General features: G+C 53.2%; 1 pseudogene; it reads left to right on the top strand.

Moving 5' to 3' along the window:
- Positions 1-63,406: 63,406 nt before the first annotated feature.
- LOC133274718 (alpha-1-antitrypsin-like) lies at positions 63,407-69,730 on the top strand (annotated as a pseudogene).
- The last annotated feature ends 881 nt before the right edge of the window (positions 69,731-70,611 follow it).

Genomic DNA, 70,611 nt, shown 5'->3' with positions numbered 1-70,611 from the left:
GGGAGCTCTGGGAGGCTTGTGGGGGGTGCTGGAAATGCTGCGTCTGGAGCTTGTTGTGCTCAGAGCCTGGCCCGTAGAGTGAGACCCCTTCACTGACAGTGTGTCCCCTTGTACCACGTTCTTCTAGGCCAGGAGAGCGTTGCCAACACGCTGGGTGACCTCCAGGCCCCGGTGACATCCCTGCAGGGCCTGGCCAGTGACCTGCAGGGCTTGTCCAGGGACCTGCAGGGCGTGGCCAGGGACCTGCAGGGCGAGAAGGGAAAGGTAAGGAGTCCCCGAGGGAGATGCAGGGATGCTGCGAGAGTTGGGCACGGAGGAGGCAGCTGGAGAGCCCCTGTGCTGGGATGACACAGGGGCCATGCCCTGACTCTGCCCCCACTGCCGTTCCCAGATCAGGAAGCTGGAGAGTGCCCTTGGCAAACTGGAGGCAGCCAGAGCCAGCTGGCAAATGGACCTCAGCAACCAACGCAGCCTGCCATTGGGGTAAAAGGACAGGAGAGGGTTTCGTACCCTGTGGGGCTGCAAGGGAGCCCAGGAGGGCTGGGAGCATCCCATGATGGGGGGTGACGGATGCCCCCTGAGCAATTAAGCTTCTGAAGACTAAGCCTACCTCTGTCCCCGTCTCGCTGGCCAGGTCCACACCGCAGGAGGTAAAGCGGGACAGGAAGGATCTGGCAGAGAAGCAGCAAATAAGCAAGGCTGCACTGGATCAGTTGGTGGCCCAGACGGGCGAGGAGGAGCAGGAGCAGGTGAGGTGTGGGGGGAGCTCTCACCACCCGCTGGTTCGGTGAGGTGGTCCTGGTGGGGTTCCCAGGCACATCCCCTGGCTTGCTGGGGCCATGGAGCCCCCACGGCTCCTGGGATTGTTGGTTGCATGTGTCCCATCTCAGAGGTGATTCCTCTTCCCCTTCTGCAGCTGGAAGAGCTGAGCGTGATGGAGAGCACGGGGCAGGAGGAGACAGCATGCCCCACCTGCAGCAGCAACGTCAGCACGCGATTGGGGAAGCTTCTGCAGCGCTATGAGAAGCTGCAGGGGTTGGTGGACTCCCTTATGTCAAGCAAGAAGAGGGGCAAGGTGGTGAGGGAGCTGCCAGGGAAGAGCCAGGTAGGGAGATGGCAGCATGGGGGACTTTGGGAGGGGTGTGCCAGAACCATGCCCGGCTGTTTGTGCTTCGGTGTTATGTGGTGGAGTTCCTTGCTCCCCCCCACATTATCTTATAAAGTCTGCAGCATAGAGGGGGATTCAAGCCATGCTGCAAATGTCCTGCTGGCACTGAGAGCCTATGGCCACTGGCCCAGTAAGCCAGGTCTGTCCCCGTGGGGCAGCCACCCCACCTTGCGTGGCACTACCTTGTTATTTTCCTCCCCGGAGCAGGACCAGGAGGCGCTGAAGCGTGTGCAGGCTGCCATCCTGCAGATGCAAGGGGAGTATGAAAAGCTCAACTCTGTCACGGGGAGGCTCCTGGATGACAGTCGCCAGCAGCAGAAAGATATCGAGGTAGATGGCTGAAAGCCCCATGGGCTTAGGGCCTCCTCCAGGCAGAGCCCAGGTTGGGGACCGTAAGCGAATTTCCCCGTGGAGGTTAAAAGTACCTTAACCCAGAGGATTCTTGGGGGGGGGGGGGCAGGGGGGAGAAGCAGGAGTGCTCCTGCCACAATGTCATATGATGCTTTCTGTGTTGGAAGGGTCTGTTCCAGTCCATGGAGAGGCTGGAGAAGGAGAAGGCAGACAAGGAGGACCTGGAGCTGGGAATGGATGAGGTACAATCTCAAGGGGCCTAAGCACCAGCCAAGGGGGTCCTGGGCAGGGTGACAAACGCCCCTTGTCCCCTGGGAGCTTGGTGGCAGAGCTGGTCTGCGGGAGGGAGGATTTCTAGCCCAGCTGCAGGTCCCTCCGTCTCCCCCCGTGTCCCTTGGGCTGGTGGGACCGACCCCGTGGTGGTGATGGGGCGAGTGGGAGCACACAGCCGTGGGAGGGGCACAGTGGTCCTGCAGAAGTGCTATTGCCTCTGCCCCTGCGATGAGCTGACCCTGGCTCTTGCACCTCCGTCCTTTTGCCACCGTTCTCCTGCCTTTCCCTGTCGCTAGAAAGCAGAAAAGGGCGCCTTGGAAAGCAAAGTCAGTCGCAGCCAATTTGAGGCGAGCCTGGAGCTGCTGAACAGGAGAAACCAGGAGGTGCTGAGCCGGGTGACAGGCCAGGAGCATGGGCTGCACGAGGTCCAGCAGCAGCTGCGGGAGGAGATGGCCACCAAGGTGAGGGGCGGCTCATCACCGCTGCACAAAACTGGCACCTTCGGGGCTTGGTGGCCCAAAACAGCATCCTCCTGAGGATACCTGCTCCTGGCTTTTCTCTGGGGATGCAGTCTCCCATCCCGGAGCCGCTGGCTGAGGGAGTGTGTCTGTCTGTAGCTGGATCGCCTGGAGCTGGGGCCATTCCAGCAACGGCTGGAGGAACAGTGGAAGAGCAGCCTTGAGCAGCTCAAGAAAATGGCACCACTGACGGAAGCTGACGATGCAGCTGGGATTAGGAAGTGAGTGCAACAGGGACAGCACTCGCCTTGTTCCTGCTTTCTCCTTGCCTGCATCCCCTGTTCCCATGGTGCTCTGGGTGCCTGTGGCAGTGGTTCCCACGGCATTGGAGGTTTTTGGGCGCTCCCCTCTGTGGACTCCTCTGTGCCTAAGCTGAGGTGGAGCTTTTTCCAGGAGGCAGCCCGCAACCAAGCACTCTCCCTCATCCTATCGCCTTTCTTCTGTAACCAGCCAGCAGCTTGGGACCTTGGGGGGGAGGGGGGGGGGGCGGGGTTAAAGCAGGCTCAAAACCAGGTTTCCCAACTCACCCAGCCCTTTCTCCCCTCCCCAGGCAGCTGCTGGCGCATTTCCAGTGCCTGTCTTGTGACAGGCAACTCAGCATGCGGGTGCCTGGCTCGTAAGTAGCGCCTAACACAGGCGCATCAGGAGTCTGCATGGGTGGGACGGGGGGAGATGGGTGCTGGTGGTGCTCCAGACCAGGCATGGGGTTTGGGGCGTCTGCCTGTGAGGGTCCGATCGTGCCCAGCGCCTTCCACAGGCCTGCCCATCAGCGGGAGGATTAGGACCTCTCCCTGAGGGCAGCAGGCAGGGGATGCCATGAGGTACAAGCCTATGGGGTTTGGGGTGCTGCCACGAGCCAGGGTGGGTCATTTGTCGCCTGTCACCCACTGATGGCTCTTGCCCTCCCCAGGCCTATCCCGCCCATCCCACCACTTCCACCTCTGGTCCCTCGCATCGCTGGACAATCCCACCCTGTTTTAAAGACAGAGCAAACCCACAGGTAGGGGACATGGGACCCATCCCCATCCCTGGGCTGCAGGATGGCTCTGTCCCAGCAAGGGAGAGTCCTTCCCTGAGTCGGGGTAAAGGGCTCTGCTCCCTGGGCAGGGCAGGGAAGCAGAGATGTGCCACAGAGGCTGAGCTGTGCTTGCCCCAGGCCTGGGGGTTTCACAGCCTCCCCACTGTGCTGCCCCACCTCTCTCTCAGTGGCGCTGAAGCCACATGTGCCGAGTTGCGTGCTGGGTGCTGAGTGTTCCCATACCCTATCCTGCAGGGAGCGGATGGCTGCATGCAGGTACCCCACCTTGCCACGGCAGTGTGGGGGCCAGCATCCCCTCACACACCCGCTGCAGCGCAGCCTGCACCTCCAGCTTCTCCAGCCCAGCGCCCCACAGGCACTCCAGCCCTCCACCCTGCTTCCCAGCAAGGTAGGGATGAAGAAAGAAGGGATCTGGCGGGGGTGACTGAGGTTGGGAGGGCGATGCTGAGCATCTGGGGCGGGGGAGCCATGCCTCAGTTTCCCCAGGAGAGATGGGTATAGAGGGTTGCTTGGGGATGCTGAATTCAGCCCCGTGCTTTAGCCAACGCGTTCTCTCCTCCCCAGCTCGACACGATAGAGCAGTTGGGCCAGGAAAGCCGCAGGCCTGACCCCTGCCCCTCAGCCCCTGGCATCACTGGCCCCCTGGAAGACAGGTCAGCCTCACCCCACAGCCACCTTCGCCAAGTACACCGGCCCCACCCACCCCTCCAGCCCCGCAGGATGGATGCAGTAACCCGGCAGCCAGGCAGGACTGGGGGTCACCGGCTGAATCCCAGCGCTCCGGCACCCCAGCTGGCGAGGAAGTAGCTCCCGGCAGCAGCGACAAAAGGTGATGCTCAGCAAAACGCCTGTGTGGCCTGAGTGAGGGGACCCTGGCTTGGGATCTGCCCTTGGCCCGCGGCCACGTGTCACTGAAGGAGCTGAAAACAGCCCCTGGCCACCCCGCTGCTCCTCGTCCCCAGGGTCTGAGCGCCGTGAGCTGTTGCGCTCCCCCTGGCACCTCCACGAGCCCTGTGTGGCCCCGATGGCCCCTGCTAGGGGAGCCTGTGGCCCCAGAGTGGGGCTGGGGCAGCTGGGCAGTGCAGCAGGAGGAGGAGGATGCTCAGTTGCTGCTGAAGGTGGTAGCAAATTGGCACCTGGGTGGGAAGGGTGGTGGCAGCAGCACAAGGTGAGGGACAGCTCTCAGCTCCCTGTACGGGGCTCTGCCCTCCTCCCTGCTAAAAGCAGGGAACGCGCCCATATCGTTGCCCTCCTTTTCTGATTGTCAGTATTGCAGTGCCATTGGTAAAGAGCACAGGGCAGGAAGGGGCTTCAGGGCTTCATGCTAGAGTTGGCTTCCTTGGTGTTTACGGTAAGGAAGGCAACGTGTGTGCCTGTACTGCTTCTGGCATCCAACTGAGATCATACCTAGCCCTTAATTCACCAATAAACCATGACATCAGTTAGCTGGGGCCAGCCAAGACTGTGGAGATTTGGTGCCTCAAAGAGCATAGGAGAGCTAACTCCCACCAGAAGTAGGGTGTGTGGACTTCTGAGGCTAGGGTTCAACTCCCCTGGCTTCAGAAGTCTACCGAATAAAAGCTTAACACTGTGTCACATTGAAGCCAAAGGACTATAGTCATCCACCCGTATGCGGCTGTTAAGAGACTGCGCTGTTGACTTCACTGCCTGTGTGGACCACGCAACCTACAGGCTTCAGTCCATGACTGTAGACCCTTGAGCTCTCCTGGAAGCCCTGCTATCAAGCTTAGATGTAGAAACATACGCAGCAGTTACCTATAGTTAGGTGAGAGGAATGCCAGTCCAGGTGTCTGTGGGTCTGTAGATGCCCGTGATGAAGTGAGCTACTGCAGAGGATCAAGAGATGAAACAGAGGTTTGTCTTAAGTGCACCAGGCCATATTAACCAAATGCCACGGTACTGGGCCAGTGCCTGTGACAGGCACAGCCTTCATGATAGCATGTAAGTGGCAGTGTAAGGTCACAACTGCTCTGTTTGTGTAAGTCCCTTATACCCACGTGGACCTCAACAGGGCTCGGAAAGAGGATGTGCACCACCTCGGCGTGGTCTGTTGAGGCACCGCTTGGGCAGGAGCAGTAGTGGCACTTGATAAACGTTTTGTTAGATCATTATATTCCTAAGCTTTATTTCCTGCTACCTATGCCTGATGGCATAAATTCTTGAACAGCAAGGCCCATCCAAGGCCCCCAGCTTCTCGCTGCTTGAACATGGAGAAGATCAATCAGAATATAGAGAGGTGACTCGGGGATTTTCTGTGTGCGTGCAATACCTTTTTTCTCTGTTTGCAGATCCAGCTGATCCGGAGAGCAGTGCGGCTTCTGACAAGCGAATGATTCTTAGTGCAGCACAGGACTAAAAACCCATGTGTTGTTTCTTACTCTTGAGAGCCCTTTAAAAATTATGCTTTTGAACATAGTGAAATATTTTGTGAAGATGACAAGGCTTCAAATAAAAATGCAGATGCAAGCACATGCGCAGGAGAAGAGCACCGTCAGAAGATTCCCCTTATTTATTCATTTCTGCCATGGGTTTGCACCTACAAAGCTAAAATACTTCTTGTAGCAGATCATTTCTGGTTATCTCTATTTTTGCTTCTGATACCGGTAGTGAACTCCTGTAGAACACAGAAAGTGTGCAGGATAAGGAATGCACCAGTATGTCAGCATCTGGCAGAGGAAGCAGCAGGGCAGGACCTGGAGGAGATTCACAGTTGGGGATGAGATTCAAATGACATTTCCGAGCTTGAAGCATGATGGTTGCAGACATTAGTCCAGCACTGTGCGGCCAAGCACCCCAGCTCTGCTTAGGCTGCCCTCTAATGATGAACGCAAATACACTCTGGAGGTACTTTGTTTCCATTGCCCAGGAGCTTGGGTCTGCTCCTGCATGTGCCCACATGAGTCCTGTGGGAGAACCTAAGTCCACCTGGACTCCCAAGCCTGCTGAGCCTCTGGACCTCCAGAGATGTTTTGTTAGGTTGTTGGAGCATATTTCATCCACACTTGCATGTCTGGGTTTCTCCACCCGCAGTGGTTTAGGGTGCTACCCACTTTTATCGTAGTACTCCAGTTGATGGAGCAGTCTCCTGGCATATTGATGGTCTTGGGCTCACTTCTCGGTCTGTTTTGCAAGGGTGAGGGTTTGGATCCACCTCTTCCTGATTTCAGAAGAGCCAGAGACATAGTCATGTCAAGGAGCAGCACTGGGTCTGGAAAGCAGTGTTTCTTGAGGCTGTTAGGAAGGCTCTGTGCCTCTTGGTTGCTGAATACACTCCATGAGACAAGTCTTCCCAAATGCAGATAAAGGAAAAGTGACAGCCGTTTTGTGAAGGAAACAACAAGAATTCACTTCATGAAGGAAATTCAAGAATTGACAAGAATTGCCTTTGGACCAGATGTCACAGTGGCAGTCTCTCCTGAACTCTGGCACTGTCTGTGGTGCTTGCTGATGGAAGGGATCAAGACTTGGAAACGGCATAGCACACAGAGAGCTGACATTAGTAGACTCTAGTATGCTCTGCTTGCACATGCCAGCTACGTGGAAGCAGGCTGGCTTGCAGCTCCGTAACTACGTAGAGACCTGCCTGCCAACCTCTGCACAGCCAAAGCTCAGCCTGTCCTCCCTCACCTCTTCCCTGCCTTGCTGCTGCTCTCTGCAAGCCTTTTCAACCTTTGAATAGAGCTGATCCTACAGTTCTCTGAGCATGCCCTTTCCCTGTAAAGTCCAAATGTCTCCTCCTCTGAAGATAACCTCTCCCCAGTTGTTCCTTATCTTTAGCCAGGTGGAGATGCCCAGGGGGCTGGCAGCTGGGTCTGACAGCCTCAGGGGGAGCGTGCCATGGAAACATGGAGAGATGACAGAAGAATAGGGAAAAGCAGTTGCAATGTGCTACTGCTCCCTCGGGGGCTGCAAACAAGAGTAAGATTAAAAAGACAGTACCAGACATTTCTCATGACATTTCACACCCCAGAAGCATTGTGGTGGGGGAAGAGCAGTCCCTGGTGCAAGTGCCCCAGTGGGCTGTGGTTTGGGAAAGACGCCTCTCTAGGGGGGTTTCTCCATCTGCTCTGCAGCCCTTCACTGCTTGTCACTTCTTTAGTCCCCTAAGGAGGCTGAGTTGGCCATGGGAGGTCAGAGCTGCAAGGCTGGACCAGGCCACCAACTGAGCCATGTCCCAGAGGCCAAAGTCATTGCCCATCATAAGGAGGTTGGTGGTGTGGTATTTCTGGACCCTTTGTTTCCTACTGAGTCTACAAAGACCCAAAAGTGAGATACTGAGGGGGAGTATGTTTGTGTGGCTAACAAAGGGAATAACTGCTTCAGTTTTCTGAGAGGGACATGTACAGTGTAAGTTAATATTCAGGGATCTTTCTACAGCGCCTGGAAAGGGAAATGAACATTGGAGGAGAGATTCCTCCCCCATCTCTGGTGCCAGGTCTTGAAGGCACATACACCTCTGCCTTGCTGCACAGGAACCCTGAAGGATGGGTTCAGTCCAGTTTCCCCATTTCTTTGCGCGTACACAGGTACACAGTGCCGTCCAGGCACCTTAGGGCCCCTAGACATCTGCATGGCCTGGCAGATCCAACACAGGACCGGGGGTAAATCTGTCCCCTTCCAGAGAGGCCAAGTGAGGCAAGGCAGGACGCCCTGGTCTTCTCAGAGAGCACCACTTGCTTAGGTTTAGACAACTGAACCCAGCCAAAGGCGTTTCACTTTTACATCGTTAAAGCTGGGTCGGCACGTCTGGTCTGGATCTTGACAATTTGAATAATGAATTCCATGACTGGAATTGTTCTGAGCTGCGTATTTATTTTTCTACGTTCGTTCTTACTTCTTTTGTAAGTAATTCGAAAAGCATTTTGTAATGCTTTTCAACTTTTCCAAACACTGAGACAAGGAGGCACAAAAGCGCAGAATGAAATCAGTTCTAAGTAACGTTAAGATTGACGGCTGTGTAATGGAAAATACCTGAGATGCTTGAAGAGAAACCCTTGTAGTTGACATAGTTTTAGGTCCTTAGGACCTTAGTACAAAAAAGTGTAAGAAAACCAGGATGGAAAAACCGGACCTGGGGATGGGAAGTATCTGGGACTAGCAGATGTCCAGGATGGGCGCAGTTAAACTAACTGGTAAGCAGAAGGACAGGATGATTGCTATGTTTGTGGTGTTAATGAACCCATTAAGCTGGTGTAAACATCTACTGGGGAGTATCTGGGCCTAGCAGATGTCCAGGATGGGAGCAGTTAAACTAACTGGTAAGTCGAAGGACAGGATGATTGCTATGTCTGTAATGTTCATTAGGCTGGTGCTTCAAAGGCTGCCAGAAGTTATGAAGATTGTTGGAAGAAGTAAACGACCCTCAAAGACCACCATCATGTTTTTGTATGCACGCGGGAAACTTTCTGGAAAATGACGTAATTCACGCGTAGCCTCCTGAATATGCATGTATGCCCAGTGACTATATAAGGACGGCTTGCATAGCAATAGGGGGATACACGTTAGGAGGAGCTATCCCCCGTGACTCCCGGCGCGGCAATGGAGAACACCTGCTTGTCAACTTGAAGGCTTTGTTGGCGAGTTTGTTGAAGGAGTTTTCTCCGAATCTCTCGGGAGGTTACACAGAAGCCCAGGACAGGTGGGTCGTTTCCAGGAGCTCCAGAAGGGATCAAACCTTGGAGCCAAACCCCACGAGGGATGCGCAGGGCTGGGTGAGGTCTGAAGGCTGTGGATGGGGTTCCTGTGTTTTCCAAGTACTAGGAACAAATCCTGGCTGTACTCTCTGAGCGTAGCGTGGCTGTTCAGCCTGTTGCAGGAAGAGAGTCCTGTGCTGAGAGGATTATGGAATGCATCCACTGGAGTGCATGAAGTTCCCACAGAGGTGTTCAAGCCCCCTTGTTCTGAGCTAATGCTGGACCATGCTTTTCATCCTGGAAGCCGGTGTTCAAGGTGTGAGCAGCACTGCTCTTTTCTCCCAACTGCTTGGCAGACCTGGCAGAAGTAAGGTCAGGGCTTGTTGCCTGCTATTGCGCCGCTTGGGCTTGCTTTTCCTAGGCTGTGTTTGGGTAGTAACTGTGGAATGGCAGCCCCAGTGACCAGAGGGTTGAGCTGGTGTCCCCCGGGTCGTAGTCAGCACCACAGCCTGAGTTCTCCTCAGCCTTTGCTTCACACCTTACCCTGACGAGAAGCCAGACGCAGCTGGCTAACCTGAAGCCAGGAGATGACTCAAAATCCCTACCTGCTTTAGGAAAACTGGCACTCTGCATTCACCGGCTCCCAAAGGCTACGGGGAGACGGTGGGTTGGGGCTGGTGGACTCAAGGACACAGCATCTGCCTGTCCTGACACAGCGTGGGCCTTGGTTGCCACCCTGTCAGCAGTGAACCTCAGTGCTTTCCGTTCTGCCCCAAGGTCCTTCCCTTGCTGTTGCTGCCTCACTGTGCTGGGGTGGCCCCGTGCTGGTTTAGGGGTCTTGCAGCTTCTGCCAGCCCTGAGGGCTGTCTAGAAAGCACGACTAGTCCCTGGGGGTGGCTGCGGAGCTCCTGAGCCTAAAGCTCTGCCAGTTCCTGAAGTGAAGGCGTAGGATCCCTCATAAGAGGGTGAGCTTCCTGCCCCGCTGCATCTTGTCCCCACCTCTTCATGCCTACTCCCTCTCGGAATTCAATCCTCCCGGCTCAGGAAAGAAGACGACACAGAGCAAATCTCTCTTTAATGACTGAAAATGAATCTCTCATCTCTTTGAAAAGAGCAAGGCATCTGTTCTGCCTCTGGCTTGCCCACCCTCATTCTCCGAGAGCCTCACCACAGGTGGGAGGCGTCCGTTCTCCGGCATGGTGGGACCTGGCGGTTTCTGCGGGAAAAGATGTTCTTGGGGATTCTTTCTGTCACTACTTGTCCGATGTGTGAGTGCTTCCAAGATGTTTTGGAGTCCTCTCCTTCCTCGGGTTGTGTGGAAGCTTGTGTCTGTCTGCGCTGCTTTTTCCTGGTTGTGCAGCTCTTTGCTCTGGAGGGAGATGCTCAAAATGTGTGCGGTGATGCTGTCAGCAGCAGCCTTCCCCCCAGCATGGCCACGCCTAAGGGAGAGAGTAAAACCTGTCCTGCTTTTGCCACATAGCTCTGCCGTCCTCGGCAGGACAGCTTGCCTTTCTGGGGCGCTAAGGTTCCCTGGGCACGGGCTGGCGGAAGCGGGGTCGGGCCCGGAACCGTCAGCCATGCGCTAGAACTGCGGGAGGGGAGAAGGCCGCGGGGCGTTGCCTAGCAACGGGTGTTTTCCGCAGCGCCGCCCTCTGTGAGCTCAGGACAATGGGCGTCGGGGAGCGTCGAGGTCAGTAAAGAGGGCAGGTGGTGGGGCAGGGTCAGCTGCTGCAGGTACGGGGCCGGGGGGCGCAGGGAACGGGGGTCAGGGGGGCCGGCGGTAGGGCTGGAGGGCGCAGAGGCGGCGGGGCCGGGGCCGCGGCATCCCTGAGGGAGCGTGAGCAGGAGGAAGGCTGCCGGCTGCCCGCTGTCTCTCCTACCGCCAGCAGGTCAGACTCGTGTTGTCGGCCATAGCGGCAGCGATGGCTCTGCTCAGCTTGACCCAGCTGCTGGACGCCGCCTTTGGGACGACCGATGTCGAGGCCGTGAACTTCCGAGCGCTGCGCAACCTGCTGCAGGCCATGCTGGGGCACGTGGGCCTTCAGGATCGCTCCACCCGAGGCTTGGAGCAGCCTGTGGAGCGGGACAGGGCAATGACCCTGGCTGCGGGGAACCAGGCCCTGCAGCCGGGTGAGCAGCTGCCTGCAAAGGACCCACTGCAGGACACCCCCAGCGGCTCCGATGTGGCTGCCGGCGTGGGGCAGCTGGTGGAAAAGGTAGAAACTGACGAGAGCAGCAGCTCCGAGGCAGAGGCCCTCCCCAGTCCCCTGGGTGCTCCCCCACTGAAGCGCCTCCTCCTGCAGGGGTGTCTCTTTGCCCTTGGCATCAGTTTCAGCGCTCCTGCTCAGAGTTCAGCACGGGCGGGCAGGCAGGGCTGGATGCAGCCCTGCTGACAGGGGTTTGTGTGATGGCTTCCACTGGGGCAGGGTGGGGACCAAGTTCCTGGTCTGCAGGGACCCTCCCGTGGGGCTCATGCCTGCCACCCTCCTCTCCTAGGACACGTCTGTCTACCAGGATCTCCTTGAGGAGATTAGCCAGATGAAGGAGGCGCAGTCCCGCAGGCAGGAAGAAATCCGCATGATGCAGGAAGAAATCCGCATGATGCAGGAAGAAATCCGCATGATGCAGGAGGCGCTTGGCTTGGTGAGCTGCTGCTGGTGTCCCCAGGAGGGAGCTGGCCTCTTGTTGCCCTGCCTGCATCACCCCGCACCTCCCTGCGGACCCTGTCCTCCGGCCTTGGGTGTCACCCAGTGTGAGGGGCACTGGGAGGGGAGAGTAGCAAGGGCGTCCCCAGAGGGAAGCATGGGAGCTCACCCACCCTACGTGGAGCCCCGGGGAGGGCAGAAATGGGCAGCGCTGCCTGCAGCTCAAGCTGCTGGTAGAGGTAACTATGTGTGTTCGCCCAAGTGGCGCTAAGGCCCTTCTTAACTAAACACCCGTTAAAGTAGCATGGGTGCTGGGAAGGAGGGTCAAGATCTACTGGTGCAATACAGCAGCAGCCCCCAAGCACAAGCCTGCCCAGCGTCCATCTGTCTAGTGCCCAGGTTAAGTTGCAGGTGCTTCTGTTCAGTCTTGTTCTTGTGTGCTGACTGCCGTCCTTCTCCTCGCCCCGCTCTAGGGGAACCTCCGGGACACCGCTGGCCGGCTGCCAGGCCTCTGCAACCTAAGGACTCTGGCCAGTGATGTGGTATGGTTACAAGCACGCCGGATCCTGCTACGGTGCAGGAGGCGGCTGCATCCCTAGGGGACCAGTGCAGGCGGTATCTCTGCATTAGGGCATGGTCCCCAGCGGTGCTGGCTGTGAGGGGGAGTGCTCCTGTGGGTCCCGCCGTGCCCCTGGCTACATGGCGGGGGTAAACCCTTGATCCCTTCCTTCCCCAGCAAATGCTGAAGGAAAGGCTGGGCCTGTACCCAGACCCAGATGAGGTGACCAACATGGTGCACTGGGATGTGCTGGAGGATTGCCTGGTGGGCAGCAAAGGAGACCAAGGAAGAGATGGAGGAAGACCCAGAGGAGAACAAGAAGGAGACCAGTCTGCCACCACCAAGCCTCCCACTTCAGATATGGACAGCCCACATGGGGCAAGCTCAGTGCTGGGATCTAGAGACAGCTCGGTGGAGCTGAAGGTTCCAGGGACAGCTCTAACGGCCCCTAAGCAGCAGGCAAGCGTTCCCTCAGATCAGAGGAGGAATGCTAGCACCACAGCGATGATGCAGACAGTGTGTCAGGACACACAGACCAGCAGCTTGGGGGCACAGCCAACCCAGCCAGAGTCCACGGGCACCCAGACCACCACCCTGGGGATGCAGCCAGAGCCCACCGTCACTCAGACCAACACCTCAGGGGAGCGGCTCGGCACACAGCTTCACCAGGAAGGCCCCCTGGCAGCAGGGACTCTCTTGCCGACGGCCCAGGGATTCGTGATCCCGCTCGACACTGATCCCAGGGCCACGTCCCACTTGCAAGAGCTGGCCTTGCCCTCGCGCTCCAGCAGTGCCTACCACAGCGCCTACAATTGCTACGTGGAGACGGTGGAGGCTCTCAAGCAGATTGGGGAGCTCAGACACCTCTGTGCTCCCCTGAAGGAGCAGGTGGCCCAGCTAGAAGCCACCAAATTGGACGCGACTGAACTGGAGAAGCTGCGCCTGCTCCTCCAGGAGAGAGGTGGGAGCTCTGGGAGGCTTGTGGGGGGTGCTGGAAATGCTGCGTCTGGAGCTTGTTGTGCTCAGAGCCTGGCCCGTAGAGTGAGACCCCTTCACTGACAGTGTGTCCCCTTGTACCACGTTCTTCTAGGCCAGGAGAGCGTTGCCAACACGCTGGGTGACCTCCAGGCCCCGGTGACATCCCTGCAGGGCCTGGCCAGTGACCTGCAGGGCTTGTCCAGGGACCTGCAGGGCGTGGCCAGGGACCTGCAGGGCGAGAAGGGAAAGGTAAGGAGTCCCCGAGGGAGATGCAGGGATGCTGCGAGAGTTGGGCACGGAGGAGGCAGCTGGAGAGCCCCTGTGCTGGGATGACACAGGGGCCATGCCCTGACTCTGCCCCCACTGCCGTTCCCAGATCAGGAAGCTGGAGAGTGCCCTTGGCAAACTGGAGGCAGCCAGAGCCAGCTGGCAAATGGACCTCAGCAACCAACGCAGCCTGCCATTGGGGTAAAAGGACAGGAGAGGGTTTCGTACCCTGTGGGGCTGCAAGGGAGCCCAGGAGGGCTGGGAGCATCCCATGATGGGGGGTGACGGATGCCCCCTGAGCAATTAAGCTTCTGAAGACTAAGCCTACCTCTGTCCCCGTCTCGCTGGCCAGGTCCACACCGCAGGAGGTAAAGCGGGACAGGAAGGATCTGGCAGAGAAGCAGCAAATAAGCAAGGCTGCACTGGATCAGTTGGTGGCCCAGACGGGCGAGGAGGAGCAGGAGCAGGTGAGGTGTGGGGGGAGCTCTCACCACCCGCTGGTTCGGTGAGGTGGTCCTGGTGGGGTTCCCAGGCACATCCCCTGGCTTGCTGGGGCCATGGAGCCCCCACGGCTCCTGGGATTGTTGGTTGCATGTGTCCCATCTCAGAGGTGATTCCTCTTCCCCTTCTGCAGCTGGAAGAGCTGAGCGTGATGGAGAGCACGGGGCAGGAGGAGACAGCATGCCCCACCTGCAGCAGCAACGTCAGCACGCGATTGGGGAAGCTTCTGCAGCGCTATGAGAAGCTGCAGGGGTTGGTGGACTCCCTTATGTCAAGCAAGAAGAGGGGCAAGGTGGTGAGGGAGCTGCCAGGGAAGAGCCAGGTAGGGAGATGGCAGCATGGGGGACTTTGGGAGGGGTGTGCCAGAACCATGCCCGGCTGTTTGTGCTTCGGTGTTATGTGGTGGAGTTCCTTGCTCCCCCCCACATTATCTTGTAAAGTCTGCAGCATAGAGGGGGATTCAAGCCATGCTGCAAATGTCCTGCTGGCACTGAGAGCCTATGGCCACTGGCCCAGTAAGCCAGGTCTGTCCCCGTGGGGCAGCCAGCCCACCTTGCGTGGCACTACCTTGTTATTTTCCTCCCCGGAGCAGGACCAGGAGGCGCTGAAGCGTGTGCAGGCTGCCATCCTGCAGATGCAAGGGGAGTATGAAAAGCTCAACTCTGTCACGGGGAGGCTCCTGGATGACAGTTGCCAGCAGCAGAAAGATATCGAGGTAGATGGCTGAAAGCCCCATGGGCTTAGGGCCTCCTCCAGGCAGAGCCCAGGTTGGGGACCGTAAGCGAATTTCCCCGTGGAGGTTAAAAGTACCTTAACCCAGAGGATTCTTGGGGGGGGGGGGGCCGGGGGGAGAAGCAGGAGTGCTCCTGCCACAATGTCATATGATGCTTTCTGTGTTGGAAGGGTCTGTTCCAGTCCATGGAGAGGCTGGAGAAGGAGAAGGCAGACAAGGAGGACCTGGAGCTGGGAATGGATGAGGTACAATCTCAAGGGGCCTAAGCACCAGCCAAGGGGGTCCTGGGCAGGGTGACAAACGCCCCTTGTCCCCTGGGAGCTTGGTGGCAGAGCTGGTCTGCGGGAGGGAGGATTTCTTGCCCAGCTGCAGGTCCCTCCGTCTCGCCCCGTGTCCCTTGGGCTGGTGGGACCGACCCCGTGGTGGTGATGGGGCGAGTGGGAGCACACAGCCGTGGGAGGGGCACAGTGGTCCTGCAGAAGTGCTATTGCCTCTGCCCCTGCAATGAGCTGACCCTGGCTCTTGCACCTCCGTCCTTTTGCCACCGTTCTCCTGCCTTTCCCTGTCGCTAGAAAGCAGAAAAGGGCGCCTTGGAAAGCAAAGTCAGTCGCAGCCAATTTGAGGCGAGCCTGGAGCTGCTGAACAGGAGAAACCAGGAGGTGCTGAGCCGGGTGACAGGCCAGGAGCATGGGCTGCACGAGGTCCAGCAGCAGCTGCGGGAGGAGATGGCCACCAAGGTGAGGGGCGGCTCATCACCGCTGCACAAAACTGGCACCTTCGGGGCTTGGTGGCCCAAAACAGCATCCTCCTGAGGATACCTGCTCCTGGCTTTTCTCTGGGGATGCAGTCTCCCATCCCGGAGCCGCTGGCTGAGGGAGTGTGTCTGTCTGTAGCTGGATCGCCTGGAGCTGGGGCCATTCCAGCAACAGCTGGAGGAACAGTGGAAGAGCAGCCTTGAGCAGCTCAAGAAAATGGCACCACTGACGGAAGCTGACGATGCAGCTGGGATTAGGAAGTGAGTGCAACAGGGACAGCACTCGCCTTGTTCCTGCTTTCTCCTTGCCTGCATCCCCTGTTCCCATGGTGCTCTGGGTGCCTGTGGCAGTGGTTCCCACGGCATTGGAGGTTTTTGGGCGCTCCCCTCTGTGGACTCCTCTGTGCCTAAGCTGAGGTGGAGCTTTTTCCAGGAGGCAGCCCGCAACCAAGCACTCTCCCTCATCCTATCGCCTTTCTTCTGTAACCAGCCAGCAGCTTGGGACCTTGGGGGGGAGGGGGGGGGGGGCGGGGTTAAAGCAGGCTCAAAACCAGGTTTCCCAACTCACCCAGCCCTTTCTCCCCTCCCCAGGCAGCTGCTGGCGCATTTCCAGTGCCTGTCTTGTGACAGGCAACTCAGCATGCGGGTGCCTGGCTCGTAAGTAGCGCCTAACACAGGCGCATCAGGAGTCTGCATGGGTGGGACGGGGGGAGATGGGTGCTGGTGGTGCTCCAGACCAGGCATGGGGTTTGGGGCGTCTGCCTGTGAGGGTCCGATCGTGCCCAGCGCCTTCCACAGGCCTGCCCATCAGCGGGAGGATTAGGACCTCTCCCTGAGGGCAGCAGGCAGGGGATGCCATGAGGTACAAGCCTATGGGGTTTGGGGTGCTGCCACGAGCCAGGGTGGGTCATTTGTCGCCTGTCACCCACTGATGGCTCTTGCCCTCCCCAGGCCTATCCCGCCCATCCCACCACTTCCACCTCTGGTCCCTCGCATCGCTGGACAATCCCACCCTGTTTTAAAGACAGAGCAAACCCACAGGTAGGGGACATGGGACCCATCCCCATCCCTGGGCTGCAGGATGGCTCTGTCCCAGCAAGGGAGAGTCCTTCCCTGAGTCGGGGTAAAGGGCTCTGCTCCCTGGGCAGGGCAGGGAAGCAGAGATGTGCCACAGAGGCTGAGCTGTGCTTGCCCCAGGCCTGGGGGTTTCACAGCCTCCCCACTGTGCTGCCCCACCTCTCTCTCAGTGGCGCTGAAGCCACATGTGCCGAGTTGCGTGCTGGGTGCTGAGTGTTCCCATACCCTATCCTGCAGGGAGCGGATGGCTGCATGCAGGTACCCCACCTTGCCACGGCAGTGTGGGGGCCAGCATCCCCTCACACACCCGCTGCAGCGCAGCCTGCACCTCCAGCTTCTCCAGCCCAGCGCCCCACAGGCACTCCAGCCCTCCACCCTGCTTCCCAGCAAGGTAGGGATGAAGAAAGAAGGGATCTGGCGGGGGTGACTGAGGTTGGGAGGGCGATGCTGAGCATCTGGGGCGGGGGAGCCATGCCTCAGTTTCCCCAGGAGAGATGGGTATAGAGGGTTGCTTGGGGATGCTGAATTCAGCCCCGTGCTTTAGCCAACGCGTTCTCTCCTCCCCAGCTCGACACGATAGAGCAGTTGGGCCAGGAAAGCCGCAGGCCTGACCCCTGCCCCTCAGCCCCTGGCATCACTGGCCCCCTGGAAGACAGGTCAGCCTCACCCCACAGCCACCTTCGCCAAGTACACCGGCCCCACCCACCCCTCCAGCCCCGCAGGATGGATGCAGTAACCCGGCAGCCAGGCAGGACTGGGGGTCACCGGCTGAATCCCAGCGCTCCGGCACCCCAGCTGGCGAGGAAGTAGCTCCCGGCAGCAGCGACAAAAGGTGATGCTCAGCAAAACGCCTGTGTGGCCTGAGTGAGGGGACCCTGGCTTGGGATCTGCCCTTGGCCCGCGGCCACGTGTCACTGAAGGAGCTGAAAACAGCCCCTGGCCACCCCGCTGCTCCTCGTCCCCAGGGTCTGAGCGCCGTGAGCTGTTGCGCTCCCCCTGGCACCTCCACGAGCCCTGTGTGGCCCCGATGGCCCCTGCTAGGGGAGCCTGTGGCCCCAGAGTGGGGCTGGGGCAGCTGGGCAGTGCAGCAGGAGGAGGAGGATGCTCAGTTGCTGCTGAAGGTGGTAGCAAATTGGCACCTGGGTGGGAAGGGTGGTGGCAGCAGCACAAGGTGAGGGACAGCTCTCAGCTCCCTGTACGGGGCTCTGCCCTCCTCCCTGCTAAAAGCAGGGAACTCGCCCATGTCGTTGCCCTTCTTTTCTGATTGTCAGTATTGCAGTGCCATTTGTAAAGAGCACAGGGCAGGAAGGGGCTTCAGGGCTTCATGCTAGAGTTGGCTTCCTTGGTGTTTACGGTAAGGAAGGCAACGTGTGTGCCTGTACTGCTTCTGGCATCCGACTGAGATAATACCTCGCCCTTAATTCACCAATAAACTATGACATCAGTTAGCTGGGGCCAGCCAAGACTGTGGAGATTTGGTGCCTCAAAGAGCATAGGAGAGCTAACTCCCACCAGAAGTAGGGTGTGTGGACTTCTGAGGCTAGGGTTCAACTCCCCTGGCTTCAGAAGTCTACCGAATAAAAGCTTAACACTGTGTCACATTGAAGCCAAAGGACTATAGTCATCCACCCGTATGCGGCTGTTAAGAGACTGCGCTGTTGACTTCACTGCCTGTGTGGACCACGCAACCTACAGGCTTCAGTCCATGACTGTAGACCCTTGAGCTCTCCTGGAAGCCCTGCTATCAAGCTTAGATGTAGAAACATACGCAGCAGTTACCTATAGTTAGGTGAGAGGAATGCCAGTCCAGGTGTCTGTGGGACTGTAGATGCCCGTGATGAAGTGAGCTACTGCAGAGGATCAAGAGATGAAACAGAGGTTTGTCTTAAGTGCACCAGGCCATATTAACCAAATGCCACGGTACTGGGCCAGTGCCTGTGACAGGCACAGCCTTCATGATAGCATGTAAGTGGCAGTGTAAGGTCACAACTGCTCTGTTTGTGTAAGTCCCTTATACCCACGTGGACCTCAACAGGGCTCGGAAAGAGGATGTGCACCACCTCGGCGTGGTCTGTTGAGGCACCGCTTGGGCAGGAGCAGTAGTGGCACTTGATAAACGTTTTGTTAGATCATTATATTCCTAAGCTTTATTTCCTGCTACCTATGCCTGATGGCATAAATTCTTGAACAGCAAGGCCCATCCAAGGCCCCCAGCTTCTCGCTGCTTGAACATGGAGAAGATCAATCAGAATATAGAGAGGTGACTCGGGGATTTTCTGTGTGCGTGCAATACCTTTTTTCTCTGTTTGCAGATCCAGCTGATCCGGAGAGCAGTGCGGCTTCTGACAAGCGAATGATTCTTAGTGCAGCACAGGACTAAAAACCCATGTGTTGTTTCTTACTCTTGAGAGCCCTTTAAAAATTATGCTTTTGAACATAGTGAAATATTTTGTGAAGATGACAAGGCTTCAAATAAAAATGCAGATGCAAGCACATGCGCAGGAGAAGAGCACCGTCAGAAGATTCCCCTTATTTATTCATTTCTGCCATGGGTTTGCACCTACAAAGCTAAAATACTTCTTGTAGCAGATCATTTCTGGTTATCTCTATTTTTGCTTCTGATACCGGTAGTGAACTCCTGTAGAACACAGAAAGTGTGCAGGATAAGGAATGCACCAGTATGTCAGCATCTGGCAGAGGAAGCAGCAGGGCAGGACCTGGAGGAGATTCACAGTTGGGGATGAGATTCAAATGACATTTCCGAGCTTGAAGCATGATGGTTGCAGACATTAGTCCAGCACTGTGCGGCCAAGCACCCCAGCTCTGCTTAGGCTGCCCTCTAATGATGAACGCAAATACACTCTGGAGGTACTTTGTTTCCATTGCCCAGGAGCTTGGGTCTGCTCCTGCATGTGCCCACATGAGTCCTGTGGGAGAACCTAAGTCCACCTGGACTCCCAAGCCTGCTGAGCCTCTGGACCTCCAGAGATGTTTTGTTAGGTTGTTGGAGCATATTTCATCCACACTTGCATGTCTGGGTTTCTCCACCCGCAGTGGTTTAGGGTGCTACCCACTTTTATCGTAGTACTCCAGTTGATGGAGCAGTCGCCTGGCATATTGATGGTCTTGGGTTCACTTCTCGGTCTGTTTTGCAAGGGTGAGGGTTTGGATCCACCTCTTCCTGATTTCAGAAGAGCCAGAGACATAGTCATGTCAAGGAGCAGCACTGGGTCTGGAAAGCAGTGTTTCTTGAGGCTGTTAGGAAGGCTCTGTGCCTCTTGGTTGCTGAATACACTCCATGAGACAAGTCTTCCCAAATGCAGATAAAGGAAAAGTGACAGCCGTTTTGTGAAGGAAACAACAAGAATTCACTTCATGAAGGAAATTCAAGAATTGACAAGAATTGCCTTTGGACCAGATGTCACAGTGGCAGTCTCTCCTGAACTCTGGCACTGTCTGTGGTGCTTGCTGATGGAAGGGATCAAGACTTGGAAAAGGCATAGCACACAGAGAGCTGACATTAGTAGACTCTAGTATGCTCTGCTTGCACATGCCAGCTACGTGGAAGCAGGCTGGCTTGCAGCTCCGTAACTACGTAGAGACCTGCCTGCCAACCTCTGCACAGCCAAAGCTCAGCCTGTCCTCCCTCACCTCTTCCCTGCCTTGCTGCTGCTCTCTGCAAGCCTTTTCAACCTTTGAATAGAGCTGATCCTACAGTTCTCTGAGCATGCCCTTTCCCTGTAAAGTCCAAATGTCTCCTCCTCTGAAGATAACCTCTCCCCAGTTGTTCCTTATCTTTAACCAGGTGGAGATGCCCAGGGGGCTGGCAGCTGGGTCTGACAGCCTCAGGGGGAGCGTGCCATGGAAACATGGAGAGATGACAGAAGAATAGGGAAAAGCAGTTGCAATGTGCTAATGCTCCCTCGGGGGCTGCAAACAAGAGTAAGATTAAAAAGACAGTACCAGACATTTCTCATGACATTTCACACCCCAGAAGCATTGTGGTGGGGGAAGAGCAGTCCCTGGTGCAAGTGCCCCAGTGGGCTGTGGTTTGGGAAAGACGCCTCTCTAGGGGCGTTTCTCCATCTGCTCTGCAGCCCTTCACTGCTTGTCACTTCTTTAGTCCCCTAAGGAGGCTGAGTTGGCCATGGGAGGTCAGAGCTGCAAGGCTGGACCAGGCCACCAACTGAGCCATGTCCCAGAGGCCAAAGTCATTGCCCATCATAAGGAGGTTGGTGGTGTGGTATTTCTGGACCCTTTGTTTCCTACTGAGTCTACAAAGACCCAAAAGTGAGATACTGAGGGGGAGTATGTTTGTGTGGCTAACAAAGGGAATAACTGCTTCAGTTTTCTGAGAGGGACATGTACAGTGTAAGTTAATATTCAGGGATCTTTCTACAGCGCCTGGAAAGGGAAATGAACATTGGAGGAGAGATTCCTCCCCCATCTCTGGTGCCAGGTCTTGAAGGCACATACACCTCTGCCTTGCTGCACAGGAACCCTGAAGGATGGGTTCAGTCCAGTTTCCCCATTTCTTTGCGCGTACACAGGTACACAGTGCCGTCCAGGCACCTTAGGGCCCCTAGACATCTGCATGGCCTGGCAGATCCAACACAGGACCGGGGGTAAATCTGTCCCCTTCCAGAGAGGCCAAGTGAGGCAAGGCAGGACGCCCTGGTCTTCTCAGAGAGCACCACTTGCTTAGGTTTAGACAACTGAACCCAGCCAAAGGCGTTTCACTTTTACATCGTTAAAGCTGGGTCGGCACGTCTGGTCTGGATCTTGACAATTTGAATAATGAATTCCATGACTGGAATTGTTCTGAGCTGCGTATTTATTTTTCTACGTTCGTTCTTACTTCTTTTGTAAGTAATTCGAAAAGCATTTTGTAATGCTTTTCAACTTTTCCAAACACTGAGACAAGGAGGCACAAAAGCGCAGAATGAAATCAGTTCTAAGTAACGTTAAGATTGACGGCTGTGTAATGGAAAATACCTGAGATGCTTGAAGAGAAACCCTTGTAGTTGACATAGTTTTAGGTCCTTAGGACCTTAGTACAAAAAAGTGTAAGAAAACCAGGATGGAAAAACCGGACCTGGGGATGGGAAGTATCTGGGACTAGCAGATGTCCAGGATGGGCGCAGTTAAACTAACTGGTAAGCAGAAGGACAGGATGATTGCTATGTTTGTGGTGTTAATGAACCCATTAAGCTGGTGTAAACATCTACTGGGGAGTATCTGGGCCTAGCAGATGTCCAGGATGGGAGCAGTTAAACTAACTGGTAAGTCGAAGGACAGGATGATTGCTATGTCTGTAATGTTCATTAGGCTGGTGCTTCAAAGGCTGCCAGAAGTTATGAAGATTGTTGGAAGAAGTAAACGACCCTCAAAGACCACCATCATGTTTTTGTATGCACGCGGGAAACTTTCTGGAAAATGACGTAATTCACGCGTAGCCTCCTGAATATGCATGTATGCCCAGTGACTATATAAGGACGGCTTGCATAGCAATAGGGGGATACACGTTAGGAGGAGCTATCCCCCGTGACTCCCGGCGCGGCAATGGAGAACACCTGCTTGTCAACTTGAAGGCTTTGTTGGCGAGTTTGTTGAAGGAGTTTTCTCCGAATCTCTCGGGAGGTTACACAGAAGCCCAGGACAGGTGGGTCGTTTCCAGGAGCTCCAGAAGGGATCAAACCTTGGAGCCAAACCCCACGAGGGATGCGCAGGGCTGGGTGAGGTCTGAAGGCTGTGGATGGGGTTCCTGTGTTTTCCAAGTACTAGGAACAAATCCTGGCTGTACTCTCTGAGCGTAGCGTGGCTGTTCAGCCTGTTGCAGGAAGAGAGTCCTGTGCTGAGAGGATTATGGAATGCATCCACTGGAGTGCATGAAGTTCCCGCAGAGGTGTTCAAGCCCCCTTGTTCTGAGCTAATGCTGGACCATGCTTTTCATCCTGGAAGCCGGTGTTCAAGGTGTGAGCAGCACTGCTCTTTTCTCCCAACTGCTTGGCAGACCTGGCAGAAGTAAGGTCAGGGCTTGTTGCCTGCTATTGCGCCGCTTGGGCTTGCTTTTCCTAGGCTGTGTTTGGGTAGTAACTGTGGAATGGCAGCCCCAGTGACCAGAGGGTTGAGCTGGTGTCCCCCGGGTCGTAGTCAGCACCACAGCCTGAGTTCTCCTCAGCCTTTGCTTCACACCTTACCCTGACGAGAAGCCAGACGCAGCTGGCTAACCTGAAGCCAGGAGATGACTTAAAATCCCTACCTGCTTTAGGAAAACTGGCACTCTGCATTCACCGGCTCCCAAAGGCTACGGGGAGACGGTGGGTTGGGGCTGGTGGACTCAAGGACACAGCATCTGCCTGTCCTGACACAGCGTGGGCCTTGGTTGCCACCCTGTCAGCAGTGAACCTCAGTGCTTTCCGTTCTGCCCCAAGGTCCTTCCCTTGCTGTTGCTGCCTCACTGTGCTGGGGTGGCCCCGTGCTGGTTTAGGGGTCTTGCAGCTTCTGCCAGCCCTGAGGGCTGTCTAGAAAGCACGACTAGTCCCTGGGGGTGGCTGCGGAGCTCCTGAGCCTAAAGCTCTGCCAGTTCCTGAAGTGAAGGCGTAGGATCCCTCATAAGAGGGTGAGCTTCCTGCCCCGCTGCATCTTGTCCCCACCTCTTCATGCCTACTCCCTCTCGGAATTCAATCCTCCCGGCTCAGGAAAGAAGACGACACAGAGCAAATCTCTCTTTAATGACTGAAAATGAATCTCTCATCTCTTTGAAAAGAGCAAGGCATCTGTTCTGCCTCTGGCTTGCCCACCCTCATTCTCCGAGAGCCTCACCACAGGTGGGAGGCGTCCGTTCTCCGGCATGGTGGGACCTGGCGGTTTCTGCGGGAAAAGATGTTCTTGGGGATTCTTTCTGTCACTACTTGTCCGATGTGTGAGTGCTTCCAAGATGTTTTGGAGTCCTCTCCTTCCTCGGGTTGTGTGGAAGCTTGTGTCTGTCTGCGCTGCTTTTTCCTGGTTGTGCAGCTCTTTGCTCTGGAGGGAGATGCTCAAAATGTGTGCGGTGATGCTGTCAGCAGCAGCCTTCCCCCCAGCATGGCCACGCCTAAGGGAGAGAGTAAAACCTGTCCTGCTTTTGCCACATAGCTCTGCCGTCCTCGGCAGGACAGCTTGCCTTTCTGGGGCGCTAAGGTTCCCTGGGCACGGGCTGGCGGAAGCGGGGTCGGGCCCGGAACCGTCAGCCGTGCGCTAGAACTGCGGGAGGGGAGAAGGCCGCGGGGCGTTGCCTAGCAACGGGTGTTTTCCGCAGCGCCGCCCTCTGTGAGCTCAGGACAATGGGCGTCGGGGAGCGTCGAGGTCAGTAAAGAGGGCAGGTGGTGGGGCAGGGTCAGCTGCTGCAGGTACGGGGCCGGGGGGCGCAGGGAACGGGGGTCAGGGGGGCCGGCGGTAGGGCTGGAGGGCGCAGAGGCGGCGGGGCCGGGGCCGCGGCATCCCTGAGGGAGCGTGAGCAGGAGGAAGGCTGCCGGCTGCCCGCTGTCTCTCCTACCGCCAGCAGGTCAGACTCGTGTTGTCGGCCATAGCGGCAGCGATGGCTCTGCTCAGCTTGACCCAGCTGCTGGACGCCGCCTTTGGGACGACCGATGTCGAGGCCGTGAACTTCCGAGCGCTGCGCAACCTGCTGCAGGCCATGCTGGGGCACGTGGGCCTTCAGGATCGCTCCACCCGAGGCTTGGAGCAGCCTGTGGAGCGGGACAGGGCAATGACCCTGGCTGCGGGGAACCAGGCCCTGCAGCCGGGTGAGCAGCTGCCTGCAAAGGACCCACTGCAGGACACCCCCAGCGGCTCCGAAGCTGATGTGGCTGCCGGCGTGGGGCAGCTGGTGGAAAAGGTAGAAACTGACGAGAGCAGCAGCTCTGAGGCAGAGGCCCTCCCCAGTCCCCTGGGTGCTCCCCCACTGAAGCGCCTCCTCCTGCAGGGGTGTCTCTTTGCCCTTGGCATCAGTTTCAGCGCTCCTGCTCAGAGTTCAGCACGGGCGGGCAGGCAGGGCTGGATGCAGCCCTGCTGACAGGGGTTTGTGTGATGGCTTCCACTGGGGCAGGGTGGGGACCAAGTTCCTGGTCTGCAGGGACCCTCCCGTGGGGCTCATGCCTGCCACCCTCCTCTCCTAGGACACGTCTGTCTACCAGGATCTCCTTGAGGAGATTAGCCAGATGAAGGAGGCGCAGTCCCGCAGGCAGGAAGAAATCCGCATGATGCAGGAAGAAATCCGCATGATGCAGGAAGAAATCCGCATGATGCAGGAGGCGCTTGGCTTGGTGAGCTGCTGCTGGTGTCCCCAGGAGGGAGCTGGCCTCTTGTTGCCCTGCCTGCATCACCCCGCACCTCCCTGCGGACCCTGTCCTCCGGCCTTGGGTGTCACCCAGTGTGAGGGGCACTGGGAGGGGAGAGTAGCAAGGGCGTCCCCAGAGGGAAGCATGGGAGCTCACCCACCCTACGTGGAGCCCCGGGGAGGGCAGAAATGGGCAGCGCTGCCTGCAGCTCAAGCTGCTGGTAGAGGTAACTATGTGTGTTCGCCCAAGTGGCGCTAAGGCCCTTCTTAACTAAACACCCGTTAAAGTAGCATGGGTGCTGGGAAGGAGGGTCAAGATCTACTGGTGCAATACAGCAGCAGCCCCCAAGCACAAGCCTGCCCAGCGTCCATCTGTCTAGTGCCCAGGTTAAGTTGCAGGTGCTTCTGTTCAGTCTTGTTCTTGTGTGCTGACTGCCGTCCTTCTCCTCGCCCCGCTCTAGGGGAACCTCCGGGACACCGCTGGCCGGCTGCCAGGCCTCTGCAACCTAAGGACTCTGGCCAGTGATGTGGTATGGTTACAAGCACGCCGGATCCTGCTACGGTGCAGGAGGCGGCTGCATCCCTAGGGGACCAGTGCAGGCGGTATCTCTGCATTAGGGCATGGTCCCCAGCGGTGCTGGCTGTGAGGGGGAGTGCTCCTGTGGGTCCCGCCGTGCCCCTGGCTACATGGCGGGGGTAAACCCTTGATCCCTTCCTTCCCCAGCAAATGCTGAAGGAAAGGCTGGGCCTGTACCCAGACCCGGATGAGGTGACCAACATGGTGCACTGGGATGTGCTGGAGGATTGCCTGGTGGGCAGCAAAGGAGACCAAGGAAGAGATGGAGGAAGACCCAGAGGAGAACAAGAAGGAGACCAGTCTGCCACCACCAAGCCTCCCACTTCAGATATGGACAGCCCACATGGGGCAAGCTCAGTGCTGGGATCTAGAGACAGCTCGGTGGAGCTGAAGGTTCCAGGGACAGCTCTAACGGCCCCTAAGCAGCAGGCAAGCGTTCCCTCAGATCAGAGGAGGAATGCTAGCACCACAGCGATGATGCAGACAGTGTGTCAGGACACACAGACCAGCAGCTTGGGGGCACAGCCAACCCAGCCAGAGTCCACGGGCACCCAGACCACCACCCTGGGGATGCAGCCAGAGCCCACCGTCACTCAGACCAACACCTCAGGGGAGCGGCTCGGCACACAGCTTCACCAGGAAGGCCCCCTGGCAGCAGGGACTCTCTTGCCGACGGCCCAGGGATTCGTGATCCCGCTCGACACTGATCCCAGGGCCACGTCCCACTTGCAAGAGCTGGCCTTGCCCTCGCGCTCCAGCAGTGCCTACCACAACGCCTACAATTGCTACGTGGAGACGGTGGAGGCTCTCAAGCAGATTGGGGAGCTCAGACACCTCTGTGCTCCCCTGAAGGAGCAGGTGGCCCAGCTAGAAGCCACCAAATTGGATGCGACTGAACTGGAGAAGCTGCGCCTGCTCCTCCAGGAGAGAGGTGGGAGCTCTGGGAGGCTTGTGGGGGGTGCTGGAAATGCTGCGTCTGGAGCTTGTTGTGCTCAGAGCCTGGCCCGTAGAGTGAGACCCCTTCACTGACAGTGTGTCCCCTTGTACCACGTTCTTCTAGGCCAGGAGAGCGTTGCCAACACGCTGGGTGACCTCCAGGCCCCGGTGACATCCCTGCAGGGCCTGGCCAGTGACCTGCAGGGCTTGTCCAGGGACCTGCAGGGCGTGGCCAGGGACCTGCAGGGCGAGAAGGGAAAGGTAAGGAGTCCCCGAGGGAGATGCAGGGATGCTGCGAGAGTTGGGCACGGAGGAGGCAGCTGGAGAGCCCCTGTGCTGGGATGACACAGGGGCCATGCCCTGACTCTGCCCCCACTGCCGTTCCCAGATCAGGAAGCTGGAGAGTGCCCTTGGCAAACTGGAGGCAGCCAGAGCCAGCTGGCAAATGGACCTCAGCAACCAACGCAGCCTGCCATTGGGGTAAAAGGACAGGAGAGGGTTTCGTACCCTGTGGGGCTGCAAGGGAGCCCAGGAGGGCTGGGAGCATCCCATGATGGGGGGTGACGGATGCCCCCTGAGCAATTAAGCTTCTGAAGACTAAGCCTACCTCTGTCCCCGTCTCGCTGGCCAGGTCCACACCGCAGGAGGTAAAGCGGGACAGGAAGGATCTGGCAGAGAAGCAGCAAATAAGCAAGGCTGCACTGGATCAGTTGGTGGCCCAGACGGGCGAGGAGGAGCAGGAGCAGGTGAGGTGTGGGGGGAGCTCTCACCACCCGCTGGTTCGGTGAGGTGGTCCTGGTGGGGTTCCCAGGCACATCCCCTGGCTTGCTGGGGCCATGGAGCCCCCACGGCTCCTGGGATTGTTGGTTGCATGTGTCCCATCTCAGAGGTGATTCCTCTTCCCCTTCTGCAGCTGGAAGAGCTGAGCGTGATGGAGAGCACGGGGCAGGAGGAGACAGCATGCCCCACCTGCAGCAGCAACGTCAGCACGCGATTGGGGAAGCTTCTGCAGCGCTATGAGAAGCTGCAGGGGTTGGTGGACTCCCTTATGTCAAGCAAGAAGAGGGGCAAGGTGGTGAGGGAGCTGCCAGGGAAGAGCCAGGTAGGGAGATGGCAGCATGGGGGACTTTGGGAGGGGTGTGCCAGAACCATGCCCGGCTGTTTGTGCTTCGGTGTTATGTGGTGGAGTTCCTTGCTCCCCCCCACATTATCTTGTAAAGTCTGCAGCATAGAGGGGGATTCAAGCCATGCTGCAAATGTCCTGCTGGCACTGAGAGCCTATGGCCACTGGCCCAGTAAGCCAGGTCTGTCCCCGTGGGGCAGCCAGCCCACCTTGCGTGGCACTACCTTGTTATTTTCCTCCCCGGAGCAGGACCAGGAGGCGCTGAAGCGTGTGCAGGCTGCCATCCTGCAGATGCAAGGGGAGTATGAAAAGCTCAACTCTGTCACGGGGAGGCTCCTGGATGACAGTCGCCAGCAGCAGAAAGATATCGAGGTAGATGGCTGAAAGCCCCATGGGCTTAGGGCCTCCTCCAGGCAGAGCCCAGGTTGGGGACCGTAAGCGAATTTCCCCGTGGAGGTTAAAAGTACCTTAACCCAGAGGATTCTTGGGGGAGGGGGGGCGGGGGGGAGAAGCAGGAGTGCTCCTGCCACAATGTCATATGATGCTTTCTGTGTTGGAAGGGTCTGTTCCAGTCCATGGAGAGGCTGGAGAAGGAGAAGGCAGACAAGGAGGACCTGGAGCTGGGAATGGATGAGGTACAATCTCAAGGGGCCTAAGCACCAGCCAAGGGGGTCCTGGGCAGGGTGACAAACGCCCCTTGTCCCCTGGGAGCTTGGTGGCAGAGCTGGTCTGCGGGAGGGAGGATTTCTAGCCCAGCTGCAGGTCCCTCCGTCTCCCCCCGTGTCCCTTGGGCTGGTGGGACCGACCCCGTGGTGGTGATGGGGCGAGTGGGAGCACACAGCCGTGGGAGGGGCACAGTGGTCCTGCAGAAGTGCTATTGCCTCTGCCCCTGCGATGAGCTGACCCTGGCTCTTGCACCTCCGTCCTTTTGCCACCGTTCTCCTGCCTTTCCCTGTCGCTAGAAAGCAGAAAAGGGCGCCTTGGAAAGCAAAGTCAGTCGCAGCCAATTTGAGGCGAGCCTGGAGCTGCTGAACAGGAGAAACCAGGAGGTGCTGAGCCGGGTGACAGGCCAGGAGCATGGGCTGCACGAGGTCCAGCAGCAGCTGCGGGAGGAGATGGCCACCAAGGTGAGGGGCGGCTCATCACCGCTGCACAAAACTGGCACCTTCGGGGCTTGGTGGCCCAAAACAGCATCCTCCTGAGGTTACCTGCTCCTGGCTTTTCTCTGGGGATGCAGTCTCCCATCCCGGAGCCGCTGGCTGAGGGAGTGTGTCTGTCTGTAGCTGGATCGCCTGGAGCTGGGGCCATTCCAGCAACGGCTGGAGGAACAGTGGAAGAGCAGCCTTGAGCAGCTCAAGAAAATGGCACCACTGACGGAAGCTGACGATGCAGCTGGGATTAGGAAGTGAGTGCAACAGGGACAGCACTCGCCTTGTTCCTGCTTTCTCCTTGCCTGCATCCCCTGTTCCCATGGTGCTCTGGGTGCCTGTGGCAGTGGTTCCCACGGCATTGGAGGTTTTTGGGCGCTCCCCTCTGTGGACTCCTCTGTGCCTAAGCTGAGGTGGAGCTTTTTCCAGGAGGCAGCCCGCAACCAAGCACTCTCCCTCATCCTATCGCCTTTCTTCTGTAACCAGCCAGCAGCTTGGGACCTTGGGGGGGAGGGGGGGGGGGGCGGGGTTAAAGCAGGCTCAAAACCAGGTTTCCCAACTCACCCAGCCCTTTCTCCCCTCCCCAGGCAGCTGCTGGCGCATTTCCAGTGCCTGTCTTGTGACAGGCAACTCAGCATGCGGGTGCCTGGCTCGTAAGTAGCGCCTAACACAGGCGCATCAGGAGTCTGCATGGGTGGGATGGGGGGAGATGGGTGCTGGTGGTGCTCCAGACCAGGCATGGGGTTTGGGGCGTCTGCCTGTGAGGGTCCGATCGTGCCCAGCGCCTTCCACAGGCCTGCCCATCAGCGGGAGGATTAGGACCTCTCCCTGAGGGCAGCAGGCAGGGGATGCCATGAGGTACAAGCCTATGGGGTTTGGGGTGCTGCCACGAGCCAGGGTGGGTCATTTGTCGCCTGTCACCCACTGATGGCTCTTGCCCTCCCCAGGCCTATCCCGCCCATCCCACCACTTCCACCTCTGGTCCCTCGCATCGCTGGACAATCCCACCCTGTTTTAAAGACAGAGCAAACCCACAGGTAGGGGACATGGGACCCATCCCCATCCCTGGGCTGCAGGATGGCTCTGTCCCAGCAAGGGAGAGTCCTTCCCTGAGTCGGGGTAAAGGGCTCTGCTCCCTGGGCAGGGCAGGGAAGCAGAGATGTGCCACAGAGGCTGAGCTGTGCTTGCCCCAGGCCTGGGGGTTTCACAGCCACCCCACTGTGCTGCCCCACCTCTCTCTCAGTGGCGCTGAAGCCACATGTGCCGAGTTGCGTGCTGGGTGCTGAGTGTTCCCATACCCTATCCTGCAGGGAGCGGATGGCTGCATGCAGGTACCCCACCTTGCCACGGCAGTGTGGGGGCCAGCATCCCCTCACACACCCGCTGCAGCGCAGCCTGCACCTCCAGCTTCTCCAGCCCAGCGCCCCACAGGCACTCCAGCCCTCCACCCTGCTTCCCAGCAAGGTAGGGATGAAGAAAGAAGGGATCTGGCGGGGGTGACTGAGGTTGGGAGGGCGATGCTGAGCATCTGGGGCGGGGGAGCCATGCCTCAGTTTCCCCAGGAGAGATGGGTATAGAGGGTTGCTTGGGGATGCTGAATTCAGCCCCGTGCTTTAGCCAACGCGTTCTCTCCTCCCCAGCTCGACACGATAGAGCAGTTGGGCCAGGAAAGCCGCAGGCCTGACCCCTGCCCCTCAGCCCCTGGCATCACTGGCCCCCTGGAAGACAGGTCAGCCTCACCCCACAGCCACCTTCGCCAAGTACACCGGCCCCACCCACCCCTCCAGCCCCGCAGGATGGATGCAGTAACCCGGCAGCCAGGCAGGACTGGGGGTCACCGGCTGAATCCCAGCGCTCCGGCACCCCAGCTCCCGAGGAAGTAGCTCCCGGCAGCAGCGACAAAAGGTGATGCTCAGCAAAGCGCCTGTGTGGCCTGAGTGAGGGGACCCTGGCTTGGGATCTGCCCTTGGCCCGCGGCCACGTGTCACTGAAGGAGCTGAAAACAGCCCCTGGCCACCCCGCTGCTCCTCGTCCCCAGGGTCTGAGCGCCGTGAGCTGTTGCGCTCCCCCTGGCACCTCCACGAGCCCTGTGTGGCCCCGATGGCCCCTGCTAGGGGAGCCTGTGGCCCCAGAGTGGGGCTGGGGCAGCTGGGCAGTGCAGCAGGAGGAGGAGGATGCTCAGTTGCTGCTGAAGGTGGTAGCAAATTGGCACCTGGGTGGGAAGGGTGGTGGCAGCAGCACAAGATGAGGGACAGCTCTCAGCTCCCTGTACGGGGCTCTGCCCTCCTCCCTGCTAAAAGCAGGGAACTCGCCCATGTCGTTGCCCTTCTTTTCTGATTGTCAGTATTGCAGTGCCATTTGTAAAGAGCACAGGGCAGGAAGGGGCTTCAGGGCTTCATGCTAGAGTTGGCTTCCTTGGTGTTTACGGTAAGGAAGGCAACGTGTGTGCCTGTACTGCTTCTGGCATCCAACTGAGATCATACCTAGCCCTTAATTCACCAATAAACCATGACATCAGTTAGCTGGGGCCAGCCAAGACTGTGGAGATTTGGTGCCTCAAAGAGCATAGGAGAGCTAACTCCCACCAGAAGTAGGGTGTGTGGACTTCTGAGGCTAGGGTTCAACTCCCCTGGCTTCAGAAGTCTACCGAATAAAAGCTTAACACTGTGTCACATTGAAGCCAAAGGACTATAGTCATCCACCCGTATGCGGCTGTTAAGAGACTGCGCTGTTGACTTCACTGCCTGTGTGGACCACGCAACCTACAGGCTTCAGTCCATGACTGTAGACCCTTGAGCTCTCCTGGAAGCCCTGCTGTCAAGCTTAGATGTAGAAACATACGCAGCAGTTACCTATAGTTAGGTGAGAGGAATGCCAGTCCAGGTGTCTGTGGGACTGTAGATGCCCGTGATGAAGTGAGCTACTGCAGAGGATCAAGAGATGAAACAGAGGTTTGTCTTAAGTGCACCAGGCCATATTAACCAAATGCCACGGTACTGGGCCAGTGCCTGTGACAGGCACAGCCTTCATGATAGCATGTAAGTGGCAGTGTAAGGTCACAACTGCTCTGTTTGTGTAAGTCCCTTATACCCACGTGGACCTCAACAGGGCTCGGAAAGAGGATGTGCACCACCTCGGCGTGGTCTGTTGAGGCACCGCTTGGGCAGGAGCAGTAGTGGCACTTGATAAACGTTTTGTTAGATCATTATATTCCTAAGCTTTATTTCCTGCTACCTATGCCTGATGGCATAAATTCTTGAACAGCAAGGCCCATCCAAGGCCCCCAGCTTCTCGCTGCTTGAACATGGAGAAGATCAATCAGAATATAGAGAGGTGACTCGGGGATTTTCTGTGTGCGTGCAATACCTTTTTTCTCTGTTTGCAGATCCAGCTGATCCGGAGAGCAGTGCGGCTTCTGACAAGCGAATGATTCTTAGTGCAGCACAGGACTAAAAACCCATGTGTTGTTTCTTACTCTTGAGAGCCCTTTAAAAATTATGCTTTTGAACATAGTGAAATATTTTGTGAAGATGACAAGGCTTCAAATAAAAATGCAGATGCAAGCACATGCGCAGGAGAAGAGCACCGTCAGAAGATTCCCCTTATTTATTCATTTCTGCCATGGGTTTGCACCTACAAAGCTAAAATACTTCTTGTAGCAGATCATTTCTGGTTATCTCTATTTTTGCTTCTGATACCGGTAGTGAACTCCTGTAGAACACAGAAAGTGTGCAGGATAAGGAATGCACCAGTATGTCAGCATCTGGCAGAGGAAGCAGCAGGGCAGGACCTGGAGGAGATTCACAGTTGGGGATGAGATTCAAATGACATTTCCGAGCTTGAAGCATGATGGTTGCAGACATTAGTCCAGCACTGTGCGGCCAAGCACCCCAGCTCTGCTTAGGCTGCCCTCTAATGATGAACGCAAATACACTCTGGAGGTACTTTGTTTCCATTGCCCAGGAGCTTGGGTCTGCTCCTGCATGTGCCCACATGAGTCCTGTGGGAGAACCTAAGTCCACCTGGACTCCCAAGCCTGCTGAGCCTCTGGACCTCCAGAGATGTTTTGTTAGGTTGTTGGAGCATATTTCATCCACACTTGCATGTCTGGGTTTCTCCACCCGCAGTGGTTTAGGGTGCTACCCACTTTTATCGTAGTACTCCAGTTGATGGAGCAGTCTCCTGGCATATTGATGGTCTTGGGTTCACTTCTCGGTCTGTTTTGCAAGGGTGAGGGTTTGGATCCACCTCTTCCTGATTTCAGAAGAGCCAGAGACATAGTCATGTCAAGGAGCAGCACTGGGTCTGGAAAGCAGTGTTTCTTGAGGCTGTTAGGAAGGCTCTGTGCCTCTTGGTTGCTGAATACACTCCATGAGACAAGTCTTCCCAAATGCAGATAAAGGAAAAGTGACAGCCGTTTTGTGAAGGAAACAACAAGAATTCACTTCATGAAGGAAATTCAAGAATTGACAAGAATTGCCTTTGGACCAGATGTCACAGTGGCAGTCTCTCCTGAACTCTGGCACTGTCTGTGGTGCTTGCTGATGGAAGGGATCAAGACTTGGAAACGGCATAGCACACAGAGAGCTGACATTAGTAGACTCTAGTATGCTCTGCTTGCACATGCCAGCTACGTGGAAGCAGGCTGGCTTGCAGCTCCGTAACTACGTAGAGACCTGCCTGCCAACCTCTGCACAGCCAAAGCTCAGCCTGTCCTCCCTCACCTCTTCCCTGCCTTGCTGCTGCTCTCTGCAAGCCTTTTCAACCTTTGAATAGAGCTGATCCTACAGTTCTCTGAGCATGCCCTTTCCCTGTAAAGTCCAAATGTCTCCTCCTCTGAAGATAACCTCTCCCCAGTTGTTCCTTATCTTTAGCCAGGTGGAGATGCCCAGGGGGCTGGCAGCTGGGTCTGACAGCCTCAGGGGGAGCGTGCCATGGAAACATGGAGAGATGACAGAAGAATAGGGAAAAGCAGTTGCAATGTGCTACTGCTCCCTCGGGGGCTGCAAACAAGAGTAAGATTAAAAAGACAGTACCAGACATTTCTCATGACATTTCACACCCCAGAAGCATTGTGGTGGGGGAAGAGCAGTCCCTGGTGCAAGTGCCCCAGTGGGCTGTGGTTTGGGAAAGACGCCTCTCTAGGGGCGTTTCTCCATCTGCTCTGCAGCCCTTCACTGCTTGTCACTTCTTTAGTCCCCTAAGGAGGCTGAGTTGGCCATGGGAGGTCAGAGCTGCAAGGCTGGACCAGGCCACCAACTGAGCCATGTCCCAGAGGCCAAAGTCATTGCCCATCATAAGGAGGTTGGTGGTGTGGTATTTCTGGACCCTTTGTTTCCTACTGAGTCTACAAAGACCCAAAAGTGAGATACTGAGGGGGAGTATGTTTGTGTGGCTAACAAAGGGAATAACTGCTTCAGTTTTCTGAGAGGGACATGTACAGTGTAAGTTAATATTCAGGGATCTTTCTACAGCGCCTGGAAAGGGAAATGAACATTGGAGGAGAGATTCCTCCCCCATCTCTGGTGCCAGGTCTTGAAGGCACATACACCTCTGCCTTGCTGCACAGGAACCCTGAAGGATGGGTTCAGTCCAGTTTCCCCATTTCTTTGCGCGTACACAGGTACACAGTGCCGTCCAGGCACCTTAGGGCCCCTAGACATCTGCATGGCCTGGCAGATCCAACACAGGACCGGGGGTAAATCTGTCCCCTTCCAGAGAGGCCAAGTGAGGCAAGGCAGGACGCCCTGGTCTTCTCAGAGAGCACCACTTGCTTAGGTTTAGACAACTGAACCCAGCCAAAGGCGTTTCACTTTTACATCGTTAAAGCTGGGTCGGCACGTCTGGTCTGGATCTTGACAATTTGAATAATGAATTCCATGACTGGAATTGTTCTGAGCTGCGTATTTATTTTTCTACGTTCGTTCTTACTTCTTTTGTAAGTAATTCGAAAAGCATTTTGTAATGCTTTTCAACTTTTCCAAACACTGAGACAAGGAGGCACAAAAGCGCAGAATGAAATCAGTTCTAAGTAACGTTAAGATTGACGGCTGTGTAATGGAAAATACCTGAGATGCTTGAAGAGAAACCCTTGTAGTTGACATAGTTTTAGGTCCTTAGGACCTTAGTACAAAAAAGTGTAAGAAAACCAGGATGGAAAAACCGGACCTGGGGATGGGAAGTATCTGGGACTAGCAGATGTCCAGGATGGGCGCAGTTAAACTAACTGGTAAGCAGAAGGACAGGATGATTGCTATGTTTGTGGTGTTAATGAACCCATTAAGCTGGTGTAAACATCTACTGGGGAGTATCTGGGCCTAGCAGATGTCCAGGATGGGAGCAGTTAAACTAACTGGTAAGTCGAAGGACAGGATGATTGCTATGTCTGTAATGTTCATTAGGCTGGTGCTTCAAAGGCTGCCAGAAGTTATGAAGATTGTTGGAAGAAGTAAACGACCCTCAAAGACCACCATCATGTTTTTGTATGCACGCGGGAAACTTTCTGGAAAATGACGTAATTCACGCGTAGCCTCCTGAATATGCATGTATGCCCAGTGACTATATAAGGACGGCTTGCATAGCAATAGGGGGATACACGTTAGGAGGAGCTATCCCCCGTGACTCCCGGCGCGGCAATGGAGAACACCTGCTTGTCAACTTGAAGGCTTTGTTGGCGAGTTTGTTGAAGGAGTTTTCTCCGAATCTCTCGGGAGGTTACACAGAAGCCCAGGACAGGTGGGTCGTTTCCAGGAGCTCCAGAAGGGATCAAACCTTGGAGCCAAACCCCACGAGGGATGCGCAGGGCTGGGTGAGGTCTGAAGGCTGTGGATGGGGTTCCTGTGTTTTCCAAGTACTAGGAACAAATCCTGGCTGTACTCTCTGAGCGTAGCGTGGCTGTTCAGCCTGTTGCAGGAAGAGAGTCCTGTGCTGAGAGGATTATGGAATGCATCCACTGGAGTGCATGAAGTTCCCGCAGAGGTGTTCAAGCCCCCTTGTTCTGAGCTAATGCTGGACCATGCTTTTCATCCTGGAAGCCGGTGTTCAAGGTGTGAGCAGCACTGCTCTTTTCTCCCAACTGCTTGGCAGACCTGGCAGAAGTAAGGTCAGGGCTTGTTGCCTGCTATTGCGCCGCTTGGGCTTGCTTTTCCTAGGCTGTGTTTGGGTAGTAACTGTGGAATGGCAGCCCCAGTGACCAGAGGGTTGAGCTGGTGTCCCCCGGGTCGTAGTCAGCACCACAGCCTGAGTTCTCCTCAGCCTTTGCTTCACACCTTACCCTGACGAGAAGCCAGACGCAGCTGGCTAACCTGAAGCCAGGAGATGACTTAAAATCCCTACCTGCTTTAGGAAAACTGGCACTCTGCATTCACCGGCTCCCAAAGGCTACGGGGAGACGGTGGGTTGGGGCTGGTGGACTCAAGGACACAGCATCTGCCTGTCCTGACACAGCGTGGGCCTTGGTTGCCACCCTGTCAGCAGTGAACCTCAGTGCTTTCCGTTCTGCCCCAAGGTCCTTCCCTTGCTGTTGCTGCCTCACTGTGCTGGGGTGGCCCCGTGCTGGTTTAGGGGTCTTGCAGCTTCTGCCAGCCCTGAGGGCTGTCTAGAAAGCACGACTAGTCCCTGGGGGTGGCTGCGGAGCTCCTGAGCCTAAAGCTCTGCCAGTTCCTGAAGTGAAGGCGTAGGATCCCTCATAAGAGGGTGAGCTTCCTGCCCCGCTGCATCTTGTCCCCACCTCTTCATGCCTACTCCCTCTCGGAATTCAATCCTCCCGGCTCAGGAAAGAAGACGACACAGAGCAAATCTCTCTTTAATGACTGAAAATGAATCTCTCATCTCTTTGAAAAGAGCAAGGCATCTGTTCTGCCTCTGGCTTGCCCACCCTCATTCTCCGAGAGCCTCACCACAGGTGGGAGGCGTCCGTTCTCCGGCATGGTGGGACCTGGCGGTTTCTGCGGGAAAAGATGTTCTTGGGGATTCTTTCTGTCACTACTTGTCCGATGTGTGAGTGCTTCCAAGATGTTTTGGAGTCCTCTCCTTCCTCGGGTTGTGTGGAAGCTTGTGTCTGTCTGCGCTGCTTTTTCCTGGTTGTGCAGCTCTTTGCTCTGGAGGGAGATGCTCAAAATGTGTGCGGTGATGCTGTCAGCAGCAGCCTTCCCCCCAGCATGGCCACGCCTAAGGGAGAGAGTAAAACCTGTCCTGCTTTTGCCACATAGCTCTGCCGTCCTCGGCAGGACAGCTTGCCTTTCTGGGGCGCTAAGGTTCCCTGGGCACGGGCTGGCGGAAGCGGGGTCGGGCCCGGAACCGTCAGCCGTGCGCTAGAACTGCGGGAGGGGAGAAGGCCGCGGGGCGTTGCCTAGCAACGGGTGTTTTCCGCAGCGCCGCCCTCTGTGAGCTCAGGACAATGGGCGTCGGGGAGCGTCGAGGTCAGTAAAGAGGGCAGGTGGTGGGGCAGGGTCAGCTGCTGCAGGTACGGGGCCGGGGGGCGCAGGGAACGGGGGTCAGGGGGGCCGGCGGTAGGGCTGGAGGGCGCAGAGGCGGCGGGGCCGGGGCCGCGGCATCCCTGAGGGAGCGTGAGCAGGAGGAAGGCTGCCGGCTGCCCGCTGTCTCTCCTACCGCCAGCAGGTCAGACTCGTGTTGTCGGCCATAGCGGCAGCGATGGCTCTGCTCAGCTTGACCCAGCTGCTGGACGCCGCCTTTGGGACGCCCGATGTCGAGGCCGTGAACTTCCGAGCGCTGCGCAACCTGCTGCAGGCCATGCTGGGGCACGTGGGCCTTCAGGATCGCTCCACCCGAGGCTTGGAGCAGCCTGTGGAGCGGGACAGGGCAATGACCCTGGCTGCGGGGAACCAGGCCCTGCAGCCGGGTGAGCAGCTGCCTGCAAAGGACCCACTGCAGGACACCCCCAGCGACTCCGAAGCTGATGTGGCTGCCGGCGTGGGGCAGCTGGTGGAAAAGGTAGAAACTGACGAGAGCAGCAGCTCCGAGGCAGAGGCCCTCCCCAGTCCCCTGGGTGCTCCCCCACTGAAGCGCCTCCTCCTGCAGGGGTGTCTCTTTGCCCTTGGCATCAGTTTCAGCGCTCCTGCTCAGAGTTCAGCACGGGCGGGCAGGCAGGGCTGGATGCAGCCCTGCTGACAGGGGTTTGTGTGATGGCTTCCACTGGGGCAGGGTGGGGACCAAGTTCCTGGTCTGCAGGGACCCTCCCGTGGGGCTCATGCCTGCCACCCTCCTCTCCTAGGACACGTCTGTCTACCAGGATCTCCTTGAGGAGATTAGCCAGATGAAGGAGGCGCAGTCCCGCAGGCAGGAAGAAATCCGCATGATGCAGGAAGAAATCCGCATGATGCAGGAAGAAATCCGCATGATGCAGGAGGCGCTTGGCTTGGTGAGCTGCTGCTGGTGTCCCCAGGAGGGAGCTGGCCTCTTGTTGCCCTGCCTGCATCACCCCGCACCTCCCTGCGGACCCTGTCCTCCGGCCTTGGGTGTCACCCAGTGTGAGGGGCACTGGGAGCTGAGAGTAGCAAGGGCGTCCCCAGAGGGAAGCATGGGAGCTCACCCACCCTACGTGGAGCCCCGGGGAGGGCAGAAATGGGCAGCGCTGCCTGCAGCTCAAGCTGCTGGTAGAGGTAACTATGTGTGTTCGCCCAAGTGGCGCTAAGGCCCTTCTTAACTAAACACCCGTTAAAGTAGCATGGGTGCTGGGAAGGAGGGTCAAGATCTACTGGTGCAATACAGCAGCAGCCCCCAAGCACAAGCCTGCCCAGCGTCCATCTGTCTAGTGCCCAGGTTAAGTTGCAGGTGCTTCTGTTCAGTCTTGTTCTTGTGTGCTGACTGCCGTCCTTCTCCTCGCCCCGCTCTAGGGGAACCTCCGGGACACCGCTGGCCGGCTGCCAGGCCTCTGCAACCTAAGGACTCTGGCCAGTGATGTGGTATGGTTACAAGCACGCCGGATCCTGCTACGGTGCAGGAGGCGGCTGCATCCCTAGGGGACCAGTGCAGGCGGTATCTCTGCATTAGGGCATGGTCCCCAGCGGTGCTGGCTGTGAGGGGGAGTGCTCCTGTGGGTCCCGCCGTGCCCCTGGCTACATGGCGGGGGTAAACCCTTGATCCCTTCCTTCCCCAGCAAATGCTGAAGGAAAGGCTGGGCCTGTACCCAGACCCGGATGAGGTGACCAACATGGTGCACTGGGATGTGCTGGAGGATTGCCTGGTGGGCAGCAAAGGAGACCAAGGAAGAGATGGAGGAAGACCCAGAGGAGAACAAGAAGGAGACCAGCCTGCCACCACCAAGCCTCCCACTTCAGATATGGACAGCCCACATGGGGCAAGCTCAGTGCTGGGATCTAGAGACAGCTCGGTGGAGCTGAAGGTTCCAGGGACAGCTCTAACGGCCCCTAAGCAGCAGGCAAGCGTTCCCTCAGATCAGAGGAGGAATGCTAGCACCACAGCGATGATGCAGACAGTGTGTCAGGACACACAGACCAGCAGCTTGGGGGCACAGCCAACCCAGCCAGAGTCCACGGGCACCCAGACCACCACCCTGGGGATGCAGCCAGAGCCCACCGTCACTCAGACCAACACCTCAGGGGAGCGGCTCGGCACACAGCTTCACCAGGAAGGCCCCCTGGCAGCAGGGACTCTCTTGCCGACGGCCCAGGGATTCGTGATCCCGCTCGACACTGATCCCAGGGCCACGTCCCACTTGCAAGAGCTGGCCTTGCCCTCGCGCTCCAGCAGTGCCTACCACAACGCCTACAATTGCTACGTGGAGACGGTGGAGGCTCTCAAGCAGATTGGGGAGCTCAGACACCTCTGTGCTCCCCTGAAGGAGCAGGTGGCCCAGCTAGAAGCCACCAAATTGGACGCGACTGAACTGGAGAAGCTGCGCCTGCTCCTCCAGGAGAGAGGTGGGAGCTCTGGGAGGCTTGTGGGGGGTGCTGGAAATGCTGCGTCTGGAGCTTGTTGTGCTCAGAGCCTGGCCCGTAGAGTGAGACCCCTTCACTGACAGTGTGTCCCCTTGTACCACGTTCTTCTAGGCCAGGAGAGCGTTGCCAACACGCTGGGTGACCTCCAGGCCCCGGTGACATCCCTGCAGGGCCTGGCCAGTGACCTGCAGGGCTTGTCCAGGGACCTGCAGGGCGTGGCCAGGGACCTGCAGGGCGAGAAGGGAAAGGTAAGGAGTCCCCGAGGGAGATGCAGGGATGCTGCGAGAGTTGGGCACGGAGGAGGCAGCTGGAGAGCCCCTGTGCTGGGATGACACAGGGGCCATGCCCTGACTCTGCCCCCACTGCCGTTCCCAGATCAGGAAGCTGGAGAGTGCCCTTGGCAAACTGGAGGCAGCCAGAGCCAGCTGGCAAATGGACCTCAGCAACCAACGCAGCCTGCCATTGGGGTAAAAGGACAGGAGAGGGTTTCGTACCCTGTGGGGCTGCAAGGGAGCCCAGGAGGGCTGGGAGCATCCCATGATGGGGGGTGACGGATGCCCCCTGAGCAATTAAGCTTCTGAAGACTAAGCCTACCTCTGTCCCCGTCTCGCTGGCCAGGTCCACACCGCAGGAGGTAAAGCGGGACAGGAAGGATCTGGCAGAGAAGCAGCAAATAAGCAAGGCTGCACTGGATCAGTTGGTGGCCCAGACGGGCGAGGAGGAGCAGGAGCAGGTGAGGTGTGGGGGGAGCTCTCACCACCCGCTGGTTCGGTGAGGTGGTCCTGGTGGGGTTCCCAGGCACATCCCCTGGCTTGCTGGGGCCATGGAGCCCCCACGGCTCCTGGGATTGTTGGTTGCATGTGTCCCATCTCAGAGGTGATTCCTCTTCCCCTTCTGCAGCTGGAAGAGCTGAGCGTGATGGAGAGCACGGGGCAGGAGGAGACAGCATGCCCCACCTGCAGCAGCAACGTCAGCACGCGATTGGGGAAGCTTCTGCAGCGCTATGAGAAGCTGCAGGGGTTGGTGGACTCCCTTATGTCAAGCAAGAAGAGGGGCAAGGTGGTGAGGGAGCTGCCAGGGAAGAGCCAGGTAGGGAGATGGCAGCATGGGGGACTTTGGGAGGGGTGTGCCAGAACCATGCCCGGCTGTTTGTGCTTCGGTGTTATGTGGTGGAGTTCCTTGCTCCCCCCCACATTATCTTGTAAAGTCTGCAGCATAGAGGGGGATTCAAGCCATGCTGCAAATGTCCTGCTGGCACTGAGAGCCTATGGCCACTGGCCCAGTAAGCCAGGTCTGTCCCCGTGGGGCAGCCAGCCCACCTTGCGTGGCACTACCTTGTTATTTTCCTCCCCGGAGCAGGACCAGGAGGCGCTGAAGCGTGTGCAGGCTGCCATCCTGCAGATGCAAGGGGAGTATGAAAAGCTCAACTCTGTCACGGGGAGGCTCCTGGATGACAGTCGCCAGCAGCAGAAAGATATCGAGGTAGATGGCTGAAAGCCCCATGGGCTTAGGGCCTCCTCCAGGCAGAGCCCAGGTTGGGGACCGTAAGGGAATTTCCCCGTGGAGGTTAAAAGTACCTTAATCCAGAGGATTCTTGGGGGGGGGGGGGCGGGGGGGAGAAGCAGGAGTGCTCCTGCCACAATGTCATATGATGCTTTCTGTGTTGGAAGGGTCTGTTCCAGTCCATGGAGAGGCTGGAGAAGGAGAAGGCAGACAAGGAGGACCTGGAGCTGGGAATGGATGAGGTACAATCTCAAGGGGCCTAAGCATCAGCCAAGGGGGTCCTGGGCAGGGTGACAAACGCCCCTTGTCCCCTGGGAGCTTGGTGGCAGAGCTGGTCTGCGGGAGGGAGGATTTCTAGCCCAGCTGCAGGTCCCTCCGTCTCCCCCCGTGTCCCTTGGGCTGGTGGGACCGACCCTGTGGTGGTGATGGGGCGAGTGGGAGCACACAGCCGTGGGAGGGGCACAGTGGTCCTGCAGAAGTGCTATTGCCTCTGCCCCTGCGATGAGCTGACCCTGGCTCTTGCACCTCCGTCCTTTTGCCACCGTTCTCCTGCCTTTCCCTGTCGCTAGAAAGCAGAAAAGGGCGCCTTGGAAAGCAAAGTCAGTCGCAGCCAATTTGAGGCGAGCCTGGAGCTGCTGAACAGGAGAAACCAGGAGGTGCTGAGCCGGGTGACAGGCCAGGAGCATGGGCTGCACGAGGTCCAGCAGCAGCTGCGGGAGGAGATGGCCACCAAGGTGAGGGGCGGCTCATCACCGCTGCACAAAACTGGCACCTTCGGGGCTTGGTGGCCCAAAACAGCATCCTCCTGAGGATACCTGCTCCTGGCTTTTCTCTGGGGATGCAGTCTCCCATCCCGGAGCCGCTGGCTGAGGGAGTGTGTCTGTCTGTAGCTGGATCGCCTGGAGCTGGGGCCATTCCAGCAACGGCTGGAGGAACAGTGGAAGAGCAGCCTTGAGCAGCTCAAGAAAATGGCACCACTGACGGAAGCTGACGATGCAGCTGGGATTAGGAAGTGAGTGCAACAGGGACAGCACTCGCCTTGTTCCTGCTTTCTCCTTGCCTGCATCCCCTGTTCCCATGGTGCTCTGGGTGCCTGTGGCAGTGGTTCCCACGGCATTGGAGGTTTTTGGGCGCTCCCCTCTGTGGACTCCTCTGTGCCTAAGCTGAGGTGGAGCTTTTTCCAGGAGGCAGCCCGCAACCAAGCACTCTCCCTCATCCTATCGCCTTTCTTCTGTAACCAGCCAGCAGCTTGGGACCTTGGGGGGGAGGGGGGGGGGGGCGGGGTTAAAGCAGGCTCAAAACCAGGTTTCCCAACTCACCCAGCCCTTTCTCCCCTCCCCAGGCAGCTGCTGGCGCATTTCCAGTGCCTGTCTTGTGACAGGCAACTCAGCATGCGGGTGCCTGGCTCGTAAGTAGCGCCTAACACAGGCGCATCAGGAGTCTGCATGGGTGGGACGGGGGGAGATGGGTGCTGGTGGTGCTCCAGACCAGGCATGGGGTTTGGGGCGTCTGCCTGTGAGGGTCCGATCATGCCCAGCGCCTTCCACAGGCCTGCCCATCAGCGGGAGGATTAGGACCTCTCCCTGAGGGCAGCAGGCAGGGGATGCCATGAGGTACAAGCCTATGGGGTTTGGGGTGCTGCCACGAGCCAGGGTGGGTCATTTGTCGCCTGTCACCCACTGATGGCTCTTGCCCTCCCCAGGCCTATCCCGCCCATCCCACCACTTCCACCTCTGGTCCCTCGCATCGCTGGACAATCCCACCCTGTTTTAAAGACAGAGCAAACCCACAGGTAGGGGACATGGGACCCATCCCCATCCCTGGGCTGCAGGATGGCTCTGTCCCAGCAAGGGAGAGTCCTTCCCTGAGTCGGGGTAAAGGGCTCTGCTCCCTGGGCAGGGCAGGGAAGCAGAGATGTGCCACAGAGGCTGAGCTGTGCTTGCCCCAGGCCTGGGGGTTTCACAGCCTCCCCACTGTGCTGCCCCACCTCTCTCTCAGTGGCGCTGAAGCCACATGTGCCGAGTTGCGTGCTGGGTGCTGAGTGTTCCCATACCCTATCCTGCAGGGAGCGGATGGCTGCATGCAGGTACCCCACCTTGCCACGGCAGTGTGGGGGCCAGCATCCCCTCACACACCCGCTGCAGCGCAGCCTGCACCTCCAGCTTCTCCAGCCCAGCGCCCCACAGGCACTCCAGCCCTCCACCCTGCTTCCCAGCAAGGTAGGGATGAAGAAAGAAGGGAACTGGCGGGGGTGACTGAGGTTGGGAGGGCGATGCTGAGCATCTGGGGCGGGGGAGCCATGCCTCAGTTTCCCCAGGAGAGATGGGTATAGAGGGTTGCTTGGGGATGCTGAATTCAGCCCCGTGCTTTAGCCAACGCGTTCTCTCCTCCCCAGCTCGACACGATAGAGCAGTTGGGCCAGGAAAGCCGCAGGCCTGACCCCTGCCCCTCAGCCCCTGGCATCACTGGCCCCCTGGAAGACAGGTCAGCCTCACCCCACAGCCACCTTCGCCAAGTACACCGGCCCCACCCACCCCTCCAGCCCCGCAGGATGGATGCAGTAACCCGGCAGCCAGGCAGGACTGGGGGTCACCGGCTGAATCCCAGCGCTCCGGCACCCCAGCTCCCGAGGAAGTAGCTCCCGGCAGCAGCGACAAAAGGTGATGCTCAGCAAAGCGCCTGTGTGGCCTGAGTGAGGGGACCCTGGCTTGGGATCTGCCCTTGGCCCGCGGCCACGTGTCACTGAAGGAGCTGAAAACAGCCCCTGGCCACCCCGCTGCTCCTCGTCCCCAGGGTCTGAGCGCCGTGAGCTGTTGCGCTCCCCCTGGCACCTCCACGAGCCCTGTGTGGCCCCGATGGCCCCTGCTAGGGGAGCCTGTGGCCCCAGAGTGGGGCTGGGGCAGCTGGGCAGTGCAGCAGGAGGAGGAGGATGCTCAGTTGCTGCTGAAGGTGGTAGCAAATTGGCACCTGGGTGGGAAGGGTGGTGGCAGCAGCACAAGGTGAGGGACAGCTCTCAGCTCCCTGTACGGGGCTCTGCCCTCCTCCCTGCTAAAAGCAGGGAACTCGCCCATGTCGTTGCCCTTCTTTTCTGATTGTCAGTATTGCAGTGCCATTGGTAAAGAGCACAGGGCAGGAAGGGGCTTCAGGGCTTCATGCTAGAGTTGGCTTCCTTGGTGTTTACGGTAAGGAAGGCAACGTGTGTGCCTGTACTGCTTCTGGCATCCAACTGAGATCATACCTAGCCCTTAATTCACCAATAAACCATGACATCAGTTAGCTGGGGCCAGCCAAGACTGTGGAGATTTGGTGCCTCAAAGAGCATAGGAGAGCTAACTCCCACCAGAAGTAGGGTGTGTGGACTTCTGAGGCTAGGGTTCAACTCCCCTGGCTTCAGAAGTCTACCGAATAAAAGCTTAACACTGTGTCACATTGAAGCCAAAGGACTATAGTCATCCACCCGTATGCGGCTGTTAAGAGACTGCGCTGTTGACTTCACTGCCTGTGTGGACCACGCAACCTACAGGCTTCAGTCCATGACTGTAGACCCTTGAGCTCTCCTGGAAGCCCTGCTGTCAAGCTTAGATGTAGAAACATACGCAGCAGTTACCTATAGTTAGGTGAGAGGAATGCCAGTCCAGGTGTCTGTGGGACTGTAGATGCCCGTGATGAAGTGAGCTACTGCAGAGGATCAAGAGATGAAACAGAGGTTTGTCTTAAGTGCACCAGGCCATATTAACCAAATGCCACGGTACTGGGTCAGTGCCTGTGACAGGCACAGCCTTCATGATAGCATGTAAGTGGCAGTGTAAGGTCACAACTGCTCTGTTTGTGTAAGTCCCTTATACCCACGTGGACCTCAACAGGGCTCGGAAAGAGGATGTGCACCACCTCGGCGTGGTCTGTTGAGGCACCGCTTGGGCAGGAGCAGTAGTGGCACTTGATAAACGTTTTGTTAGATCATTATATTCCTAAGCTTTATTTCCTGCTACCTATGCCAGATGGCATAAATTCTTGAACAGCAAGGCCCATCCAAGGCCCCCAGCTTCTCGCTGCTTGAACATGGAGAAGATCAATCAGAATATAGAGAGGTGACTCGGGGATTTTCTGTGTGCGTGCAATACCTTTTTTCTCTGTTTGCAGATCCAGCTGATCCGGAGAGCAGTGCGGCTTCTGACAAGCGAATGATTCTTAGTGCAGCACAGGACTAAAAACCCATGTGTTGTTTCTTACTCTTGAGAGCCCTTTAAAAATTATGCTTTTGAACATAGTGAAATATTTTGTGACGATGACAAGGCTTCAAATAAAAATGCAGATGCAAGCACATGCGCAGGAGAAGAGCACCGTCAGAAGATTCCCCTTATTTATTCATTTCTGCCATGGGTTTGCACCTACAAAGCTAAAATACTTCTTGTAGCAGATCATTTCTGGTTATCTCTATTTTTGCTTCTGATACCGGTAGTGAACTCCTGTAGAACACAGAAAGTGTGCAGGATAAGGAATGCACCAGTATGTCAGCATCTGGCAGAGGAAGCAGCAGGGCAGGACCTGGAGGAGATTCACAGTTGGGGATGAGATTCAAATGACATTTCCGAGCTTGAAGCATGATGGTTGCAGACATTAGTCCAGCACTGTGCGGCCAAGCACCCCAGCTCTGCTTAGGCTGCCCTCTAATGATGAACGCAAATACACTCTGGAGGTACTTTGTTTCCATTGCCCAGGAGCTTGGGTCTGCTCCTGCATGTGCCCACATGAGTCCTGTGGGAGAACCTAAGTCCACCTGGACTCCCAAGCCTGCTGAGCCTCTGGACCTCCAGAGATGTTTTGTTAGGTTGTTGGAGCATATTTCATCCACACTTGCATGTCTGGGTTTCTCCACCCGCAGTGGTTTAGGGTGCTACCCACTTTTATCGTAGTACTCCAGTTGATGGAGCAGTCTCCTGGCATATTGATGGTCTTGGGCTCACTTCTCGGTCTGTTTTGCAAGGGTGAGGGTTTGGATCCACCTCTTCCTGATTTCAGAAGAGCCAGAGACATAGTCATGTCAAGGAGCAGCACTGGGTCTGGAAAGCAGTGTTTCTTGAGGCTGTTAGGAAGGCTCTGTGCCTCTTGGTTGCTGAATACACTCCATGAGACAAGTCTTCCCAAATGCAGATAAAGGAAAAGTGACAGCCGTTTTGTGAAGGAAACAACAAGAATTCACTTCATGAAGGAAATTCAAGAATTGACAAGAATTGCCTTTGGACCAGATGTCACAGTGGCAGTCTCTCCTGAACTCTGGCACTGTCTGTGGTGCTTGCTGATGGAAGGGATCAAGACTTGGAAACGGCATAGCACACAGAGAGCTGACATTAGTAGACTCTAGTATGCTCTGCTTGCACATGCCAGCTACGTGGAAGCAGGCTGGCTTGCAGCTCCGTAACTACGTAGAGACCTGCCAGCCAACCTCTGCACAGCCAAAGCTCAGCCTGTCCTCCCTCACCTCTTCCCTGCCTTGCTGCTGCTCTCTGCAAGCCTTTTCAACCTTTGAATAGAGCTGATCCTACAGTTCTCTGAGCATGCCCTTTCCCTGTAAAGTCCAAATGTCTCCTCCTCTGAAGATAACCTCTCCCCAGTTGTTCCTTATCTTTAGCCAGGTGGAGATGCCCAGGGGGCTGGCAGCTGGGTCTGACAGCCTCAGGGGGAGCGTGCCATGGAAACATGGAGAGATGACAGAAGAATAGGGAAAAGCAGTTGCAATGTGCTACTGCTCCCTCGGGGGCTGCAAACAAGAGTAAGATTAAAAAGACAGTACCAGACATTTCTCATGACATTTCACACCCCAGAAGCATTGTGGTGGGGGAAGAGCAGTCCCTGGTGCAAGTGCCCCAGTGGGCTGTGGTTTGGGAAAGACGCCTCTCTAGGGGCGTTTCTCCATCTGCTCTGCAGCCCTTCACTGCTTGTCACTTCTTTAGTCCCCTAAGGAGGCTGAGTTGGCCATGGGAGGTCAGAGCTGCAAGGCTGGACCAGGCCACCAACTGAGCCATGTCCCAGAGGCCAAAGTCATTGCCCATCATAAGGAGGTTGGTGGTGTGGTATTTCTGGACCCTTTGTTTCCTACTGAGTCTACAAAGACCCAAAAGTGAGATACTGAGGGGGAGTATGTTTGTGTGGCTAACAAAGGGAATAACTGCTTCAGTTTTCTGAGAGGGACATGTACAGTGTAAGTTAATATTCAGGGATCTTTCTACAGCGCCTGGAAAGGGAAATGAACATTGGAGGAGAGATTCCTCCCCCATCTCTGGTGCCAGGTCTTGAAGGCACATACACCTCTGCCTTGCTGCACAGGAACCCTGAAGGATGGGTTCAGTCCAGTTTCCCCATTTCTTTGCGCGTACACAGGTACACAGTGCCGTCCAGGCACCTTAGGGCCCCTAGACATCTGCATGGCCTGGCAGATCCAACACAGGACCGGGGGTAAATCTGTCCCCTTCCAGAGAGGCCAAGTGAGGCAAGGCAGGACGCCCTGGTCTTCTCAGAGAGCACCACTTGCTTAGGTTTAGACAACTGAACCCAGCCAAAGGCGTTTCACTTTTACATCGTTAAAGCTGGGTCGGCACGTCTGGTCTGGATCTTGACAATTTGAATAATGAATTCCATGACTGGAATTGTTCTGAGCTGCGTATTTATTTTTCTACGTTCGTTCTTACTTCTTTTGTAAGTAATTCGAAAAGCATTTTGTAATGCTTTTCAACTTTTCCAAACACTGAGACAAGGAGGCACAAAAGCGCAGAATGAAATCAGTTCTAAGTAACGTTAAGATTGACGGCTGTGTAATGGAAAATACCTGAGATGCTTGAAGAGAAACCCTTGTAGTTGACATAGTTTTAGGTCCTTAGGACCTTAGTACAAAAAAGTGTAAGAAAACCAGGATGGAAAAACCGGACCTGGGGATGGGAAGTATCTGGGACTAGCAGATGTCCAGGATGGGCGCAGTTAAACTAACTGGTAAGCAGAAGGACAGGATGATTGCTATGTTTGTGGTGTTAATGAACCCATTAAGCTGGTGTAAACATCTACTGGGGAGTATCTGGGCCTAGCAGATGTCCAGGATGGGAGCAGTTAAACTAACTGGTAAGTCGAAGGACAGGATGATTGCTATGTCTGTAATGTTCATTAGGCTGGTGCTTCAAAGGCTGCCAGAAGTTATGAAGATTGTTGGAAGAAGTAAACGACCCTCAAAGACCACCATCATGTTTTTGTATACACGCGGGAAACTTTCTGGAAAATGACGTAATTCACGCGTAGCCTCCTGAATATGCATGTATGCCCAGTGACTATATAAGGACGGCTTGCATAGCAATAGGGGGATACACGTTAGGAGGAGCTATCCCCCGTGACTCCCGGCGCGGCAATGGAGAACACCTGCTTGTCAACTTGAAGGCTTTGTTGGCGAGTTTGTTGAAGGAGTTTTCTCCGAATCTCTCGGGAGGTTACACAGAAGCCCAGGACAGGTGGGTCGTTTCCAGGAGCTCCAGAAGGGATCAAACCTTGGAGCCAAACCCCACGAGGGATGCGCAGGGCTGGGTGAGGTCTGAAGGCTGTGGATGGGGTTCCTGTGTTTTCCAAGTACTAGGAACAAATCCTGGCTGTACTCTCTGAGCGTAGCGTGGCTGTTCAGCCTGTTGCAGGAAGAGAGTCCTGTGCTGAGAGGATTATGGAATGCATCCACTGGAGTGCATGAAGTTCCCGCAGAGGTGTTCAAGCCCCCTTGTTCTGAGCTAATGCTGGACCATGCTTTTCATCCTGGAAGCCGGTGTTCAAGGTGTGAGCAGCACTGCTCTTTTCTCCCAACTGCTTGGCAGACCTGGCAGAAGTAAGGTCAGGGCTTGTTGCCTGCTATTGCGCCGCTTGGGCTTGCTTTTCCTAGGCTGTGTTTGGGTAGTAACTGTGGAATGGCAGCCCCAGTGACCAGAGGGTTGAGCTGGTGTCCCCCGGGTCGTAGTCAGCACCACAGCCTGAGTTCTCCTCAGCCTTTGCTTCACACCTTACCCTGACGAGAAGCCAGACGCAGCTGGCTAACCTGAAGCCAGGAGATGACTCAAAATCCCTACCTGCTTTAGGAAAACTGGCACTCTGCATTCACCGGCTCCCAAAGGCTACGGGGAGACGGTGGGTTGGGGCTGGTGGACTCAAGGACACAGCATCTGCCTGTCCTGACACAGCGTGGGCCTTGGTTGCCACCCTGTCAGCAGTGAACCTCAGTGCTTTCCGTTCTGCCCCAAGGTCCTTCCCTTGCTGTTGCTGCCTCACTGTGCTGGGGTGGCCCCGTGCTGGTTTAGGGGTCTTGCAGCTTCTGCCAGCCCTGAGGGCTGTCTAGAAAGCACGACTAGTCCCTGGGGGTGGCTGCGGAGCTCCTGAGCCTAAAGCTCTGCCAGTTCCTGAAGTGAAGGCGTAGGATCCCTCATAAGAGGGTGAGCTTCCTGCCCCGCTGCATCTTGTCCCCACCTCTTCATGCCTACTCCCTCTCGGAATTCAATCCTCCCGGCTCAGGAAAGAAGACGACACAGAGCAAATCTCTCTTTAATGACTGAAAATGAATCTCTCATCTCTTTGAAAAGAGCAAGGCATCTGTTCTGCCTCTGGCTTGCCCACCCTCATTCTCTGAGAGCCTCACCGCAGGAGGGAGGCGTCGGTTCTCCACCATGGTGGGACCTGGAGGTTTCTGCGGGAAAAGATGTTCTTGGGGATTCCTTCTGTCACTACTTGTCCGATGTGTGAGTGCTTCCAAGATGTTTTGGAGTCCTCTCCTTCCTCGGGTTGTGTGGAAGCTTGTGTCTGTCTGCGCTGCTTTTTCCTGGTTGTGCAGCTCTTTGCTCTGGAGGGAGATGCTCAAAATGTGTGCGGTGATGCTGTCAGCAGCAGCCTTCCCCCCAGCATGGCCATGCCTAAGGGAGAGAGTAAAACCTGTCCTGCTTTTGCCACATAGCTCTGCCGTCCTCGGCAGGACAGCTTGCCTTTCTAGAGCACTAAGTTTCTCAGTGTGTTGAACCTCTTTCAACTTCTTTAATTACACCAGTTTAGGTGATTAGGAGTTTAATTTTTTAAAGCAGATGTTTTATTCTATAGGGTCACGAGGTCAATTTGACACCTGAGCAGGCTCCAATAGGGAGCTTTTCTATAGAGTACATCCTCTCCGAGGCAACTGTTACCTGCCCACACCATTCTTTGTAGTTGGACCATCTACTTTGGGTACAGGACATGTGTGAATATTCACGTTTGGACCCCTCCCTTTCTTGAAGGCAGACAGTTTCGTAAACTCCAGGCTGGTCAGGATGAGCCCTGCGAAACAAGACCTAGGATTGGACCCTGAGCGCTGCTAAGGGTATTTGCCTGGAAGATGGTCTATTGCTGAGGTGAGTAGCTCGAGAGAGGATGCCTTCAACACCAGAGTGGGGGGAGGTCAGCATCCAGGAGCCTCAACTCAGGGCAGTGAGAGCCACCAAGGGAGCCTCAAGTCCTCAACAGGACTTGCCCAGGAGCCAGCAGCTCAGCTGACGCTAGCAGCTGACTCACAGGGGGCAGAGCCAGGAGAAGCGGCACCAGCCCTGAGTGGTTGAAAACCTGCCCTAGGGAGCACGAGCGATGAGGAGCCTGGCAAAGAGGGTGGGTCGAGGCAGTTTCCGCAGGCAGACAAGCTGGATGGTGAGCACTCGTCGTATGACCAGGGCCCGGTCTGGGAGCTCTGCTCTGGCTGCCCCGGCGGTGGCCAGCGTAGGCACCCAGAGAGAGCCGATGAGAGGTGAGACTGCAGTGTAGAGCTTGGAGTGTAGAGAGTGCCTGCACTGGTCTTGTGAGGGGAGGGTGCACAATGAGCAGGGCTGCACTCCGTACTCCCTCGTAGAGGTTCTTCTGCAGCAGGTTGCTGAGCTGGGGATGCTGTTAGTAGGCTGCGAGATGTCAGGGAAGCTGAGAGGAAGCAGGAATGTTTGCTCCAGGCCCAAACTGTGCAGGGGCCTCAAGCTTACCCTCTAGCTCATGAAGGAAAGAAGGAGGCTGTTAACCCAGGAAGCTGGGAATTAGTAACAAAAAAGAACAACAAAATAAAGGAGGAAGAGGACAGTTAAAAGCAAGGGGCTTCCTCCTAAATCTGCTGTCCTTGCCCAGAACCACTTTGCTGTCCTGCAGGGGGCTAATGAGAAAAAGCACTCGCACCAGAAACAGCCAGCTGATGCACTGGTAAAGAAGATCTCTACTGGTGCTCCAAGGAAAAAGCAGTGGGTAGTAGTAGTAGGGGACTCTGAAAGGGACAGAAGCACTCATCTGTCAGCCTGACCTGGTCTCCAGGGGGTTGTGTTGCTTACCTGGGGAATGGATCAGGGATGTTGCAGAGAGGCTGCCTGCTCTAGTAAGTCCCATGGACTATTACACACTTCTAGTGATCCACGTGGGTGCTAGGGATATAGATAGTAGTAGCCTGAGGAACATAAAGAAGGACTACAGAGCCGTGGTAGAGGTGGTTAGGGGCTCTAGAGCTCAGATTGTCTTTTCGTCAATTCTCCAGGATACAGGGGAGGACCTAAAAAAAAGCTAGGAAGATTGGCCAGGTTAATAAATGGTTAAAAGGGTGGTGTCTTAATCAGGCATTTGGGTGTCTTGAACACAGGACCCAAGTTTGCAGGCCAGGTCTACTGGGGGCTGATGTAGCTGCTCTAAAGGGTAAGAGTGGTTTTGGTAGATTTGCCATGCTGGTCAAGGATGCTTTAAACTAGATGTGTTGGGCATAATTCCATCCCAACACACCCAGTCAGTTGCCAGCACATACAATAAAAGCTCGGAGCAATGCAGAGATATTCCAGCCTCTCCAGCCAATGAACAGGCTTCATTTGGAGCTCGGCTCAGATGCCTCTATACAAATGCCTGTAGCACGGGGCACAAACAAGAGGAATTGGAGATATGTGCACATCTACAAGGGTATGATATAATAGGCATCACAGAAACATGGTGGGATGGCTCCTGTCATGGTTTAAACCCAGCCAGACAACTCGTTCACTCACTCTTCCCCCTTCTTGCCCTCCCCCTACTCCTGGAGAGATGGAAAGGAGAACTGAAAAGAATGCAACTCCCACGGGTTGAGATAAGAACAGTTTAGTAACTAAGGTATGACACAAACCACTACTGCTACCACCAATAATAACAATGATAAAGGAAATAACAAGGGAAGAGAATACAACATCTCAGCACCAGCCGACTGATAACTTGCCCCCCCTCCCCAGCCCGACCAAGCACCGACTGATACCTCCTCCAACCCTGCAGTCCACCAGCCCTTCTGCTTCACTCCCAGTTACATCTTGGGCATGACATGCTGTGGTATGGAGTATCTCTTTGGTCAGTTTGGGTCAGGTGTCCTGTCTCTGCTTCCTCCCGGCTTCCCCTCCTCCCTGGCAGAGCATGAGGCTCACAAAGTCCTTGGCCAGACCAAAACATCAGTGTTATCAGCTCTGTTCCCAGGCCGAAAGTCAAAACACTGCACTGCATCAGCTACTAAGAAGGAGAAAAATGTCTGATACTGCTGAACCCAGGACAGCTCCTATGACTGGAGTGTTGGGATGGAAGGTTACAGGCTTTTTAGAAAAGACAGGCCCAGCAGGCAGGGAGCAGGAGTTGCTATTTATGTTAGGGATAGGCTGGAGAGTATGGAACTCTGTCTGGGGACAGGTGATCAGTTAACAGAGAGTTTGTGGGTCAGGGTTAAAGGGAAAACAGCTATGGGAGGCATTACTGTGGGTATCTGTTACAGACTGCCTGATCAAGAGGAAGCTGCGGATGAAGTGCTCTATAGACAGATAGGAAAAGACTCATGCTCACAGGCCCTTGTTCTCATGGGGGACTTCAACCACCCTGACATCTGTTGGAGGAACGGTACGGCCCGGCACAAGCTATCCAGGAGGTTCCTTGATTGTGTGGAAGACAATTTCCTTCTGCAAGTAACAGAGAAGCCGACAAGGAGAGGTGCCATGCTTGACCTCTTGCTCACCAAAAGGGAAGGGCTCATTGGAAATGTGACACTCCAGGGCAGCCTTGGATGTAACGATCACGAGATGGTCAAATTCGAGATCCTCAGGACAGTGAGAAGAGTGTGCAGCAAGCTCACTGCCCTGGACTTCAAGAGAGCAGAATTTGGCCTCTTCAGGAAACTGCTTAGTAAGGTTCCATGGGATATAGCCCTAGAGGGCAGGGGGGCCCAAGACTCTTGGTTGATATTCAAGGATCACCTACTACAAGCTCAGTAGTGTTGCGTCCCAACCAGAAGGAAGTGCAGCAGGAGGGCCAGGAGACCTCCTTGGATGGATAAGGAGCTGCTGAGGAAAATTCAAACGAAAAAAAGAGGCTTATAAAAGGTGGAAGCAAGGCAAGACTGCCTGGGAAGAATATAGGGATGTTGTCCGGGAAGCTAGGGACCAGGTTAGGAAAGCTAAGGCTCAGTGAGAATTAAACTTAGCTAGAGGTATTAAAGATAACAGGAAGGGATTCTACAAGTACATAGCAAATAAAAAACAGACTAGGGAGAATGTAGGCCCCCTCAGGAAGCTCTCGGGAGAACTGGCTACACAGGATTTGGAGACAGCTGAGGTTCTCAATGACTTGTTTGCCTTGGTCTTCACTGGTGTCCTGGGTTCAGCAGTAGCAGTCATTTTTCTCCTTCTTGGTAGATGGTGCAGTGCAGTGTTTTGACTTTCAGCCTGGGAACAGAGCTGATAATGATGTTTTGGTTTGGCCAAGGACTTTGTGAGCCTCATGCTCTGCCAGGGAGGAGGGGAAGCCGGGAGGAAGCAGAGACAGGACACCTGACCCAAACTGACCAAAGAGGTATTCCATACCACAGCACGTCATGCCCGGGATGTAACGGAGAATTAGCCGGAAGGGCTGGGAGACTGCAGGGTTGGAGGAGGTATGGGTCAGAGCTTGGTCGGGCTTGGGGAGGCGAGTTATCGGTTGGCTGGTGGTGAGGTGTTGTATTCTCTTCCCTTGTTATTTCCTTTATCATTATTGTTATTGATGGTAGCAGTAGTGATCTGTGTTATACCTTAGTTACTAAACTGTTCTTATCTCAACCGGTGGGAGTTGCATTCTTTTTGATTCTCCTCTCTGTCCCTCTGGGAGTAGGGGGAGGGAAAGAAGGGGGGGAGTGAGTGAACGAGTTACCTGACTGGGTTTAAACCACGACAGTTCTTTTTGGGGCCCAACGTGGGGAACGAAGGATTGAGATAACGACAGATCTGACCGGATTAATAGTCACTTGTCACAATGCTGATTTATTGGCTCTCAGAGTTGTTCCTCTTGATCTCACAGTTTCAGAATGTTGTGACTTACTTAGAGCCGGTATTTGCTGTGTTAGTGTTTAACAAGTGTGGGGCCTGGGCTAAGGTTCTTGTCTCACTGTGCTTTATGGCAATGGCTTGTAATACGGGCGGGCTCCAGCAGCAGGGCGGGACGGACGTGGCCGTGGACTTGTAGCTGGCCGTCGGGCTGCTCTTCACCGCCCTGGCCCTCGTCCTCGCCTCCATCTTTGTGAGGCCGCGAGGAGCCGAGGGGGAGTGGCCCCGGGAGCCGGCGGCTGCTGAAGCGGCCCGGGAGAGCGGCCCCGGGCACCAAGCGGCGGCGGGAGCGGGGCCGGAGGCCGCGAGGGGACGGCTGCCGGTGGAGGAGGTCGGGGCGGTCGAGGAGCGGAAGGAGGCGGCTGCCGAGCAGCGGGAGAAGGCGGCGGAGGAGCCGAGCCCCGCGCAGGAGCCGAGCCCCGCGGAGGAGCCGAGCCACGCGGAGGAGCCGAGCCACGCGGAGGAGCCGAGGAGCCGAGCCACGCGGAGGAGCCGAGCCACGCGGAAGAGCCGAGCCCCGCGGAGGAGCCGAGCCCCGCGGAGGAGCCGAGCCCCGCGCAGGAGCCGAGCCCCGCGGAGGAGCCGAGCCACGCGGAGGAGCCGAGCCCCGCGGCGGCCGAGAGCATTCCCCGGCAGCCGCCCGCCGAGCCCCAGGAGGATGCCGGAGACCACGCAGCATTTCCCAGCAAGGCAGAGGAGGAAGAGCTGGACTCACGAAAAGAGAAGCTGGCGGTGGGAGAGCCGGCAAGCACAGCAGCTACACCAGCTCCAGTGACAAGCACAGCAGCATCGTTTGAGAGTTCTGAAGGTTTTGAATGGCCTTTGGGTACCCTTGGGACCTGCCTGCTGATTGTGATGGGGATCAGCATGTTGGCACACACACAGACTGTGTTCTACTCACAACCATTTTGTCTGATCTCAAAAGTTAAGCAGAGTCAGGTTTGGGTCTTGTCTGGGGTTAGACAACGATATAGGGGGACCAAGAGGTTTTCTCTAAGGCTGGAGAGTCATGAGTGGTAGGGTGTGTGGGACAGTATGGGCAAGTATCTAGTCCACTGGGCCCCTCCAGTGCTTTGGAAGCCTTGGAGATGGAAGGCAGCTGTATGGAGTCCCCAGCAACAAGCTGCAGAAACTGCTTAAGGGGACAGTGAATTATTTTGAGCCTGGTGGGCCCATGGCACTTCAGGCCATTAGAGCAGAGATGCAACATACAGATGGACTCATGATCAAGGGGTGGACCTAGCAATGTACGCTATTGCCCAGGTTATTCACAAGTGTGAGCACTGCACACAGTCTCTCCTGTTCTGACTGTTAAAAGAGATGGAGCCTGACATCATGGACCAGATGGACTCAGCAGCTTTATAGGGACTGCTCCATGCACTAAGATAAGAGTATATTGAAAGTGTGGGATCTGAGCATGACGTGAATGGTATGGAATAAGGGGTGGATAATGTCCTGGGTTCAGCAGTAGCAGTCATTTTTCTCCTTCTTGGCAGATGGTGCAGTGCAGTTTTTTGACTTTTGGCTCGGGAACAGAGCTGATAGCGATGTTTTGGTTTGGCCAAGGACTTTGTGAGCCTCATGCTCTGTCAGGGAGGAGGGGAAGCCAGGAGGAAGCAGAGACAGGACACCTGACCCAAACTGACCAAAGAGGTATTCCATACCACAGCACATCATGCCCGGGATGTAACGGAGAGTTAGCCGGAAGGGCTGGGAGACTGCAGGGTTGGAGGAGGTATGGGTCCGAGCTTGGTCGGGCTTGGGGGGCGAGTTATTGGTCGGCTGGTGGTGAGGTGTTGTATTCTCTTCCCTTGTTATTTCCTTTATCATTATTATAATTGGTGGTAGCAGTAGTGATTTGTGTTATACCTTAGTTACTAAACTGTTCTTATCTCAACCGGTGGGAGTTGCATTCTTTTTGATTCTCCTCTCTGTCCCTCTGGGAGTAGGGGGAGGGAAAGAAGGGGGGGAGTGAGTGAACGAGTTACCTGACTGGGTTTAAACCACGACAACTGGCAAATGCTCTGACCGCACCACCCAGTCTTGGAAGGCAGACACAGGGACTGTGAGAATGAAGACCTTGGGCCCACTGTAGGAGAGGATCTGGTTTGAGACCATCTTAAAAACCTGAATGTACACAAGTCCATGGGACCTGATGAAATCCATCCATGGTTTATATGGAAATATAGGCGTAGCATTTGTTTGGAAGAATCACTTATAGATTGACTGATACTTGCATTTGAAACTGTGCTAAAATGTAAGTGTTTGAGTGATTGCAGGCTGATGAACAGGCTTGTGCCCAGCACTGCTCAGTGTATTAGTACAAACTGTTCTATGATTCTATGATTCTAAATGAAACCAGGACCACTGACTGAGGGGAAACCTCAGCCTCTTCTGGCAACCTGCCTCTTTTGAATGAGTTCCAGGTCATGTTGATAGGCCTTCACCAGCTGCTTCCCAAAAATTAGGGAACTGGAGATCCTTTCCCATTCTATGGAATATGACTAGGCAATTCAGGAAACACCCTTCAAAATTACTGCAATTCACAAACTGTGAGACTTCCATGTACTTCCCATATATTTGTTTTGGTGGTTTCTTCAGGTGATCAGTCCTGTGCATTTGCTGTCACAGTACTCATGCATGCTTATTTTCAAAAGGCTGCTCTTTATTACAGACTTGTGCCAATCCTCAGATGATACAGCAATGTTTTGATGGTGGAGATACCTGAAACACTTCACAGCTGAACACATAGAAACTATCATGAAGTACAAGATATGCAAGTTTAATTCTATTACATTACTTTTTAATGTAAATGAATTTAAATACTGTTTAAAATGTGACAGATCTTACTATGGAGGCATAGTCACTGTCCATCTTCCATCTCCCCTCTCCTCCTTAAAAACATTTAAACTAAGATTTTTGTTATGAACCAGAAAGTCTGTCACTAGTTCAGAGACCTGACAGGTTTTTGACAGTTGTGCAAGCTGCTTGCTAGGTGCTACCCTGACACTGCAAACTGGAATGAGCTGGCAGAAAAAGGCCACTGGATCCTTTGGCAGCTGGATCCTGCCATTGAGAAAGGCTCAGCACCCAATGCCAGTGTCATCCATCTCTCCTTCCAATGACTGCACAGAGGCAGGCAGAGATGGAGGTGGTGGAGGGCACAGCTCCCCACTCCTTAAATCTGACAGTGATGTTAAATAAAGCAGACCAGGATTGCAGTAATATCATTGCCAAACTAGTACTGAATCAGAGAGATATAACCAGATCCCCTGTGACCAATTCATTCTCATAGACAGTGCTAGACCAAAGGGAAACTTGTATTTTTTGATTGATAAAAATTTTTATGAAATGGTCTTATTGACAGCTCAGAAAGACAAGTGTTGCTATAATCTGATAAAGTAATAACTATAGAAGTTCTCAAAGGGCCAGATGGATTAATTTAGGAGTTGTTTCTGGCATGGTACCCAGATATGAAATCTATTTACAACTAGATCAAGAAATCTTGAATTGACTTTATGTTGTCTTTATCCATGATTGCATGCAGTGCTCCTTTGCTGCGCTTGAGCCTGCTGTCCCTGGCTGTCAGCAGTCCTGTGGCCACAAGCAGAATAAGAAAACTAAGTGCTGCAGGAGCAGCAGCCCCACAACGGAAAGCCTACCAAGGGATAATCCCCAGCAAGACGGACACTGCCTTCCAGTTTGGCCCTGAGCTGCAGACCCACCAGCCAGGTTCAGGTGCTGGAAGGGCTGGGCTTTAACCTCACTGACAGTCAAGAGGACCCACCACCTTCCTTTACTGTCATTTATTTTAATCCTGGGTGTTATACGTGCCATCTCTTAGTTCTTGTACCATTAAGGGGTTTGGTCCATTGTCTTAACTACTTGAGTTTGATGTATCTTCTGGGTAAAGAAATCAACATACAGTTCAATTTGAGAGAAAAATTTTGGTCTTGCAGTTTATCTACTATTACTTCCTCATGCCCCCACCCCTCCCCCCCCCATTTTATTCTAGTGATTAAACAAAAAACAAACCAAACCCCAAAATACAAAACCCCAAAACCAACCCTGAAACAAAAAAAAAATACAAACAAACCCCCCCCAAACAAAACCAAACCAAAAACAAAAACAAAGACAAAAAAAAAACCAACATAACAAAAAAAAAAAACAACCCTTACAACAACTAGTTTTAAAAGCCTTGGCAGTGTCAGGCAGGTCTACAATTCCAATGTCTCTATCTGGGAACTTTATGGAAAATATATCAATAAAACCTGAGATGATCTCTCAGTGAGAGATTACCCATTTTGAATATTAAAATGCTGGCTGACTGATTCCAGTGGAATTCACATGAGGCCTTAAATGCTTGCATGCTCTTGGAAGCATATTTTGTTTCAGTGCTAGAAGATCAGGTACGGATGAAGCAGAAAACTTAAAATGTTTTCTGCAAACTGATGAAAAAGATCTGAGGTGAAACATCAGTTATGAGAAATGGAATCACACTCTGGTAATAAAAGAACTTCATTTCCTTCTGAGACATAGCAGAGAAGAAAAAAATAACATTATTTAATTGTTTATACGGCTTTCATCTAGTAAACTATGAGTTCATGTGAAATTTTAGTTCAGAGATCCCTACTGCATTGGTGAAAGAAGCTGAAAAGAAAGCAGAAAAACTGTAGTTTATATTCCCACTTGTCCTGGGTTCAGCAGTAGCAGTCATTTTTTCTCCTTCTTAGCAGCTGGTGCAGTGCTGTGTTTTTGACTTTTGGCCTGGGAACAGCACTGATAACACCGACGTTTTTAGTTATTGCTCAGTAATGTTTATTCTGACCAAGGACTTTCTGAGTCTCATGCTCTTCCAGGGAGAAGGGGAAGACGGGAGGAAGCAGAGACAGGACACCTGACTCAAGCTAGCCAAAATGTATTCCATACCACAGCACATCATGCCCAGGATGTAAACTTGTAAACTGAGAGTTACCTGGAAGGGCTAGTTCACTGCTCAGTCAGGCTGGGTGTCGGTCAGTGGGTGGTATTGTATTCTCTTCCCTTGTTATTTCCCTTATCATTATTATTATTGGTGGCAGCAGTAGTGGTCTTGTGTTATACCTTAGTTACTGGACTGTTCTTACATCAACCTGTGGGAGTTACACTCTTTCGATTCTTCTCCCCATCCCTCTGGGAGCAGGGGGAGAAAGGAGGGAGGGAGTGAGAGAAGACTGTGGCTGATTTACAACTGAGCTTAAACCACGACACCAGCTCTGTCACAGACTTTTTGCTTAGCCTTCAGCTTTTTTCCTTCTGTTAGTCATGCTGTTTTTTAAAATGGAGCCAGAAGCACTCCTTATCCAAGGAGAAAAGGATGAATATTTGTAAGACATGAAAAGCGTATTTGGGATGCCCTCTACAGAAACAGATCAAATACAGATAGGACTTAATTTTTACACTAGTTACAGTGATCTTGCAATGATGCCAATATCCTGATTTTAATGGAGTTATTTATGTCAAGAGGTTTATTTATACAAACTTTTTGCAGACAGCTCGTGAGCGTTACATCTTTATATCAGGTAACAAGAAATGGCTGCATAAGGATTTATCATGCAAAGTGCACATTTCTCTTTCTCAGTCCTTATCATCTTGCTGAAGTTTTGTTTCACAGCCAGAAATTCTTTGTCCTGGAAAACCCAGAAATATAATATGCAAAGCTAGCATATAATAATCTGACAACCAAGGAGCTGTAAGGAGGAACTAAAACATGTTGCATAACCAAGCAGAGTCAATGGCAGACCATAGGGAAAGAGATAATTAAGTTATTTCTTAATTCCTTACATATAGAGCATTATCAAGCCAATGGGAAAAGCGTGTCTGTCAGTCCCTTATACAATTCCCCTGGCTCTTGGAGCAAGAGTCTCTCTGTCCCAGCTACTGCTTATCTAGAAACATTCAGGAGCTCCATACCCTCCCTCTGTGAAATTCCCCTGGATGGATCCCCTTCCTGCAAAACTCTGCTCAAATTTTTCAGTTTAGCCTCATGTTTCACAATGACATCTGTTCTGGGGACACAGCCATTTGCACCAACAGGAATGTGTAGAGAAGTAACAAACTGCTTTCCCCTCCCAGAACTCTCACAGATGCTGCCATCTGGCAGGTATGCTGGTGATATCCATGTGCGGTGATCCACCCTCATTTTCCATTGCATTCAACCAAGAGTCTCTATTTCTGGCACCTATGACCTAAGAGAGATTTTCAAAGGACTAGGTGTGACTGATGGACTCATTAACCATGCTGATGTATCTGCTGAGATATGAATGCCTTGAAAATGGTCACCTATGGGTCTGATGTAACTGCTGGTCCTAACCTTGCCTAGGACGAGACTTGGGCCAGGGTGACTGGAGCTGGTTCGTGGGAGTGGTGAGCAGGGACAGGACCGACTTTCTACACTCTGCCTGACACATCGAGTGCTGCTGCATGTCCTGGAAGAAATCAGAAGAATCACTGAAGAAGCTCTGCTGTTCCCAGCAGTTCCTTCCTGAGAACAGTAGACTGGACTGAAACAATCATGATATACATGTAGGCAGGCCCAGACTTGAGAAAAATAGCTTGTCTTTGCTAGAGACAAGCAACAGCGTATTTACTGCCCCTGAACTTTGGCGATTCTACATAATACTGCAATAAACTTTCTGGGTACTTGCACACATCATGAAAAAAAAAATAAAACCCTCTTTGCAGAAATATGTTCTGAACAACTCTGCCACTGTCTTGTAAAAGATAGGAGTTACATAGCAATAACTATGGTGGTGTCCTGGGTTCAGCAGTAGCAGTCATGTTTCTCCTTCTTGGTAGCTGGTGCAGTGCAGTGTTTTGACTTTCGGCCTGGGAACAGAGCTGATAGTGATGTTTTGGTTTGGCCAAGGACTTTGTGAGCCTCATGCTCTGCCAGGGAGGAGGGGAAGCCAGGAGGAAGCAGAGACAGGACACCTGACCCAAACTGACCAAAGAGGTATTCCATACCACAGCACGTCATGCCCAGGAGGTAACTGGGAGTTAGCCGGAAGGGCTGGGAGACTGCGGGGTTGGAGGAGGTATGGGTCAGTGCTTGGTCAGGCTTGGGGGGTGAGTTATCGGTTGGCTGGTGGTGAGGTGTTGTATTCTCTTCCCTTGTTATTTCCTTTATCATTATTATCATTGGTGATAGCAGTAGTGATCTGTGTTATACCTTAGTTACTAAACTGTTCTTATCTCAACCGGTGGGAGTTGCATTCTTTTTCATTCTCCTCTCTGTCCCTCCGGGAGTAGGGGGAGGGAAAGAAGGGGGGGAGTGAGTGAACGAGTTACCTGACTGGGTTTAAACCACGACAGGTGGGTAGATTCCTATGTGTAGATAAATTGCAGATTTACTCCCTATGAAATCACCAACATTCAATGGAAATAATGAGTCATTGCTAATTAGGCTGAATGCCATGTATCTCATCCTTAAATAGCCTTCTAAATAGGAAAATTGTGCCTGTTTCTCTCCCCTTAGAGCCCCACGCACTGGCATCATTCTGCCTGTATGCCGGGAAGATAGACTTTTAATGTTTGATGCCCAGAAAAAAATTGCTTACTCAGTCTTTGCTTTGCAAATAAATCTCATTTGCTCTGTTTAATATTTACCAATGGATATTAACTTAATATGACCCAGCAAAATGAAGAATAAGCAAGAAGCACTGTGGAAGAGAAGTCCAGCCCTGTAAGTAACATATTATACTCTCTTAGAATCCTGAATTCATGTTGCCTGTAATCTCTACTGTTTATTGCACAATATTTAATTCTGAGATTAATGTATCTTTTACAGTAATTGGAAATTATTTTAGCTTCTGGAAGCACATTCTAAATGATAGAAACAGGATTCAGTCAGTGATCCAGCTCCTAGATATCACGCCAGGATGACTGGGAGATGAGGTCCAAAATGAGAACTCAGCAGTAAATATCAAGGTGAAGAAAAAAATACTGTCTCTGCTCCAAGAGGAGTAAATTTAGTTGCGATCTCAGTGCACTGACTACTCCAGTGCTGATACAGGGTTAATGGAGTAGCATCCTTGTACTTCCAGTGTACTTAAACACCAGGCTACATTCAGCCAAGTGGCCTGGAAGAGAAATCAGTCTCTCTCAAAAGCAGATTTGAGGAATTATGAAAAGAGTATTTACCAGACCAAAATGAATTTAGAATGCTTTCTTTTTTTCAGCGTCAATGTTTTCATCCAGCATTTTAAAAATGATGAGCACAGCTCCTGTACTCAGCACTTCCACAGCTTACATCTCTAGTGTTTTATACTAGGCAGCTAGAAAAGAGGGAAACCAGAATCAATAACTCCCCATGAAAATTTGATGTAAGACCTAAACCTGGCATTAGACACACAGCTTGAGGCAGACCCTGGGAAGGTATCCCACGCTCCAGAATAAGTATACAGCTGCTGTGAAAAACATTCAGATCATCTCTGTTTTACTGCAGCCCAAACTGCCTACTTCATGTTTTTGAGTATTTGTCATTTGAGATAATTTAGGTGAGGCAGCCTGGGGATAATGTTCTTCTCCAGTATGGTTCTTCACTTGAAAAGGGCAGAAGACAGACTGGGATTACATAAAATATGCTTACATCAGTTAAAGGAAGAGGAAAGGTCTTTGAATAGTATATACACAGCAAGACAGATTACACTAGAGCTTTTCTTAAGCTCTTGAGTTTTGGGCTTTGCAACCTTATGGATATTTTATGTGCAGTAGAAGGAGTCAATAAACCTTGATTTATCCTCAATTTGCTAAAATATTTAAAGTAATGTTTTGAAATAACATGCTTCTTGATTTCAGAGCTGCTACGCAAGACACAGAAAGATATACGTAGTTTAAGAGGTGAGTATTTAGATGCATTTTATTTTCAGCTGTAACTGACATTATATCTGTATCACTGCAGTGCTTGAAAACCCAAGTAATAACAAGGCCATGAATACCTTGTCTGGGGTTCAGCTGTAGCAGTCACTTTTTCTTCTTCCTAGTAGCTGGTACAGTGCTGTGTTTCCGCTTTAGTCTGAGAACAACACTGATAACACACCGGTGTTTTAGTTGTTGCTAAGTAATGCTTACTCCAAGAGAGCAAAGAGTTATGGTGAGCAAACAGCTGCATGGTTCTGAGTTACTGTCTGGGCTTAAACCATGACAGTGCCATATAAACATATCAGCAGAAGTTGGTCCTTCTGACAAAGTGCTTGCTAAATACATGGGGGCCAATAGGTGAACTCAGCCATCCACCCCAAGGCTCTTAGGAGTGCAGTGGGGCTACACTGGTCAAAGGCAAGAACTATTTCAGTCATAATGCCTCATGAAAGCCTAAACATCAATTCTTCACTGGTAATGCCACATTAATATCTTTGTTCTTTTGCTTGTTGGCCAAATATTGAAAGAACTGACTAGAAATACTTTCCAGAAGGTCAAGTAGAAGAGTAATCCTAAAGACTGACATTTGAAAATCAGTATCTAGAATACAGAAATTATTTTTATGCAGGAAAGATAAAATTCTCTAGATCTAAAAGTTGCTCTATTATTTCTTAACAGACCTGTTCAGAAGGAAGATGAAGTCTGCATTGTATTTGTGTTTATTGCTTCTTACACTTCAAGTCCAGGGTCAATATGCCCTAAACCTCAGTGATGAACAGCAGAAACAAAAAATACCCTATTCCCCAGACCATTCCCAGGCTGAAGGTGAAAACTTGGCTCACATGAAGATAGCCCCCCAGCAATGCTGACTTTGCATTTAAGTTTTACAAGCAGGCCAGAGAGGAGGCAGGCAATGAGAACATTTTCTTCTCTCCTTTGAGCATCTCCTCAGCCTTTGCAATTCTCTCTGGGGGCCAAATCACTGACTCAGCTGCACAAAGGCCTCGCCTTCAACTTGACAGAGATGGAGGAGCCAGAGATCCATGAGGGATTTCAGCATGTCCTACAGCTGCTGAACGACCCTCACCAAGAAGTCCAGTTGAACATGGGCAATGCCTTGTTTATAAGCGACCAACTGAAATTGCTCCAAAAATTTTTATATAATGTCACATATTTTTATCACTCTGAAGCTATTTCTAGTAATCGCCATAATTGTCTGGAGGCTATAAAGGAAATCAATAAGTACATAAAAACAAAAAAAACATGGGAAGATTGTTGATTTACTCAAGAGTCTCGAGTTAGACACTGTGATGGTTCTAGTTAACTACATTTTCTTTAAAGGTGAGTGGCAAACATGGGGAGCAGTTATACACATAATCTCTGGATGTCTTGTCCAGATCTAAAAAACATAGCTTTTTTCCCACTGTGAGCCTATGCTATATGTGTTTCTACTTATAAATGACATAAAGAAAAATTTGAAAGCCAGGTATGAAGGCTCATTTTCTATATAATTAGAAAAAAGGAATAATAATTGAAAAAATAATATCGTATCAATATCAAATCAATAATCAATATCATATCAATTTTAAGCCAGGTTCAGAGCTGAAAGCAATCAGAAAGGAAGGATGAGCTTGACAATTTATGACCATTTGTTGACAGGCACAATTGTTCAGCTGTGCAGGACATGGGCAAACAAGGATGACACTTACATGAGACGAATAAGGTTGAAACCTGTACAGTGGGAGTCCTTGGCAGATTTACCATTGCCTTAGCAGGAAAAGGCTCAGGTCTTTTCCATGGCAACCCTCAGCCTGTATTTCTCTTGTGTAATTTTTATTAGAGCCATTGAAATGACATAAAGCTTCTTTCTATGGCAAAGGAACAAGCATCCTTAAACAAGATGGGCTTTTTGCCTTTGCACTTCAAATAAAGTATTTTAAGCATCAACTGATGTGACATGCTTTTATTAGTCCCTTTTTCAGTTTATTCAAGTCTATATTCATTCTTTTGTCAAAAGGCCACTGGGAAAAACCTTTCAACTGTTTGTACACCAGAGATGATGACTTCTTTTTGGATGCCAGTAATTCCGTTAAGGCCAAAAGGATGCATTAAAAAAAAAAGGCTTTAATATCCACAGGGATCAGAATTTGTCTTGCTGGACTGTAGAAATCCCATACAAAGGAAGTGCTACTTCATTGTTCATTCTGCCTGATGAAGGGACAATGCAGCAAGTGGAGGATGCTCTGTTAAAAGAAACTGTGTATAACTGGATGGAAACACTTGAAAACAGGTAATCTTTTAATTTCTGGGTTTTTTTTAAATATTGAATAGGCCATAACTACTCATCCAAGCAAAGTAAAGCTTAGGATGCCACAATGAGCCGCTAAACAGATTGTTCTAAGGAACAAGCATTGCATGTTTTTTTTAACTCAAGCAAGGTATTGGATGATTTTGCACCTAGAGATAACAACACTCTCCTCAGCTTCTCCAGTCACAGCAGTGGAAGTGCTACCAGCTGTGATGATCCCCCACCCCATACACAAGTACATTACCCTTGGGAGCCTGTCTCGAGTAGGAAGAATCCAGCTAAAAAGAATATAAATTTCTTTCTCTCTAGTCTGAACGATAACTCCCAGCTAGTCATTTTCATTTACCAGCACTCTCTCCCTGCACCATTGATCAGACTGCAGCTGGTGGGACAGGTACCTCAATTTCTGCTTCTGTAACATAGGATTTATCACTGTCTTAGAAAGCCAAGCCTTACCTCCCTACGTATTTGTAACAGGTATATACCTGCAACAGCTGTTGAAGGGACAGCATTGAAGTATCTTGCAATAATAAATTCACATTTTTTGTTCATTTTTGAAAAGAAAAAATCTACCTGGACCTTCCAAAATTCTTGATCTCCAGCACCTATGATGTCAAGAGCCTGTTTGAGAAAACGGGTGTGACAGAGTTGTTCAGTGACCAAGCTGATCTCTCTAGAGTAGCAGAAAACACCCTCCTGAAGGTTTCCAAAGTAAGTATACAAACAGAGATGGTTACACCTTGCTTACACGCAGGTTTTATCTCCATAAATAGGCTAATCCTACATCTAGAGTGTAGTCATGGCTTATTGATGTTAATAAAGAAAGAAAAGGTTAGGCATTAAATGGCTGTTACTCCTACAGTTTAATTAATATTAAATTATTTACTGCACAGCAATCCTGCAAATTCACTTGAAAGTCTCTGAAGAAGAAAACGGATCTGGAAAGCAAAACAGAATAATTTCATAAAAAGATGTTGTAAAATAATTAATGCATGACAAGGGGCATAGTTATGACGTAGAGTGTGGGAATAGTCATTCTTATCCTATGTATACACCATTCATTACTGCCAAGTTGGATGGGGCTTTGTGCAACCTTGTCTAGTGGAAAGTGTCCCAGGCTGTGGCAGGGGGGTACAACTAGATGATCTTTAAGGTCCCTTCCAACACAAACCAGTCTATGATTATTAAAACACCTTGGAATTTATATGGACAACAGACTTGTGGGTCAGGGATAGCCCCATTTCACAAACAAGATATTGAGATGCAGGTAAGTGATTTCCATAGTGTCCCTGGGAATACGTGCCTTGTGTCATGAGGGAATTGAGTCTTCCCTTCTATTCCACCCTTATGAAATCACTTCTGGAATACTGCAAATCCAGCTTGGGGTTCCCCAATACAAGGGAGATGGGGACATACTAAATTACAGTGAATGCAGTGGAGGGTGAGCAGGGTGGCTGCGTGGCTGGAGTATGGGTTATACGAGGACAAGCTGAGTGACTTAAGTTGTTCAGCCAGGAGAAGGGAGGTGAAGGAGGGCTCTTAGTGCTGGCTACAGATACCTATTAGGAGGATGTAAAGAAGATGGACACAGACTTTTGCAGGTTCACAGGGATAGGATGAGAGACAAGACACACACAAGATAGAAAATAGGAAATTCTCATAGAATCACAGAATGGTTAGGGCTGGAAAGGACCTTAAGATCATCTAGTTCCAACCCCCCTGTCATAGGCAGGAGGCCTCACTCTAGAATATCATCAGATATATGTAAAAAAAAAACATGAGGGTGATCAAAAACTAGGATGGGTTACTTAGAAAGGCTGCGAATTTCCATCCTTAGAAATACTCAGACCCTGACTGGATGAGAGTTGATGCAGTGTAGGGTGGTTGGTTTCATTGGATGACCTCTAGAGGTCTTTCCAACATATATTATTCAATGTTTTTGTGATTCCTCATACTGAATAATACCTTATTTCATCTCTAAACACCCGGATTACAGATACAGAACAAGTAAATGAAGGACCACATGAGAGGAAATTTCAGATGTATTATTCACAATGTAGGAAAATCATAAAGGGCAGACTAAAGACAATGAAATAAGACCATGCAAAATGCAAAATATGTATCTGCTATACCTATCATAGAAAGCCCTATAAAGTCAAATCATGTCAGTGGGCTCTGTTACAGAAAGACACTTATAAATCTTGTCCCTATTATGTTTCTGTATACGCAGAAATTGATGCAATATGAAAACTCTTTTAGCCTTCACAAGGCTAACATGAACATGGTTCATGTTAGTGAGCGCAGTTAGAACAGCACAGAGGCTGCTGCAGTGACCTTGATAGAAGTACCATTTTCTGCAGAGTTTTCTCCTCCTCGCATCAGATTCAACAGGCCCTTCCTGATGATGGTTATTGACAAAATCGCCCATGGCAACCTTTTCATGGGGAAAACTGTGAACCCAGCTAAAGAAGACTAGGCCAGAGCACTTGTACCCCCCAGTGCAGAGAAGAGACCTTGTGCACACCCCAGACACTTTGCAAAAAGGGACTAGAATTGATCCACAATTAACATATAAATAATTGTTACATGAAGTTATTCTTCACTTACAAACAGACAGTTGGTGAAAAGCATGAATGAACCATATTTATAAAATGATGCAGGCCAAATAGGCAGCCATAGGATCTTCAACAGAAAAACATTTTCTTACCTCACTCATCTCTGGTGTCACAGTCCCTTGCACACAGATAAGCCTTCCTCCTCCTAGCTGAGAAACTCCCTATGTCTTCCATTTTCTGCATATCAAGTCCTCAGTTCAGAAAACACAAACCTGTCCCCTTCAGCTGAGAAACCATCTTTTCACTTCCTCTCATTCCACTGTGAATCTCAGAAGGGTCTTTTATTTTTTAAGTCCTTGCAGGGCTCAGTGGCTAAGGAATGAAACAGAAACACAGACCTTTAGACACCCTTTTCACACACCTATAACACACCTAAAGGTTTGTTTATTGCAAAATATTTTCTCTATAGTCATCCCTTTGTGTTCAGATTCTAAAGAAAGAAAAACAGCAATGCTTGAAAAATGCTCCATGGAAAATCTTAGTCAGCTATACCTGTCTAACTCATTTTCCTTCTCAGGAAAATAAAATCAGTTGTTTCGGTAGTGCTTGAAGGGGCAAACCTCAGCTGCTGGAGCCAAGCCAAGGATTTCAGCTCTGCACAGAGCTGCCAAACTGCAAGTCTGTTTATCCACAACTATTAATACAGCTTGCACAGTCATTGGTCCCCTGCTTTGGGAGTGGCGAGGTTTAGGTGAGCAGTTAACTGTGTGCTATTTGGGATATGTTAGAAGAAAGGCAAGAATGAGAGTAAGTAGGAAACTCTTTGCATTACATCATTTATTCCCTCCCCATCTGCCCACTTCTGGAAAATGAAAATCAGGAACAACCCCAGTCTTTTTGATTAGTAGTAAATATTAGATACCTGAAAAATAAACCTTTGTAAAAATGATTATTTTCTTATATCAGAACTATGGGATTTTATTATGGGGAAAAGTGCAAGTCCATTTGGTGCCCTATGGGTTAAAAGCACTTATTTGAGGGTGGAAAAATTACTTCAGCTAAGATGATATTTGCAAGTTATGCTTTTGTATCTTCCCTACAACTGTAAATAAAAACCACTCAAAAAAGTTTTAAAAGGCAGGCCAGTGATTTCTCAAACAGGCAGTTAAGTTCAAAGACTTTTCTGAAGATTTATATGGGGTTTGGAAAGAGCCTTAAAATGTTGGAAATGAGCACAAGTTTTGAGCTGATTTGCCCAGGAATTTTAGCTCCATGGTGAAATTAGATGGAGTATAGCAAGAACATGATGATTTAACAGAAAAAGTGAAAACTACAGATGCTCAGAAAGCCTGTCATAAAACTAAGGCAACAGAATGGCCCAGACATAGATACTCTAAATTAGCTCTGTCTGAAACTGAAATTCTACCAATCAGAAAACATATCACCTTGGGCCAAGACAATACTATTGAACTGCAAAGCCTTTGCATTTTTGGGAGCAACATGGAAAGAAGAGGGTGGGAGAATAAAATCTCTCTGAAGAGGACAAAAAACCCTTGGCCACACTTTGACAACCTGTTGCTCCTCATACTTAAGACATACTGACCCAATGAAGACTAAATTTGGAGCCAGCACATGGACTGGACTGCCAGTGTGCAGTGTCCATGTTATCAAGGGACAACTAGCCTCAACTTCATCCTCCACCTGAACAGTACCTGCATGCAGTTAGCTAAAAAACAACATGGGTTTGATCCTCGATGACTTTCCTTGTTAACAAAAACAGCAGCATCTCCCCTGACCACGAGGAATACTGGACATGCAGGATCTGTAAACACAATGAGGAGCAAACCTGCACTGCATTAACTCTACAACATGTTACCTCCATTTTGCATAGATTTGGGTCTCTCTGTGCCTTCATGAATCACCTCTCTGATGCTTTTGGTGTCAAGGTCCTGTCTGGGAAAACAGGCATTACTGAATTGCTCAGAGACAGCAATGCTCTTGCTGGAGTCACAAGAAGTGTGACCTGGCACTACCTGCCGTCATCCCTAAGTGAGGATGGAGATTAACTGAGCAGTGGTTATGTTTTGCATTTCCAAACAGTATGATCTGGTATCCAGCAAAATTAAGGTTAATGAGCAGCAGTAGGGAATGTTGTAGGCAACAAACTGGCACATTTGAAAAATAACACATTGCATTTCAAAGTTACTGTGAATTCTCTTGATTCCTCTGAAATGAATCTATTGAAATAATAACCATAAATAGCCACCAAATTAGAAAGTGTCAGAAAAAAAAACCAAACATGATTTGCCCTTGGCTAACATGAAATTGTATATTAGAAATGTACTACAACATCCTGTTACATTGGAGTCTTTTTCTATTTTAGGTTTTTTTTAAGTCCCCCTTTTCTGTAGGGTTACTGTAACTCTCAGTTTCCTAAGGTATCACCTTT

This window comes from Pezoporus flaviventris, unplaced genomic scaffold (assembly GCF_033815535.1).
Source record: "Pezoporus flaviventris isolate CSIRO_AGI_PZ_B2104156 unplaced genomic scaffold, CSIRO_AGI_Pfla_v1 ptg000036l, whole genome shotgun sequence".
Classification (NCBI taxonomy): Eukaryota; Metazoa; Chordata; class Aves; order Psittaciformes; family Psittacidae; genus Pezoporus; species Pezoporus flaviventris.
Note: the sequence above shows the minus strand (reverse complement) of the source record. Positions and strands in the feature narration are given on the sequence as shown.